Source organism: Carex rostrata, chromosome 7, assembly GCF_964058835.1.
Source record: "Carex rostrata chromosome 7, lpCarRost1.2, whole genome shotgun sequence".
Taxonomy (NCBI): domain Eukaryota; kingdom Viridiplantae; phylum Streptophyta; class Magnoliopsida; order Poales; family Cyperaceae; genus Carex; species Carex rostrata.
In genome coordinates, this window is record NC_135924.1 from 12,071,374 (window position 1) to 12,139,687 (window position 68,314).

Below are 68,314 nucleotides of genomic sequence, written 5' to 3' on the forward strand. Positions count from 1 at the left end.
TGGTACCGATTCAAAATCCTCATTAAATTAGGAATTGTCATTCTGAATTGACACTTGGTAAGTCATCGTGTTGGTATTTGGTGTCATTCTGCCAAATTTCAAGTTTGAGATGGTTCCAATCGACCACTCCATTTTCTCTTCTTCCTTCCTTCTCGGCTTTGCTTAGAGAGAGTAATAAACGCTCAGGCTTGAGAGAACACAGAAAGGAGTAAAGGGAATGAGTCTCTTTCAAGTTCAGGTGAGCATCTGCTCAATTCCCTTTCAATTTCCATGAATTTCAAGCTTCGACCGAAGCTCAGAAGGCGATAGAGGAAGAAGAGAGAGTTGTCAGGCGGAGGGGCCCGCATAGCAGCGACTCTGACATGTCTCTCCTCTCTCTTCATTCTTTCCTTTCTGTTGTTTGTGCCTGGCGCATCATAAGCCATGTAGCGGGTAGTGGCACGGTGTATGGCACTCTAGGTGCATGCGATTTGAAGGGATCAAAGGCGCTGAGTTTAAACTCAGCGCTCCTTAGCCTGGTTTGGCTGGTCTGGGCGCATGGTGCACCAATACACTGTCAACCCGGTGTATATAGTTCATTTCTCATGTACTGAGTTCAGCCATCTCCAGTATTCAGCGAATTTTATACTGAGAGGCTGACAATGGGTCCCAGGGGTCAGGTTTAGGTTTGGTATACCCCAATTTACACCCAGAATAACTAGGTTTAATGCTAGGGGTACCCAGGCTGAGGTGGCACCAATCAGGGGCTGCCATGTCAGCATTTCCTTTGAAAATTCATAACTCTTTAACCATTTGGAGTTAGAATCTGTATAAAATATCAAAATTCATGATTTTATATGTAGAATATTACCATGAACTCCAATATGCCATTTCCTTTCATTTTGGAAAGATTTTATGCACATTTAGCATTGTTCAAGCATTTAAAAATAGTTACCAATTTCCATTTATTTAATTGGTAACTTTTTAGGGTACAACAGTACCGCAAGAAGACAGGTACACACATCTTAATTTCTCTAATTAGGTGAACGATTAAATGAACCATGATATCAAAAAAGGACGGCGAAAAATACATTTCAAGATGACAAAGAGTCACAACAACCTCCTTCTGCAGAGCATCTAGCGTATCAGGATCATTTACTTTGCAACAGATGGCGTTAAAGAAAAAACAAAGCTTCGTGATGGTCTGCCTAACACACTTTGGCAATATGCCCCGAATTGCAACAGGAAGAAGCTGTGTCATTAAAACATGACAGTCGTGAGACTTCATTCCTGTCAATTTTAAATCTTCTAGTGAAACTAGGTTTTTAAAATTCAAAGAATATCCAGATGGAACTTTTACACCATGAAGGCACTCCAATAAGCTTTTCTTCTCTGCTTTCAACAGCGTATGCATTGCGGGTTTTAGATATGTACAAGTTTTCCCATTTTCTCTTTCCTTCTCTGTTGGTTGTAGATCCGACCGTATGTTCAAGAATTGCATGTCTTTCCGACCATTGATACCGTCCTTAGTCTTACCCATAATATTCAATAATGTTCCAACCAGGCTATCACACATATTTTTAACCACATGCATCACATCGAGACAGTGTCGAACATCTAAGTGCTGCCAGTATGGTAAATCCCAGAATATTGACCTCTTCTTCTAACTAATTTTCGGTGCCCCTTTCTTTCTCACCACCTTTTTTTTAAATTTCCCAAATTAAACTTTGATATCCTTTACTCGCGAATAAACAGCTTTACCGGTCAACGGATAATTTGCTCTGGTATTCTCGGTCTTTCCATTGAATTTTTTCTTTCTCTTTCGGTGTACGTGGTTGGTAGGAAGAAATATACAATGACTCATGTACACGTTTTTAGAGGAGTTAGGTAGCCACACATCGACTGTATCGTCTAGGCAAACAGGCACGCTTTCTCTCCTTTGACACTGTAACCCGACAAATTTCCATAAACCGGAAAATCATTAATGGTGCAGAAAAGCATGACCCATAAAGTGAATTTCTCCTTGTTGTATGCATCAAATATCTGCACTCCGGGTTGCCATAATTCTTTTAAATCCTCAATCAACGGCGCTAGATACACATCTATATCATTCCCGGGCTGTTTGGGTCCTGATATGAGCAAGGTCAACATGATGTATTTGCGCTTCATACATAACCAAGGCGGAAGATTATAAATGCACAATAGAACTGGCCAACTACTAAGCTTGCTGCTCATGCTACTGTGCGGATTTATTCCATCTGCACTCAGCCCAAGCTTTAGATTTCTAGGGTCACGTCTGAATTCGAAAAACTCTCTGTCAATATTTCTCCACTGAGGAGAATCAGCGGGGTGCCGTGATTTTCCGTCTTTTTTCCGATTATCGGCATGCCAACGCACTAATTTTGCATCTTTAGCATTTGAGAACAAACGTTTGAATCTCGGTTTCACGGGGAGGTACCACAATGCTTTTGCCGGAGGTCCTTTATTCGGTTTACAATCATCACTTTTATCGCTGGTTATCTGCTTTGATTTGTAACGTGATACACCACATTTTGGACACTCGTGAAGATCTTTATACTCATTTCGATATAATATACAATCATTTGGACACGCGTGTATTCTTTGAACTTCCAAATCCACTGGGCACAATATTTTCTTCGCTTCATAAACATTTGGTGGTATCTCGTTTCCATCCGGAAGCATTTCTTTCAAAATTTGTAATAACTCAGTAAAACTTCTATCACTCCAACCGTTAGATGCTTTAAGGTTATATAATTTTAATACACCTTTCAATTTTGAAAATTTCGAACAACTCGGATACAATTCCTTATTAGAATCTTCGTACAAATTCTCAAATAAACAATACTGCTTATCATTATCAAAATTATCACATCTATCTACCACCATATCATCATTTTCTTCGGTATGGTATTCCTGATGCTGGGTACGAGTGCCTATGTCGGTTTCCAATCCCCGGAGATTATTCCCATCATTATCACCGGTATGGTATTCCTGATGCTCAGTACCAGTACCTATGTCGGTTGACAAACTCTCACCGTGACATAATCAACACTTATATCCTTGCTTGAATCCATGACGGACTAAATGGTTCCTCACTTGGTTCGGGTTGGAAAATTTTTTACCATTGTTACAATCACGACAAGGACACGACATCAGTGCACTCCCCTTGCTCGCCATATCTTCCATAGCAACTCCGATGAATTCTTCGACACCTGTCATATATTCATCAGATAGACGTGATGCTTCGTACATCCAACTGCGGTCCATCTGCAATTATAATAAAACACAATTAATTAAGAACAAGGTTGGGTACTCAATTATGTTCACAATAGGGCTTACATGGGGCCGGGTTACCATCCTATCCCACTCTGTGAATACTTTGTCTCAGTAGTGACCACATGTTAGTCGTGTTTTAGCACTTAAGAAAATTTCGGCAGCATTTTCCCTTAGTTCCCCGAGTATTCGGGGAACTAATAAGAGGAAATGCTGCCGAAATTTTCTTAAGTGCTAAAACACGACTAACATGTGGCCACATCCTAAATGAGACAAAGTATTCACAGAGCAGTCCCAAAATGGGGACTATTCAAAATTAATCCCTAATGGATTAATTTTGAATAGGTATCATGACCTAAAGGCATTAATCATGCAGTTGTGGCTCGTAATTAAGACAATACTCTAGCTACATACCTAAGCTAATATAAATACATCTATGTACTCTACCTATACACTCTCACAAAAAAAAATATTAATGCACAAAACTAATTAAACATGAGTTCTAGGTTGTAGTACGTACAACTTTTTTTGGGATGCCGGATCGACTGAGATGAAGATCGCTGCACCAAATCTCTCAATAATAGCCAATCTACAAAATTAAACCGAAAAATCGAAACCTAATTAAGAGATGTACATATATAACATGCTAAATATCCTACAAGTTGAAATAAAAAAAAATGCTCATATAGCATATATATAGCAAACTCAAAAGCGTGTATATGCAAATCTTGAAATAATAAAAGGTATTAAAACTTACAAAGAAAATCTCCACATATAAAGAATATATATGTCATATATAGCTAATATATTTGCTCATAAATTACCCATATAGCATATATAGCATATATATGCATGTGCATCCAAATCTCCACATTTAAAGAAAAACTTCAAATGAGAAGAGGTATTCAAACTTTAAAACTTGTGGAACCAATAAAAGAGCTAAATCAAAACTTATAAGGTTTACATTTTGAGCGGGGATCATAACTCACTTGTATAGGCCGGATTTAGGGTTTAGGGTTTGAACCGAATCATAGCCAATAAATGGTGCTCCATTAATATCAAATTAGAGAAAAGAGATGATCAAATGTACCTGACAAAAAAGAGCTGAGATAGCTGAATTAATGCAGGACGAAATAATAACTGTTGCGCTCTTTAAGAGAGGCGAGACCTAGCTAGGAAGAGAGACGAGTTTCTGACAAAAATCGGATTGAATTCAGCCTTATATGCACTATTAGGATCGGTTATTAGCAATAAAACTGATCCTCATAATATCAGGATCAATTATTCTAAACAACTGATCCTAATAGTTCAACTATTAGGATCGGTTTGTTCTAAGAACTGATCCTGATACTATCAGGATCAGTTATTCTAAACAACTGATCCTAATAATTCAACTATTAGGATCGGTTTGTTCTAAGAACTGATCCTGATAGTATCTGGATAATTTGAAAAATTTATAACATAAACATCTGGATCGGTTTTATTGATAATAACCGATCCAGATAGTATCTGGATCGGTTTTATTGCTAATAACGGATCCAGATAGTATCTGGATCGGTTTTATTGCTAATAACCTATCCAGATAGTATCTGGATCGGTTCTAAGCAATAAAACCGATCCAGATACTATCTGGATCGGTTATTATCAATAAAACCGATGTTATAATAAACTTATGTTATAACAATGTTTTGCACATTATTAATTATGTGTCATGTATATTATACTATATAATATGCACCATATTATACCAAATAATATACATGCACACTTCTCATAAATTTATCTTCATTCTAAGCAGTTATGATATTTATTTATCACATATATATTATTTCATGTCATATGAAACAATATACATCATATAAATAAAATATCATTTTTGTTTCTCGTTCAGTTGGTGTGACCTATATGGAGGATCTGTGTTATGTTGGCAATGGCATAGAACATTTTATTACCATAAACTATAAGCGGTATTCTAGCTATACATTATAGTTACCCAAATAACATAGATGTAAAGTATCATTTTTACAATACATGATCCTTTAAAGTAACGTTACAAATAACATTACTTGTATCTATTCCTTGCCACATGATATTATGAATAATATACAAAGTCGGACTGTGTCATCTTTGTATTATATTCGTTTCTTGGTCTCTTAAGTAAATTATATATATATAACTGCACTTCAGTTATATTGCATGCATTATAATTCTACTTTACCAAGGGGCCCATAAAATATCATCACTCATTATAAATAAGGGCCAATGATACTATTGACATATAACTTTCTCCCGCACAAGTTATATACAAGGAACTAATATTTTTATTACCACTTATGATAAGCAGTTTCTAATACTAATTACATTATATACTTCTCATGTGAAAAAGAAATACATCTCATATCTTAGAATTCCAAGACACAATAAAAATATTAATGACACTAACATAACACATATAATATTTTCATTCGTTAGGTCTGTTCAATATATGAAACCTTTCATATACTCATGTTATTAAACGATAAGCCTTTATCAATATTTATAGAACTACAATGTACTTTAATCAACATGACAAACTTATCATGGTATATTAGTGTTCCATGCTAATAACCAAGTTTGTGAACATTTTAGAGATTTATATTTGTCATCATATATTGTTCTATGGTTCAAGACCAAGAGCATCTTCTTGAACACTTCTAAAGATAAACATAAATTTCATGGAACAAAATGCATATAACATCCAATTCATAAACATAACATATAAAAGTAATCAACATAAGATAACTTTTAGAACACAAAACTAACAAAATTATCCTCGGATGTCATAGAAGGCGAAGGCAAAGGCGAAAAGGCCAAGCGGAGAGAGACTAACGAAGGAGGAAAGACTTTGAATATTCCGTCTTCTCAGAGTAAAATCAAAGAAGTAAGGACTTTGAATCCTCCATCTTAGAGTAAAACCAATGGACGAAAGACTTTGAATCCATACCGACTTCCTGGAGTGCTCAATTTGCTTCAATCTCATGTACTCTCTAGTTAATCAAGTAATTTCTTTTTCAATGTTACTATTCTCTGGAAATGTATCTCTTTCTTCTTCCAATTTGCCAAATGCTACATCGATTGAAATAATTTATAAGATAATTTATTAAAATAATTTATAAAGTAATTTATAAAATAATTGGATTTAGGATTGTATATATTAGCCTCTCTAAGGGACACCATTCACTCCAGTGATCCCTTCTTAACTTCTTCAATTGCAGCAGTACCGGCACCCACATCTTTTCGTCATTGCAACCATTCAGAGTGTGGAGAGAGAGAGCATGTGAAGTATCAAGTATGTGATATCGGCCAATTTTGCATTCCATTTGTATAACTCATATGTTTATTCAAGGAATCAAACAAAAAATTATCTTTCTAGTTTCTTAAAAAATATGTATTACTTTCCAAAAGTAAATTATGAATTAGGATCAGTTGTTTATAAAAACTGATCCTGATAGTATCAGGATCGGTTCTAATAAACAACTGATCCAGATAGTATCAGGATCGGTTCTAATAAACAACTGATCCTAATAGTTGAACTATTAGGATCGGTTTTTGGTTAGAACCGATCCTGATACTATCAGGATCAGTTTTTAGTAACAACCGATCTAAATGATTGAACTATCAGGATCGGGTTTTATAGCAAATCGATCCTAATAGTATCAGGATCAGTTTCCACAAAAAACCGATCCTAATAGTTCATAAATTAAGATCGGTTGTTACTAAAAACCGATCTGAATAGTTTTTAGGATCGGTTTTTTTAAGAAAACCGATCCAGATACTTATTAAGATCGGTTTTCTCATCTAACCGATCCAGATAGGCCAATCCTGATTCCTGTTTTTCCACTAGTGGAGACAAGCTCGTCGGAGATTATTGTGAGAGCGGTAATTTAAAATTTTAATTTGGTTAAAGAAATTTGATTTAAGACCTTATGATTATTGTGATTAATTGAAAAATGAAAGGTATTTGATCATTTCACAACATATATATCGAGTGACTAATGTGCATTCGTATGCATATGGGCCGATATGTATACGGTTCAAATTTAAAATTTCAAAATCCAAAACGTCGATTCGAACCGTTCATCTTGTTCTCCATATTAATATGTGCTTAGAGACCAAATTTTACATTTTTCTGAATTTTTTTACTATTTATTAAGCCACTTTGAAAATTGCTGATCCAACCGTGGCTGCTGATTTTACTGTTTTGTTAAGCCACCGTTCGATCAACAATTTTCAAAGTGGCTTAATAAATAGTAAAAAAATTCAGAAAAATGTAAAATTCAAAGTTGATTCTCGATTCGAGTCCGGACCAGATCCGCCCATCCCAATGTTGGTGTAGAACAAAGTTTCCAATAAACCACCTTCATGTACGCTCCATTTCTATTAAGGGACACGTGTTACTCCTGCAAATGCCCTATTATTTTGTTGCCTGTTCGTAACCAAACTCCAGTCCATAGAGAACTGAATTCAACAATTATATACTAAACAATAAGAACCGACTTTTTTATTTTTATCCATTTTGTTTAATATATTTTAATAAAATTAATCAAAATTTTGAAAAAATTTAAAAATATCCTGTGACTTAGATTTTTTTTTTTTGCTGAGACTCGGAAATAAGGCTCCAAGTCGCAGGAAATTTCTACGACTTGGGATTTAATTTTTTTTCACTATAAAAATCCCGTTGTATTATAACTCTTTGAATTTTGAAAAAAAAATAATAATTGTGTAAAGGACATATATTGAATAATCATAAATAATTTTAATTATCTTTGAATAATAAATGAAACCGTAATCCATTAAAAAAATAAACAAACACACAATAAATAGTAAATATATTTTAAAATAATTATGCTGGTAATTCTTGAATAATTTTTTAGGCTTTTGAAAAAAATTAATACTGGTTATGGCTAATCTGTATGGATGTGTTATCGATATTTTGACGTCATCAATGTTTTGGCGATAATAAAGTTATGGTCATTTAGAGAGCATGGGTGCATCATCGATGTTTTAGCAATGAAACATCGATGCGCACTTATGCCGTCGTGAAGCCGGACATAAAGCATCGGTGCGTTATTGGTATTTTTGCACGAAAGCATTGTTTTTTTTAACTTTAAACAGCCATAACTTTGGCTAAGAAAGTCGGATTTGCGCGTATGACCACAATTCGGAAAGGGGAGGACGAGACGGATCCGGATTTTGTCAAGCGGGAAACCCTCGGGCATCCGAAGGAATCAAAATTGCAAAAAACATCGTTCAGTGCCTCAAAAATTGAGTTTAAGTTTTCTATCAACGGTAGATATACAACGACCTGTATTAGTTTTATCAAAAGCCTAAGAGATTATTCAAGGATTACCCATATAATTATTTTAAAATACATTTACTATTTATTGTGCGCATTTATTTATTTTTTTAATGGATTACGGTTTCATTTATTATTAAAAGATCATGAAAATTATCTATGATTGTTCAATATATGTCATTTACACGATAATTTTTTTTTTCAAAATTAAAAGAGATATAGTGCAACGAGGTTTTTATAGTGCAAAAAAAAAAATTAAATCCTAAACCGCATGAATTATCTATGATTGTTCAATATATGTCCTTAACACGATAATTTTTTTTTTCAAAATTAAAAGAGATATAGTGCAACGGGGTTTTTATAGTGCAAAAAAAAAATCCCAAGTCGTAGGAATTTCCTGCGACTTGGGACCTTAATTTCGAGTCCAAGCAAAAAAATTAAAAAAAATCCCAAGTCACAGAATTTTCCTGCGACTTTGAGTATTTTTAATTTTTTTTCAAAATTTTGGTTATTTTATTAAAATATATTAGAAAATAGGTAAAAATAAAAATATCGGTTCATCAAAGGTAGTATGTAATAAATGAAAAAAAAAAGGAACAATAAATGGATGAAAAGAAATGAAATAAAAGGATAATGTAGAATTTAAATGGTATGCTAAGTGAATGGAGGAAATGAAAGATATTAAAATTGTTATATGGAAAGATGTGTTTATCACTACTACAAAAAACCATTTTTGTCATCGCCCCTTTACCATCGAATGTGCTTCCGCACAAATAGTGTTCGTCACGAGTGGTAGCGTTGCAATTACGTTGAACTTTTTACCATCGATTGACGTTTAAAAAACTGATGGCGCTCATGGCCCCCTCTCTTCCATCGGGTATTTTTTACCCAACCGTTGGTTTTGATTGACTTTTCCACATCGGTTGGATTATTAATCCAATGGTGTACATGTGGTGATCTTTACCATCCGTAATGTAGACTCAGAATTAGTTTGATCAATACCAACCCTGGTGTTTTTTTGAATCGATGACGATGTTCTAAAGGGTAATATGTACTTGCTATTGGAACCTAGAGCTAATTAATTATTAACTATATATATATAGCTAGACCAAAAAGTAAAAAACTTCTTCTCCATGTATTCAAAGTACTGATGGTTATGTGTATCGTGTTATTAAGTTAATTCAGAGATATATAATATATGGTGCAATTATAAATAATGAGATAATTATTTAATATCATGTACATGATATACCAACTCAATAGAAAATTAACTAAATATTAACTTGCTCCTAATTAATATCTTTTGTGCTGTAATAATTTATAGAACAATAATAACACACATTGCATCCACAAATGCATGTAATTAATTCAGATTCATCATTCAACATTAATTGCTATAATTTCAAAAATACTGGAACATATATCTATATATACATTCATGAACACACACACACACACATATATATATATAGAGAGAGAGAGAGAGAGTGGCTAATATCAAAATGTTTGCACCACACCTCTCGTGCAACCAAGTCATTTTTCAATTTTTAAAGTCTAAATGATCGATCTAAACCGTTAGATGTGATCTCCATATTAAAATGTGCTTGGAGACCAAATTTTACATTTTTTAAAAACTTTTTACTATTTATTAAGCCACTTTGAAAATCACTGATCCAACGGTGGCTTAACCAAATGGTAAAATCATAAGCTACCGTTGGATCAACGATTTTCAAAGCGGTTTAATAAATAGTAAAAAAATTCCAAAAAATATAAAATTTTGTCTCCAAGCACATTTTATCTATCTATAGATAGATATATGTAGGATGGAAATATTTAATGTTCATGCATGCATACACAAAATACAACATCCATGTACAAATTAAATACATGTACATGCAACATGTGTAATCCATACAAAATATATTAATTAGATCCTGAACATATCGAGCTACCTACTACCTAGTATAACAGAAGCTCTTCTCGACATGTGCAGTGTTGAGTCCTGCACATTCCAACTGTACAAGTCTCCAATTCCACTCACTATAACTATCCTTTCCTCCATCGTACGTCTTATATGGATCAACAAAATATTACAACATTTAAAAGAAATAAGTTGCATTGATAATTAAATTGTGTTGATAACATAGATAACCAATTCAACTGATTGTACTAAGAAAATGTTTTCCATAATTTTGGTAGGTTGTGTATACAATTTAATTCAATTTATAAATCATTGATCATCCATCAAGTGATTAATGATTTTAATTTATACTATTTTAATCTCTCTTTTTTTGGATAAAAGGCTAAGAAGCCCGTTTCATATTAATGAAACAAAAGTTAAATTACATCAGTGTTATAGAGAGAGTATGCTAGATGTAAATCCACCTAACACTACTCTATTGTCATCACTATACTATTTTAATCTATTACAAAATATTGGCGGTATACATGGATCTTGTCTCTTTTAAATCATTAATGTAGAGAGAAGTTTGTTTATCATTAATGTAGAGAGAAGTCATGGCCGCATGTTACTTTGTGTGATCAAGTGATGCAATGCATGATGTCCATCTTTAAATCATAATGTTTAATACTGATTTCGATGTGAATGCGATGCATGGCCATCATTAAATGTAGTTGTGAATAGGAAACTATTAATTGGCATTTCCACTAGGACTGAATGACATAACTGGAAGAAGACTTAATTTGTAGTTATCCAAGAAATTCCGCGCATTAGTAGGAACCCAACGTGACGATCATGGGCCCTTGATTACCTTGTAGCATTTCCGTTTATTATAGTAAGATATCCGTTACCTAACAAGAGAGTTGAGAAACAAATCAATTATTACAACTACTTTGGTCAGTTTACAAGTGCATAAATTTATTGAGGTATATATAAATTAATTAGAATGCCGAACTACAGGGAAATTTTTTGACAACTAAGTTTTACTCTTTTAGCAAAGCTAGATATTAATTCAGATTTTGTGAGTTTTGGTTGCAGAATATTAAACTATAAGAAGATTAAAGGTTAAGCCACCCAACACATTGTTTTCATATCTATATTTTATAACAAAAGATTTTCTCCTGTATATCTGAGTTTCGAACTCATGACTTCTCACGTCAGAAGACGTGTTTTAATTTGTTACTAGACTAAATATTAGTTCTTGGCTCTTACTCATATACTTGATACTAATTGTTGTTTGAGGGTTTCTAATCTGCAAGAGGTAGTCATCCACTTTTTCGTGGTATAGTACCCTAGCTATCTAATAGAAGGTCTAGTAATGGTTCTTACTAGATGCATTAACTTTTGTGATTAGTCTACTCTTTAAGACTAGGGACTTTCATGTTTCACTGTTAGATTCTTTACATTTCCACTGTTAGTGGTAACTTTTAGTGTCCCCATAGGTTGGCACGGTACTCGCGATATTTGGCTTCGAGTCCTATACTCCTAAGGTCAACTCTAAGGTTGTCCGGCAGTTGGTTTCTCGATCCGCATTTAAGGTCTCTACCAAAAGCCTCAAATAGAACAATCAAACACTAATTAATTTACTGATTAAAACTAAAAGTGGTTATCGGTGTGTTATCCTTTTTCCATTATTATAGTATTTTTTTTATTAAGAGGGAGGCAAAAAAAAAAAAAAAAAACAGCTAACTAGTTTGATGCTTCGCTGTTCTTTTACTTTAATTTGTATTTGTTTTCCGTTTTCTTTGATTGTTTTATTGGAGCGAATATTGCAGTACACAACATTATATAAGAGAAAATTCAACAATTATTTTTTATGATTTGATCAATCAAAAAGAATAAGTATGAAATATTTTGCCTTTTGTATTTTTATTAATTTATTTAAAGGAGGGATTCAATTACACCCTTTTTTAGTGACACAAAACCCCTTTTATCATGCATAAAGATGTTCTGTTTTCTTGATCCATTTAGTTCTTTTCTGAAGTAATTGGGCAGAAAAGGTGTGGAGATTGAGCCAATGGCATCCCTCTGCATCTAATCTGTTTTGTCATTTTATTAAAAGAAATTGAATAAAAAGTTGCATGCCTTTTTATCCCCTCTGCATCTGATCTGTTTTGTCATTTTCTTTTCTTTTGATCTTTTCTTTTTTGTCTCCCTTGAATCCTTTACTAAAGTGGATAAGTAGTGAAGATGTAGAGAGTTGAGGCAGCTGGTATCCTCTCTACATCCAATCTACTTGATACTTTAATTAAAGAATTCATCTAAAGCGAATAAAGTGACCAAATGAAAAATTAAAACACACAAGGATTATAAAGTCGAGCCAGCTGATATCCTCTATTAGTTCCTCAACAAATGGACCTGTTCTTGCAAGGATTAAACCCTAAAAGTAATGTTATAATGCTGAAAATTGCTAAAATAACATTACTTTTAACTTTTTAAGGGCTTGTTTGCAAAACAGTGAGAGATGAAGGGTTAGAGTGCAAATAGACAATAGTTCAGCTATGAGCTACCTCATGTCATTTGCATCTTTAGCCCCATGACATCTTGATGATTTGTCTTAAAATTCAAGTGAAAAGAACATTACAAACATCATTACAAACAAATCAGGGACCTTCCTGCAAAAATCTAGGTTATGACAACCTCTTGATATTTGAACTTGTTGATTAAAGGAGTTGTTGCAGCTTTGATTCTCTTTTCCATGCTTCTAGCATGGCCAGCAATTGTCTAAATTGATTTGAGCATTGTCATGCAACTAATCAAACCTTTGTTCATGTTGTTGACACCCAAAACTAGCCCCTGGTACATAACCAAACAAGGGCTCAGCAGCCAAGCACAACATATGTACTATTGATACAATATAAATGCTAAAAAACAAGAAATTGACCTGTTCTGGTAAACCAGCCAGTACAGACTGATACAGGAACCAAATTGTAAAATAAATCACACAAAAATGTAAAGGACTTCAAAATAACCAAAATGGACACAAATTTCATATTATTTGGATTTTATTTCAATTTATTATGAATGTTGAAATTCAGCCTTTGAAATATAAAAAACAAAAAAATGCCAGCATTGTTCCTAGTTTACCCCTGTGTTTAGACCACTATTTAGTATAGCTAGGAGGTCCCAAAATCCATGAAATTTTATCAGAATATAGAACACCATGTCCTGAAAATTTTCATATAAAGAACATAAAATTTGGCTTAGTAAAACTCTTGAAATGGACTTTTAAAATTTGATATCAGCATGAAAAACAGCAGCCAATTACCAGCAAATGCCCTTGTACAAAAACACATATTTCACATAGCTCTGGATTGAGTTTAACAAAACTGTTTCACATGCATATAGATCATGGCTTAAGGAAAATTTTCATGTAAAGAACACAAAATTTGGTGTAGCCAATTAGTGGGATTGATCTGCAAAGTTCAGCTGTTCAGAAAAATACTGCTTTGCTGTTTTAAAACATTTGTGGAGTCCTGTACACTATACCTTAAATCCTCAAATTTTTATGACCTAAAGATCAGACAATAAGGAACAAACTGTACAAAGTTCAGCTTGAAACTATGAGCCAATAAGGAGAAATTCAAATCATAAAGTGACACCCTGATTTAATTCAGCATGATCCAAAATGACCAAGTCCCTAAAATCTACCCCTTTTGCAAATTGAATAAAAGTCAGACCAAACATCCAAATGACCTGATTCCACCTATGAAGCTCTCTATTCGTCCCTCTTTAAAACCATATAAAGAACTCCTAAAATGTCCAAGTGGGTAAGTCACAATGAAAGAAACAAAATTCAGAAAACTGTAAAAATGTATAAAAATGCTGCTCAGGTCACTAGTTTGCACCTCTATTTGACATAGAAAAACATCATAAAAAGTCACTAAAATTGGCTGGTTTGTAGTATGTACATCATAAAATAAGGCTGCAAAGTTTCATACAAAATCTCCAAACAGATTAGGAGATATCAGGTCTCAAAAATTGACCAAACTGGTAAAAGTGTGCATACTTACAGCAGCAGTTTCAAATTTGATTCTGTCTTTCCATAGCCTTTAAACCATGAAATCATCCTTCAAAAATCATGAAAATTTACTGACATGTAGTATTCACATCATAAAAGATTACTGTGAAATTTCTCCTAAAACCTCTAAGTAAATTGAGAGATCTCAAGATCCAAACATAGACAAAACTGACAAACGTGTATGTGAAGTGGCATGTGCCCTTCTTCTGAAATTGATAAAGTGAATGGTGAAAATGCAAATGAACCAAACCAGTCTCCCATGTGCTTTCTGCTAATCCATCTATGAAGTCATAAACTTTAATCATCCAAACCCAATCTCTAAAGCCCTCAAAATTAAACCACGAAATCCAATTTACCTCAATTTGAAAACCAAAGTAAAATTTGCCTTAGTCCCAAACACAACATATCCAAGTACACCCTTTAGGGATCGAACAAGGAAGCCAATCCACGATCCTCAGTTCATACTGAAAACATCGCATTCACATGCACACACTCTCCAAGGATCGAACAAGGAAGCCAATCCATGATTCTCAGTTTATACTGAAAACATCGCATATATATGCACACACACTCTCCAAGGATCGAAGCCAATCCACAATCCTCAGTTTATACTGAAAACATCGCATTCATATGCACACACCCTTCAAGGATCGAACAAGGAAGCCAATCCATGATCCTCAGCTTATACTGAAAACATTGCATTCATATGCAAACATAGGCGGTAGGAGCTGTCACCGCGTCATATGCTTTGAGTCCTATCGTGCACCATATCATACCTGTAGGCGGTAAGAGCTGGCACCGTGTTGTATGCTCTGAGTTCTATCGTGCACCATACCATACCTGTAGGCGGTAAGAGCTGGCACCGCGTCGTATGCTCTAAGTCCTATTGTGCACACAACATCTCGACAACCTGAATTGGCACCGCACTTCATGTTCAGACTCAAGATGAACCTCCAAGGATCGAACAAGAAAGCCAATCCACGATCCTTAGTTTATACTGAAAACACAATGCATTGGTCAAGTTAGGGATAGGAAACCTAAGTTGTATCCTTGCATCACATTTATATGCATACTTTACGATATAAACACACCCCCCTTTTATTTACATTCAGCGGCCCTAAATCATGGAATGAGGAGGTGCTCGAGAGACATAAATCTTGGGGTAATTAACGGCGGAAGCTTGCGCCCGTCGGAAGATTCAACGTCCCCACAATCAATAACTCTCTCGTACGGATATTACGTACGGGGGTGAACCACAAAGTTCCTTTTTTCTTTCTTCCCTCTCGGAACAACGCATTTTCCCAATACCACATACCATACCGGAACAAGGAAAGCAGCGATGCTTCGAGGGCGGATGATGCAACGTAGAAAAGGCACCTCACAAGACTATTTCGTAAAGGGTAACCATTTTGAGAGCAGCATAAAGTATTAAGTTAGAAAAATAATAAAATCTTAAATCTTAAACCTACAGTAATTGTCAACACATAAGGAAGTTCTGTAATTGAAAATATTTCAGGGTCTGATATGAAAATTCAGAAGTAGGAGAGAGGGAGAGAGAGAGGCTGACAGTTTTTCTAAAAACCCAAACACAAATAGTTGTTGCACCATCTTGTCAGTTTCCTGAAATTTATACAATAAATTATTTCAAAAATTTAACAAATTTGTGCATTAAAATTACAATTAATATCCTTGTATGAAATTATGTATGAACAAAAAAGAAATATGAGTAACCTCTTTCACTCTCTTGAAGTATAATCTCATCCGTTCTCCGGAATCCTACATAATAAATTTAATTTCAATTTTTACAAATTATGACTAAAATGAAAATACAAAAAATCAAAGGGGGCAAAAGAGAAGGTTGTCTCTTCAAGTACCTTCAAGAATAGCCTTCTTTGCTGCTTTTAAGTACATCTAAATAGTAATTAGAACAAAATTAGTAAAATCATTAGGAAACTATATTTTCAAATATGAAGAAATCCTAAACCACTGATGATTTTACAAACTTTTACTAGTTATGTATCTGATAAAAATTAAAGATTGAATTAACAAATGTCCCCAAAACTTGGGGGGATTTCATGTATACCCCTAAAAAACTACGAAATTACATATCCCCCCTCTAAAATTCATATTATCATACTTTCCTTCTAAATTTCAAAAACTCACAAATTTATCCAATTTATCGGTTTTTCTATTAAAACACATTTTAAATTTATAAATTACCCATTGTACTCTTTTATCCTTCAAAATTCAAACTTCTACAATTTTTTTTTTCTTCCTCCCGTCCTAATATAGTGAAATAAGTGTCACAAATGCAATGACAACTCTATATATATGAATATATCGGACAAAGTGAAATGCTTAAAATATAGGGTTTGTTATGGAAATTTTAAAAAAGAAAAAAAAATTGGTAACAGACTAACTCACGTGGTAATCCTGCTGCAAGTACATTTGCATGTAAGTTCTTTTGCGCGAACTCTGCTGCCAAGCGGCCCCCATGTCCATCATATATTGCAAAATGTGCACGTCTTAAATTCAACATTTATAAAGGAAGAAAAAAGCATTAGAAATATTCAACCAATTTAAGTTTCCTCTTGATAAAGGCTATGATACATGATAAAGAGAGGATACCTTCTGATCAATAAACTCTCTTATTTTCCCATAAAATGCTTGACGATAACAAAACACTTGCATCATGTGGTGTACACAACAATGATGTGCTTCGGATGATTCGATTCCGAGTCTAGTACACACGCAAGTACATGCTTGGAGATGTCATGGAATTTGGTTATACATATTAATATGGTAAGAATATTTTGTTGTCTACTAGATATGTCATATAACTTCTTTTTTTTTTTTTGCTGGTGGAATACATTGATGTTGTTTGTTACATATATGCTCTGCTTTGGGTTTTGATGGAAAGAATTAAAAGAAAAGATATTAATTTTCTTTTCCTTTTAGTTTGTGTCTTTCACTGTTACAGGATTAAGTATTCTTTTGCATTGGCATGATGTCTTATAATTCCAGAGTCAGAAATTAATCAAAAAAATGTTCCAATTTCAACTATGGAACAAGGTACTTATTACTCGTAAGTGCCTATTCCGACCACTTTACATAACGATGCTTGACAAAAGCTTCCTCTGTTATTTATTTCAATTGCGAGATCAACTCTTTGGTATAAAAAAAAAGTTATTTTATTTATATTCCTTCCTTTGATTAATTCATCTTCTTCATTTTCTTCATTTCTTTGTTGTATTGTTGGGATTGCATGATCTGCTGTGATTCTGTGGGAATAGCAGGAACCTGCGATTCCAAATCTAGCCTTTAAATTTTTTATATTTGAATCTCAAAGCAAATGATTTTTCTTGCACGAAACTCAAAGAAAATTGAACGGATGGATTTGGAATCGCTGGTTCCTGCTATTCCCACATAATAAGGTTTGAAAATCCCTCGATTTGAAAATTTTGGATCATTCACAATCAATAAATTTGTTCCCATCTAAAAAATAGTAGAAAAAATAAAAATAAAAAATGCAAAATTTGGTCTAAATTTGTTCCCATCAATAAATTTGATTCTTTCTCCTTGTTGTTCTCTCTCCATTACGGAAACTTAATCCGTTGAATTTCTTTTTGTCTAAATTTCGTAGCCTTTTGTTATTGTAAGAAATTTGTTTCTGCTCGCTGAGAACTTGCTCTACTGTGTAAGGAAATAAATCTTCTGTGATTCTGTGGGAATAGAGAGAACCTGCGATTCCAAATCCAAATTTTTTATATTTGAATCTCAAAGCAGATGATTTTTCTTGCACAAAACTCAAAGAAAATTGAACGGATGGATTTGGAATCGCAGGTTCCTGCTATTCCCACAGAATCAGGTTTGAAAATCCCTCAATTTGAAAATTTTGGATCATTCAAAATCAATAAATTTGTTCCTATCTAAAAAATAGTAGAAAAATTAAAAAAAAAAATGCAAAATTTGGTCTACAAGTACAATCCCATACAATGAATTTGTAAAATCAAAAGGCTACATAAGAAAGCCACTCAGACGCATCTACATTTCTTCACAGAGACCTACATCACCGACCTGACTTGGAGCATCGCATTATGATGTATCTTGTGATGGCGTAGTGTTTTATTGTCGTTCAACTCTTGTTCAGAAAAGAAGAGTTTGAATGGACCATCTTGTGGGAGACCAATGATGTGCTTTAGGATAGATATGGTGTACCATCTCTGCACCTCAATTTCTATGAATGGACCTTGAAATAATTCCACAGTAATATGCATAGTCCTAATTCGCCGGGTGGCCATCTGAAGTATTGCATTGTTGCATACACCACATGATGCAAGTGTTTGGTCATCGTGAAGTATTTTATGGGAAAATAAGAGACTAATTTCTTGATAAGAAGATATCCCCATTTTATCATGTATCATTGCCTTTATCTTTGATACGGTGTCTGAGGTTTTCACATTCAGTGAAACTGAATTTGAATTATCGAGGCTCTGGATTGAAATTGTAATTCCATCTTTGACATACAAGTCGATGCATGAGTCTGCCTGTATATTACGGTAGTCTACGGTTTCAGTGCCTTTGAGGCGGGTGCCACAAAAAAACAGCTTTTGCTTGCTAAATGCAATCCCCTCCAGTTCTTGAACCTTGGTTTTGATTGCATCAATTGTATCGGTGTTTGTTACATTGATGGCTATAGTTTTTGTCATCTTCACAAAGTTCTACAGAATGAAAAGATTATTCATAATCTCAGAAAATTTAAAAACAAGTTGAGGTATATATGATGTTTCTTGGTTGTGGTTTCTTACAAGTTCAGTTTGGATAAAAATATAAACTGCCAATAAACACAGTTTCAGAGTGAAAATAACAGTAACATATTAATTCTACATTCAATGAAAATAATGAATAAGTGAAGCACTAAACTAATAATGCAAGGACAAGAACAGGTAAATAGATAATAGAAGCTCAAAATAGGAAAAAAGAAAGACAAACCTTCTTTGACTGATCGCCGGACTCCATTCTCTGGCCCTGGTCGGCTATAGTTTTTGTCATCTTCACAAAGATCTACATAATGAAAAAATTATTCATAATCTCAGAAAATTGAAAAACAAGTTGAGGTTTATATGTTGTTCCTTGGTGGTGGTTTCTTACAAATTTAGTTTGGATAAAAATGTACAATGCCAATAAACATAGTTTCAGAGTGAAAAATCTGCTAACATATTAATTCTACAGCCAATGGTATATAGGATGAGCAATGCTTCAGTAGTATGTATTGAGATGCTATTCATGGTTTGAGAAAAAAGATCTCTAAAAGAAGAAGTAAAATTATTTTAATTGGCCCTCAAGATATAGGAGTTTGTTAACAAAACAAGAATTGGAGGTACAAATAAGCATGCTTTAACTAATTTACACTATTTTAATCAGATGGTTAATGATGCCATTACAAAAAAATCTAACTCCAAGATATATAGCATAATAATGAAAAAAGAGGAATCAAATGCCTTCATTTGGTCTCTCCATTATTTCGTATTAAAACTATGTAAATACTTTAAAAACTAAACCTCAAAAATCAAAATAATACTGCAAGATATGGTCTGATCAATCAGTTTTACTACATGCACACAAATGACGACATTTCAATTTTATTTTCATAGGCATCAAGAGTTTGTCAAAAACTACTATTGTAAACAGTTTCTTGAAGTCAAATTTTCAATTCTTGATTCGCATCAATCCAAGTTAAAAATGCTTGATTTTCTATGTGCTTGTAGAATGAATAATATAGATCAAATCTAATATTAATTATGTCAATTTGTGTTCTTGAAATTTTTCTACTGATAATTTAACAAGGAACAATGATCAAGAATGGAAAACTTGAATCCTCATCAAATATTAAACTAGTGTTATAAATAATCTTTTAGTATGCAGTCGTCGGACGAATAGGATACCGCCAAGCGATTAATCGGGAATAATCAGAAATAATCAGCCAATTAGTCAGCAAAATTTATAACGGTTTAGTTACCACCAACGACTAATCAGACGATTAATCAGCCTAAAAGAACATTTTTTACAACACTGCATTAAACTAATGGTTCCAAAAATTTTATTAGTGTCCAAAAAAATATTAAATTTCAAAATCTACATCTTGTTTGACAAGATTTCGAAAACCGCATATTTATTTCCTAGTTTTAGCCTGAATAACCGCAGAAGATGTTATAATTTTTTTTTGTATTGAAATATTAGAAATATTTTATATATTTCTTGAAAATATATGGAATACTATATAATTTGATTTATTAGAAAGACTGCGACAAATCACTCGGATCAACATTTTTTAGGCCAGATTTTTCACGGTTGTAAGAAAAATTAAAATATTTCTTTGTCTGTTAATCGAAAAAAAAATGTTTTGAATTTGAGTTATTGATCACCGTTCAAAAGTCATTCCTAGGTAAATACAGAAAATATTGTAATATTTTTATTTTTATTTTTGAAAAAAAACAAAAACTTTAATTTATTTAATATCTTTGTCAGTCTTGTCAGATATTTTTTTGTTCTTTCAAAAATAAAAGGATTACAATGTTTTATTTATTTTATCTAGAAGTGATTTTTGAATCGGGATCAATAACTCAGATTCAATTTTTTTAAATTTTTTTCAATAACATCCAAGGAAATATTTTAATTTTTTTTACAGCCGCGAAAAATCCAGTTTAAAAAATATTGATTCGGATTTTTGTCGTAGTCTTTCTACTAAATCAAATTACATTGTATTCCATCTATTTTCAAAGAAATATATAAAATATTTCTAATATTTCAATACAAAAAAAATAATAACATTTTATGTTTTAAAAAAAAAAATTATAACCGGGAATTTAATTTCTGTTTCAACAAATTGGATTTTTTTTTCCGGTTTCGGAATGCCTAGAACCAGAAACTTTTTTTACGGAGAGTTTGTATGAAACTGGCAATTTAATCTCCGGTTTGGACAGATTTCAAAATTTCTCTACATTGAGGGTAGATTTTGAAATTATTTATTAATTTTGGATATTAATAACTCCATTCTCTGCGCTCGTCGTTGCTTTCTCTTCTTGCAAAAACTGAGGATACAATTTTCTGAGAAGAGAGATTTTTGAAATCACCACAAAGTCGATCCCACAATATGAAATTCCATTTCAAGGGTTAACTATGTATCGTAATTATTGAGCCCAATATGTTGGCGACAAAATCGTTTCAATCAGGGCCCACTAATTATTGCCTTTACACAGCAAATTCTCAGCGAACAGAAACAAATTTATAAAAGATAACCAAAGGTTGCGAAATTTAGGCAAAGAAATTCGTCGGATTAAGATGTCAGCGTATATTTGACATTTTGTAAAGCTATTATTACACAAGAGAGATAGGAAATCATACATAAGGTGTTTTCTATTATTAGTATGTATTCGTACATTGCAATAGAGATATATTATATATAAGAGAAAAAAAAATATGGAAGCTGATAATTGTACCTCAAACAAAATATCCGCGTGCGTCCCCCAGCCTTCTAGAATGTCAGTGACAAAACGAGCATGTTTTACTTCATACAACAGTATGAATCTTTCTTTATTGTACAACATTTCGCTGCCTGAAGCGAAAAATACTTTGTTCAAAAAGTTAACAAAAGCAGCACCAAATGCAACGAAACAATCGTATGATTTAAACATATAAAAGAAAGCGTTTAATCCACTACGTTCTAGTGTTTAACTTTCATTGTAAATGAGTTAAATTTTAATTTTTAAAAAAAAAAAACGAATCCCCCAACGCGTCCCCGAGCACAAATTTACATCTCTAAATTTGAACCAATACCCCAGCGCGTCCCCGAGCATAAAATTTAAAGCTCTAAATTGGTACCAATACCCGAGCGCGTCCCCCACCAAAATTTAAAGCTCTAAATTAGTCAAAACTACTAGTTCTAAGCAAGCAAAGCTCTATTAAATAACAATGAAACTACTGGTTTGAAACAACAATTGTTAGCAGCCTCATCAATTATTTTATGTTAGTCAAAACCCCAACAATTACAATTTCTAAGCATGCAAACCTCTGTTAAATAACAATGAAATTACTACTTCGAAACAATCATAAAATTAGAACTTGTCATAACAATGCCAATTTCTAAGCATGTAAAACTCTATTAAATAACAATGAAACTACTACTTCGAAACAACAATTGTTTACAAAACAATATAAACCTGTGTGTAAAGCATATAAACCTGTGTGTAAAGCATATAAACCTGTGCAAAAAGGTGTTATTGTTGAAATATATAGCACCTTCTGGATCTTTCCTCTGTTCTTTTAGGGGTCCTAGAATATCTCTTTATTTTCTGCCAGGACCATGATCTAGAAACTCTGTAGCAAAATTATTAGTTGTAAATTTAAAGATTAGTCCTTGGTATAACTTCAATGGTATGTAAAGCTTATTTTTGTCAATTGTCAGACTACACATACCAACCAAACTAATTAATAGCCTCAAATGAGAAGCTATTAGGATGAATTTCAATAGGTTATTGATTCAAATCATGATTTTGACTCAAAAAGAGAAAAAAAAAATGAAAGAAAAGAAAAAGACACACTTAGTCTCAGAAACCTCAAATTTGTTTCTTGTTTTTTTTTAGAAAGAAAATTTGTTTCTTGTTTTGAATGAGTGAGAAATTACCAACAACTATATTTGAACCAGCATGAGACAAAACCAGCCAAGTGCTATACCAGTACTATTATCAGTACTGTACCAAAAAATTCCATCCTTTTTTTTCAAACTAAAACTGAAGATATCGAGTTTTATATCCACAAACAAAGCAAATGTGGAAACACAAATTTCAATCTATCCAGTCCTAAAAATTAAAATCCAAAAATTGAAACCATAACTGATAAATTATGATTGGTAGAGAATGAGGATCTGATCCTCTCCTAAAAACCACAAATTTGTATATTCCTTTTAACAAAGCATAATTTGGATGGAGCTTTTTCATGTTAAAACAAAGAAGTACATTTGTCGCATTGTTCAAGCGAAGAAGAGTCATAGATGGTACTGTGGCAAGAAAATAACATTTTAAAGCATATAAACCTGTGTGTAAAGCATATAAACCTGTGCAAGTAAACCAATATAAACCTGGCAAGAAAACAACATTTTAAAGCATATAAACCTGTGTTTACAAACACATTTTAAAGCATATAAACCTGTGTTTACAAAAATTAAAAAATCTGTGTTACAAATATATAAACATGTGTTTACAAACACATTTTAAAGCTTATTCTTCAAACATATTTTAAAGCATATAAACATGTGTTTACAAACATTGAAAAATTTTCATTTAATGGATTACTTGTTCAAAATGGAGACTGTATTTTTAGTTATTAAATATAAAAAACTGTTAATTTGCATAATTAAAATTAACCAATCCCCCATCGCGTCCCCAAGCTAACTGGATTTAAATTGTACTTTAAAGTACTTTAAAGTACGTTCAAGTAAGTAGTTTTTTTTTTTTTGAAAAAGTGATTACCCACCGATTTCATTAGAAACCATAAAATTGTTTGTTTTCCAATCTCCAAATAATTGGAGAAGGAAACGCATACAGTTTGTACCAAAAAAAACAAACAAACAAAAAACCAAAAAAAGCTAGTCCATAGGAACAACCCTAGGCAAACAAACGCCCAAAGAGTAGAAATGAAACATCAAAAACAAACAGCAGCCAACAACAAAAACTCCTAACACCAGTAGACAACAAAACAATCAATCCTAGTCATTTAGAAACTCTAACCCAAGCATATGGGTTAAATCTTCGGGTGTCAGTATAGGGAGCTCGACCTCTATCTCTGAATCCCCCTCCTGAACTATTTCCTGTTGACCTAATACAATTAGATCCTGAGAAGGCAAGGCATTAGTGTCTAAAGGCATAATTAAAGACAAATTAAGTAATGAGCCATTATTTAAAGTCTTACACCAAAATGTAGCTAAAGCAATAATTTTGGAACCAAGGGCCTTTAAAGTAGACATATGAGATTGTTGAAAACATAGCTTATTTTGTTCAAGCCATATACACCAAAGCACAGCACCATGGACAAGCTCTACTAGTGGCTTATCTTTAAGAGGAATAGAAGCATTAATAAATCATATATCAACCATAGTAGATCCCTCAAACATAAAGTTATTATATTGGGCAATCCAATTCCATATTTGAAAAGAGAAGGGGCATTGCACAAAAAGATGATCAGTGGATTCAAAAGAACCACAAAAATGACATGATGTATTACCTATCCAACCTTTGTGAGAAAGATTTCTTTAGTTAACAATTTATTTCGTTTGAGAAGATAAAGAAAAATTTTGATCTTTAGAGAAATTTTTGATGACCAAATAGATGTGAATTCAAAATTTGGGATACCACCATAATCAAGCCACATATAATAAGAATGAACTGTGAAATTACCTGTAGCGGACCATCTCCATAATAAAGGTTCATTTAAAAGTGGATTAAGCCGACAAATATTGAGATGAGAAAGCAGATTATGCCACTCGTGAAAAGTGACACCAGTGAGTTGTCTTGTGAAAGAAATATCTAAAAAAGCATGTGCTAATGCCTCACTAACCAATAAATCAGGATCTTGAGCAATAAGAAAAAGATTTGGATATAAACATGCTAAAGTACTGTCGGAACACCATCTATCTTTCCAAAATAAAATGGTAAGACCATTACCCAAAGTTCTGGCGAGCCCAGTATTGACTACATGGGCACCTTTTAAGATGTCTCTCCAAAAAGGAGAGCATGTGGAAGAGAAACCTGTGGGACTATACTTGGCCAAAACTATTGATTTCCATTTACAACTAATATTAGGATCTTGAAACCTAACCCACCATTTAGCAAGCAAAGACTGATTAAGTCTTTGTAGATCAATTAACCCTAACCCTCCCTGTGATTTACTTTTACAAACATTTAACCATGAAACCAAATAATATTTCTTTCGTACTGAATTGCCCCCAAACCATAGAAATCGTCTTCGTAATTTATCAATGCTCAACCTAATTTTAGCGGGCATAAGAAAAACAGACAACCAATAAATAGGTATTGCAGACAAAACAAAATTTAAAAGTGTAACTCGCCCCCCATAGGATAGAAGCTTTCCTTTCCAACCTTGTATACGAGATTCAATTTTATCAATTATAGATTGCCAATCTATCATACTAGGTTTCTTAAAATGTAAAGGCAATCCTAGATAAGTAATAGGTAAAGAAGCAATTTTACAACCAAATAAATCAGCCAAGTGTAAACCTTCTTGATCAGTTAAATTGAATGGTACCATTTCAGATTTGGCATAATTTATTTTCATTCCAGAAAGATTCTCAAAGGCAATCAGATGGAGTTTAAGGGCAACCACCATTCTAGAGTCAGCTTGAAGAAATAATAAAGTATCATCAGCAAATTGTAAGTTCAAAACTGGACCAACATTGACAAAATTGCCAAGCCCAGAAATAAACCCGGCTGACTGGATTTTTTGTAAAGATTTATTTAAAACATCAGCCACCAAATTAAAAAGCAAAGGAGACAGATGATCACCCTGCCGTAAGCCCCGTTTGCAATCTAGGGGACTAATTCGGGGATTGGTGATTACAACTGTTTCTAACAGACTGTCCACGAAATTAAAGCGCAAGACAAAAGCATGCAAAGCTAACGTTTAAAGCAATCAATGTAAAACTGCAATGCGTTAAAACAGCAATTCGTTAATTAATGAAAAATTAATAAATTACCGTTATTAGTGGACGGTTAAACTCAGTTAAACCAGTTCAGGGACGGGCTCGGGGTACAGGAAAATTTGTCAAAAAATATTTTCATAAAAAGGAAAGCTTAATAAAATAATAATTATTCAACAATATTTATTAATAATATTAAAATAGAGTGGTTCTAAATTTAAATTCTAAATAAAAAGACAAGTAGTATAATAACATTTAATAAAAAATAACGTCTTAATAGTAATTATATTATACATCTCATATTTACCAGAGGGAAAACAAATTAAAATTCACGTGTCAGTGTAAAGGCTATAATTTAGTGGGCCCGGACTGAAACAATTTTATGTATGTGTTTGACAAAATATTTATTTAAAGATAGATTTAAGTGAAGATATAAAAAAAATTAATGATTTGATTTTACTTTTTTTTTAATGTAATTTGAATATTTTTTATATAATATAAAATGATAAGTATTTAATTAAATGATCATAAAATTCTCAGTTAGTAAATAGTTGACCCCATAAGAAAACAAAAAAAAAATTTAATTAAATTATATATGTTTAGTATGATGGAATGGGGTAGTTATTATTTAGCAGTAATTTTTTTATTGCACCAAAAACAAAAAAAATAATGTGTGAACGTAAAAAATGAGGGAAAAATATTCGACAGGTCAGGTACATATAGTCAAATATATGTTTCTAACTGTGTGTGAAGAAAAATTACTAATGCAGGTCATATAAAAGTAAAAATTAAAAGAACAACTTATGGAACATGTCGTACAAGCTGAATTAATCGTACGTATCAATTGAAATAGTACATAACACCAAAAAGTATACAAGTTCAAATAAAATGTTATAAGAAGCAAGCCAATTATAATTAATAAATAAATGAACTGGGATCAGATAAGCTTCATTGTATTTTTACAGAGGGAATATGTTTTATTTTCCATTGGTCTTCTCCTTCCAGCCTTGATTTGAACTCATTCAAACAAGTTATAGTTAACTCTTGAAGGTTGACCAGATATTGCAAGTCAGGAACTGTCTTCATCTTCCAGCAACTCAGTTTGAGTTGGTTGAGCATGGGCATAGCACCCTCCTCTATTTTCCATTCCTCCAAATAATCTACACCAAATCTCAATTGTTGCAAGCGACCAAAACCTCCCCTGGAGCAGATCATTTGTTTTCCATCAGCTGCTTGCATGGATGCATAATATATACTGAGTACCTTGAGGTTTGGCAACTTCTCTAGTTGGGGCATCGGGTCTTCCTCTAAAGCAAACTTATCCCATAACCATAATCCATTAAGTGATAGCTTAACGAGATGTGGTGGGAACAGGGTACAATCACCAACTTCTTTCCTGGGCCATTTGCCATTCACTAGGCTGAATGAGTGCAAACTGTTGTGGTTTCTGAAGGCTGAGATGCAATCTGAAAATGTCATTTGCCCGGTGCGGGTCATTTTTAAATGCAGAGAACCCAGATGATTTAGGTTGCTTAACAACATGATCAATGGTTCCCCTGCAACATCCTCAGGTATAACAATCCCCAACTTACGAATATTGGGAAAGTTAGGCAGCTCTGCAACCCAGTCTTGTCTGGCTCTTACTCCTTTTAAGGTCAGTAAACTTTGCAAGTCTGCTGCTGATGGTGGTCCCTCTGGAGCTGCTTCACACCAATAACAGCAGTTGATGAACTTGATATGCCTCAACTGTTTGTTACCCCAAAAGGACTGAGGAAACTTGCGTGCCCAGACGTGAACTTTACAAAACAATGCACACACCGTTTGAAGATTCTTCATATAAGTTAAAGGAGATCTTTTAAGAAACCTACAAGTGGGATTCTCGCGGCAATAGTTATTCCAATAAGAAGTACATTGAAACGCGAAGTACTTCAAGCCCTTCAACTTCAAATAGTTTGTCCCATGTAAAGGTTTGTTTTTTTCTTTGGTAATGTGTAAAACTCGTAGCGCTCTAAACCTATTGAAATTTGGTTCATCTACGAAACTTATCAAAGAGCGAAGGTTTGTGGAAGCTTGTTCTATCATCTTATTACCGTGAAAAAGTATACAAGTTCTACAACTCGAGTTGGTGTCATTCTTCGAGACCACTGTCAGAAAATTATCCTCCTTGGCCTTTTGAATAGCTAGGTCCCGTAGGAGATCATGGGTATGACAATACTTGATTTTACCTACGCAGGATCTCCTTGAGACTTGCACCATGCACCTGTAATTAGTTACCACAAAAGTTGAATTTAATTGGACCATTCATTTAATTAAATCCTAATTGCAGAAATTAAATTGAACTTATGCAGCAAATAATTCTGTTAATATTAGTTCTTTCTTTTATTGTTAATAATAATAGTCTTTATAGACCATAATTATTTATTGACACACTTTTCGTTAGTGATAATTCTTAAGAATCATATTCGATCGTTACATGATTCGGAAATTGCAATAAGACATTTTCATTTAAATTATACCTTCGCTAAGTTTTTGACTGGATATTATTAATTTAGAAAATTTAATTTTGTAATTTAATTCAAGGTACAATAAGATTCATCATCTTTGGAAAGAAATCGAGTAATATTGGGCCTAAAAAAAATGATGTTAAATAAAGAGCAATAAAAGCAGTGTTACGTTGTAATGTTGTAAATTTTGTAGTTTACAATATATATTAAAAAATTAAATAATTATTACCTTGTAAGTTATATTTTATTTAAAGGTTATAAATTTATTTTTAAACATCAACAGTTTAAAAGATTTCATTGATGGAAAAGAAGAATGAAATTACTAGTAAATATTTACTAATTGGATTCTTTGTAATATAAATATATTTTGGGTTATCGGAAAAAAACTCCTAGAGACTTCGGTGAAAAATAGCCATGAAATAAGCTAATACAATCTACGAAAGGATAAAAATAGCCATTAAACTCCCAAGATTACTTCCTATTTTGGTATTTAATTGATTTTAAATTTCAATGGTTTGCTTTAAAGGGGAATTGAAATCTGATTTCTAAATGGATATTCCATATTAAGTAACTAAAAAGAAAAATTAGAACTCGCCGCTGTACAGAGAAAAATAAAAAAAATACTAATTGAAGTATGACATAATAGTAAAGATTTGACTTATGTCAAAACAAGAAAATAAGTTTGAATTTACTATGTTATAAATTAATTGTAACGTTTGATATACTTTAAAAAAAGGGTCGGAATCTCAAAGAATTATTAGAACTGGGATAGGAAGATTACAAGAAAAATAAACGAATCACAAAAACTAATTGAAAAATAAAGCAATTTTAAATTGAATTAAACTTCTGGAACTTAGAAAATTAAAAAAAGTTTGAAAATATTAAAACAAAATTAAAGAAATAGAAATCATTAGTAATATGGGGAAATCTTGTTTAAGAGCGACAAGCTCGTCGGAGATTATTGTGAGAGCGGTAATTTAAAATTTTAATTTGGTTAAAAGAATTTGATTTGAGACCTTATGATTATTGTGATTAATTGCAAAATGAAAGGGATTTAATCATTTCACAATGTGTTTACATCTTTTCTTGGTGATACCGGATTACACTCTATATTTTCAAAATTCTAACAGTCGATCCAAACAGTTCAACATGGTGGATATATTAAAATGTGCTTACAAATCAAATTTTACATTTTTTTTAATTGTTTTACTATTTATTAAGATAGGTACAAAAATTAAATGGTCTGAAAACAACGATTTTGTAAAATACTTAATAAATAGTAAAACAAATTGAAAAAAAATGTAAAATTTGATCTACAATCACATTTTAAATATATCCATCATGTTGAACGGTTTAGATCGATTATTTCAAGTTTAAAAACTTTGAAAATTTAAAATGTAAAGTGTAATTCGGTGTCATCAAAAAATAGTGTAAGTGGATCCCTCCTCATATATATATATATAGAGAGAGAGAGAGAGTGTTGGGCTACGATGCTATGCGTATATAGCTAGTGTCGTTCTGTGCCATACGTTTTTTAACCATCTGATAAGCTTTTAGATCAGTGCAAGAAAAAGTCCCTCCGTTAGTTTTTTTTTTTAAATTGGAAGTCCCTCTGTTAGTACTTTTTCCTCAAATTAAAAACAGAAAAAGAAAAACAGAGAGACCAGTCCCTCACCGCCAGCTACTCGGCACCCCGCTCTCAAGTCCCCTTGTGCCCCTCACTTCCTGTCCGTCGATTCCATCCCTCACAACTATCGCTCGCCCCACCGTACTAGCCGTTCTTCTCCCTCTAGACAGATCCCTAACTTGTACCAACGACTCCAAAAAGACTTGTTCAGAAAATTTTGAGAGATATATATAGAATCAGATAGAGAAATGAGTTCTTGCCTGATCCAAGAAGATCAAGATAAATCTTGATTCAAGTATAGTGACGATAGCTTTAGAACAAATGAGAGATCGTGATCAGAGACTTTTCATTATTTTTCTTCTATTTCATAGAACTTGTTGATTCAAACCAAGAGAGAATGCTAACGGAGAGTCCGTAGTACACTTTTTTAATGTTTTATGTCTCAATTAGACCCATCCAGAGATCTAGTTTTGCACGAATCTCAAAGTCAATCTGACAGTTGAAAAGTCTTAGCACAACACGACACTATATATGCATAGCACTGTAGCCTAACTCTCTCTCTCTCTCTCTATAGAGAGAGAGAAGAGTTAAAATGCACTCTCCCTTTTGTGCTTCTAGCATGTACCCTCTTCTCAGATCTTCATTTTCAAAGTTTAAATAGTCGATTCAAATCTTCCAACGTATTCTTCATATTAAAATGTGTTTGGAGATCAAATTTTACATTTTTTGGAAAAAATTTACTATTTTTCAGAATTTTTGAAAATCAACACTTTTCTGAATTTTTTTATTATTGTTTAGTTTAATCAAAAATTATGAAAAAATAGTAAAAATTTCAAAAAATATAAAATTTGGTTTCCAAGCACATTTTAATATGAAGAACACGTTGGAAGGTTCGAATCAACTATTTGAACTTTGAAAATGAAAATATGAGGTGAGGGTGAACGTTAGGAGCACAAAAAGATGGTGCATTTTAACCCTCCTCATATATATATATATATAGAGAGAGAGAGAGAGAGGTGGTCTACGGTACATTGCAATATATAACCTTCCTTGTACATTGCATTATAAATCACTCTATTCAAAGTTCAAATAACCGATTCAAACCATTCATCTTGTTGTTCATATTAATGTGTTTGGAGACCAAATTTTACATTTTTTTGGAATTTTTTTTACTATTTTTTTAGATTTATTGAAAATTGCTATTTTTTATGGTCCAGATTTGTCTGAAAACAACGATTTTCAATAAATCTAAAAACATAGTAAAAAATTTCCATAAAAACATATTAATATGGACAATAAGATGAGCAGTTTGGATCAGTTATTTGGACTTTGAATCACGTAATTTATAGTGCAATGTACCATAACCCATCTCTCTCTCTCTCTCTCTCTCTATATATATATATATATATAGAGAGAGAGAGAGAGAGAGATTGACTAATATGCTTTCGGTAACACTTCGGCCGAAGTACTACCGGTCCAAATTTCAAATTTCAAAATTTAAAAAGTCGATCTGAACCGTTCATCTTGTTCTCCATATTAATATGTGCTTGGAGACCAAATTTTATATTTTTCTGATTTTTTTTACTATATATTAAGTCACTTTGAAAATCGCTGATCCAATGGTGGCTTAACAAAACAGTGCTACCGTTGGATCAGCGATTTTCAAAGTGGCTTAATAAATAGTAAAAAAATTGAGAAAAATGTAAAATTTGGTCTCCAAACACATATTAATATGGAGAACAAGATGAACGGTTCAGATCGACTTTTTGGATTTTGAAATTTTAAATTTGGACCGGTAGCACTTCGGCCCATATGCTACCGAAAGCATATTAGTCAATCTCTCTCTATATATGTATATATCGAATTTTTATTTGATATTACTGTGATTAACTAACTCGTGAATTTATTGATATGCTTTTCAAAGCATTATTATAAATAAGAGGATATTGTAATTGCATGTTACTTTGGTTGCCAAATTTATAATTTACCAAAAGTAATATAGAGATAGACATGAAAATTGTTGGGCAAAATTGCATTTTCAATATCATAATGTGAATTTGATGCTTAGAATAAAAAAACTATCCATGTCTATTAAAAAGAAACTGGAAAGACTATATGTACTTGCAGTTGACAAGATAATTTAATGATAATAAATATAAAGTACCTTTCCACAAGTTCCTCCAAATAGCTTTCAGCAATGTCCTCCAATGATTTTATCCCCTCTTGTCGTATAAATCCTTCTGCAATCCATAATTGAATCAGAGTTGTTGCTTTCATTTGATAGTCCTCAGGAAAAACACCAAAATACATGAAGCAAGGTTTGAGAGCAATTGGTAGATCCTCATAACTGGTGGATATAACACCCGTGAAGATGCTACCATCAGTCTGCCAATCCATTTTTTGCATCACCTCATCCCATGTAATGTGATCGGGATTTTTTCTTGATAAGATTCCGCCAACAACTACCAATGCTAGAGGCCATCCATTACATTTTTTGGTAAATTGAGTTACTATGGGAAGTACTCCATTGGGGCATTCTTTGGCAAAACGATTAGGAAAAACCTTCTTCAGCAATAGATGTTTGCTTTCATCTTCATTTAAGGGCTCTATCTTGTGTGGGATAGATATAATGTCGGCCTCTTCAGCGAGGTTAATGAACCTGATATTAATCAATACACAAATCAGAAGAAGCATATTTTATGAGAAGGAATCACTTGGCAATGGTTATTTTGACAATCTTAACAATAGTTAATTCTTTTTTATAAAAATGATGCCAAATTGAAAATTTTAAAGATAAATTTATAGATATATTAATTAAGGGACATATAGATAGTCTAACAACCATATTTTATGTAATTCATATTATTGTTTCAAAATACATCGATCAAGGGCCGTTAATTTCATACCATGACATTTTAAGTTATTTGATTTATGGTAGAACATACATCAAATCTTATCATATTTATATGTATTATAGGTGGATAATATAGATCATGTCATTCTTATTGGATTTCAAATTTAAGATTGTCAATATAAAGAATTGTTAAATCTTCCCTTGAGTAATTAATGTAACACTATTTTTTTTACAATAAAAGAAATGCAAACAAACCTGGTAGTAATTAATACTCGACTTCCATTATTAGCATTAGGAAGAGCAGCTTGAAGTTGGGTCCAAATATTATTGCTTGACCATAAATCATCCAATACAACCAGATATTTTCTCTCTCTCAAGGAATTGTTAAGCTCTGTAAGGAAATAATCTTCTCTCTTATTCTGCCTCTCCGAGTCATCTACCTTTCGAATCTTCTCTAGCATTGTCATCAAAATATCAATTAGCTTGTATTGTTGTGAAATAGTTAACCACATGGAAATGCCAAAGTGACGTTTAACTTCATCACTGTAAAATGCATCAAATAAATTAATTAGATGATTTGTATACAACATACTTATACATACAAGTTGGAAATAAACACAAATTAAGATTTTACCAAACTACAAAGCTTTCAACACTGATAGTTAAATAATTAAATTTATTGTTTTACAATAGTTATAATTATTGAATTGTGTAATATTAAAAAAAAAGAGCATGTTAGAAGTAATATCACACATTTAATTTGCGACGATTTGTCCCTCCCTATACAATTATTTTTATAGTAAACAACCATTTTAGTTTATAACATTATTCTCTTCAGGGGAAAAGTTACCAAATTAAAAATTAAACTATTTATCATATGACACACATGTTTTAAAACAATGAATTTGCTATGTTATTCAGCAGTAGTTACCTTTTGTACACCTTTTTTGCAAGTGTAGTTTTTCCTGATCCACCGGCCCCAACAATTGAGATCACAGCTCGCCTTGTATCTTTTGGATCAATGAGTTGGTTGACAATTGTTTTCTTTTCTTTGTCGAAGCCGACAACCTCCATTTCATCTATGTCAGGATTAAAGAACGGCCTTATAGGCTGCTCGACAGAGGCCCCACTACTAGTTTCTTCAAGATCTAATCCGTACTTTTCTTTGTTATCTTTGATTTCACTGAGCCTCTTCTGTATCTTGTCGATCTCACTACCAACTTTGTGTTCGGAAATTAGTTTCATGGGCATCTTGCCTATCATTTTGAGTTTGTTGCAAAGGCCTTCCCGTCTACCTCCTCCAACCTCAACCAAAAACTTCTCCAATACATCTTCAATTAAATACCCAGCCTCTTGAATCTCATTCACCCATGTTTTTACCCTTTCATTTTTATGGCATTTTGCATCTGCTTCTTTCAAGAAAGACTGGATCCAAGTGAGGTCGCGTTGAACCCGCTCGACCTTGTCACGTACCCCATAGAGAAAGAATGCTTCCTCAACAACCGCATCACCCAGCTTGCCAAGAACAAGTTTCACGATAATCTCAGCCATCTTTTTAATTTGTAAAAAAGGTTACTGAGTAGTGAACGATATTGTGGGCTTTTAAGAATGACAATAGATGAGAATGAAAGAATGAAAGAAAGATGTGCTGTTTTAAGAGGAAATACGTTCCGAGAGAATAAGAAATTACATAAATCTTATCACGGGTGCGGATAAAAAATGTGCGAATATTTTGTTTCTAATTTTATATATTATTAAGAAGTTAGGCGAAAAGTTATTGTCCCAATCACACCTGCTGCCAGTCGAATTCATGTCACCCAAGGTAACAGAATATTTCCTTTTGGATTTAGACGTTCGATCAGAATCTGATCGGGCCAGATTGGTCTGAGTTCCGATCGGACGGTTTAAACCTAAACAGAAATATTTTGTTACCTCAGTGGAAATGGATTCCAGCAACTTGCAGACGAGTAAACGACCAGTCTACGGGTTGCCAATAAAAAAAAAAAAAAAAAAGAGTAAACGACCAGATCTGCCCATCCCAATGTTGGTGCAGAACAAAGTTTCCAGTAAACCACCTTAACATACGCTCCCTTCCTATACAGGAACACGTGTTACTCCTGCAAACGCTCTATTATTGTGTTGCCTGTTCGTAACCAAACTCCAGTCCATAGAGAACTGAATTCAATGATTCACACGAGATACAAAACAATTAGAACCGACATTTTTATTTTTACGTATTTTTTAATATATTTTAATAAAAATAATCAGCATTTTCAAAAAAATTTAAACATATCCAAGTAGCAGAATTTTACCTATTTTCTTATATATTTTAATAAAAATAATTAAGATTTTGAAATTTTTTAAAAATATCCATGTCGCAAGAAAATCCTACGACTTGAAATTTTTTTTTTATTAGGACTTGGAATTAAGGCCCAAGTTGCAGGAAAATCCTGCAACTTGGGATTGTTTTTTTTGCACTATATTTTCTTGAATTTAAAAAAATATTATTATCTCATAAGGGACATATATTAAATAATTATAGATAATTTTAATGATCTTTGAATAATAAATGATGTAGATCATATCCAACGGTTTTATTTTGACTTTTAAGTTTTATATTTTAGATTATTAAAGTTTTTAGAAATAGAGGCATAGTGGAAGCACAAAAAATGGAGGCATTTGAACCCTCCTCATATATATATATATATATATATAGCAAAACTAGGGTGTGATGTGTTCACCAAGAGAGATTGGTGAGCACATCTCCAAATGACTATCGGATTGATTCCGAACTACAGATCTAAACCGTTGAAATTCAAGTACTTTGTGAGTGATGCATGTACATAAAATATTTTAAAGTTTTGAATTCATTAAGTACATGGTCAAGCGGTCAAAACAATGATGAAAAATTAATACATAAAACATTAAAAAAAACAATTTATAAAATATTCATTGTTTTGACCTCTTGACCATGTGCTAAATGAATTCGAAACTTAAATTTTTTTGCATGTACGTACATGCATCACTCACGAAGTACATGGACTTCAACGGTTTAGATTCGTAGTTCGGAGTCAATCCGATAGTCATTTGGAGGTGTGCTAACCAACTCCTCTTGGTGAGCACATCACACCCTAGTTTCTCTCTCTCTCTCTCTCTCTTATATATATATATATATATATATATATATATATATATATATATATATATATAATAGGCGTATTGTATCCTGGATATTTGAAAATTGACGTATTGCTATATCCGTATCGTATCCGATACGACACTCGTACCTGTATCTATGCAACATAGTAGAGAAGTGATCTATGTTAGATAAAGAATCAATATTTCATGCATTAGTGTTTTCAATACATTAAAAAAAGTATCAACTTTTACAAATACCTAAAACAAACCTCCACATGCTATGAATGCTATTTTTTAGTTACACACTATAAACATAAGGAAGCAACGCATGCTTAATTGCAACACGCCATGATCTTGATTAACTGAATTTGAATTCACATTAGAGTTTTTAACAAAAACATCACTTGTCACAAGTTTTATTGAAATGTATATCTTTAAAGAGGAGGGTTCAAATGCCTCAATCTCTCTCCATCATTTTCAAAGTTCAAACAGTCGATCCGAACTGCTCAATCTAACCTCCATACTAAAATGTGTTTGGAGACCAAATTTTATATTTTTAGGAATTTTTTTACTATATTTTTAGATAGGTACAAAATCAGTAAATCTGAACCATCTAAAAACAGTATTTTTGTACCTATCTAAAAAAATAGTAAAAAAATTCCTAAAAATATAAAATTTGGTCTCCTGTTGAATAATAATCTTAGATGTAAGGGTTAATATGCAAAATGTACAAATAACTTAGAAAGTCTACTGTAGAGAAAAGGTAGATAAATTCCAACGGTCATATTGATCTTGTAACATATATATAGCCATTGTAACAGTAAAAAATATACAACTTTTCAAATTACAAAATCTCTTCTGTCTCCTCAGTTTTGCATCTCTAAAAATAACATGGTATCAGAGCACTAAGATCTCTGACTACAAAACTCATAAAACAACAACAAAATCAGCAAAGGGCAAATGGCTCAAGAAGGGCAACACGAGGCTACCAACCATTCCTCCAAGCTCACAAATGCGTTGCTTAACGGCAAAAATTACCTTACATGGGCAAAGGCTGCAGCGAGAGCACTCAGCGGCCGAGAGATGCGTGAATACATCACGGGAGACAACAAAGTGCCCGATATTGCAAATCCGCTTTCGCTGACCCAAGCGGAGAAAAAAGAAATGAAAAAATGGAGAACCCAAAATGACAAAATCATAACATGGCTCACGAATTCAATGGAACCGTCCATTGCTGAGCTATTTCTCCTTCCCGACACGGCTTTTGAGCTATGGCAAGCCGTGAAAGATATGTACGGGCAAGAAAACAATTATTCCCGTATATATCAACTCAAATTAGAAATTCAACAAGAAAAGCAAGGCACGAGAAAACATGTAGAGTACCTTGGTACTCTTCAAAAGAAAAAAGATGAGCTTCGATTGTACCGGCCGGCAACCACCGACTTGGCAATAATAAAAAAACGAGAAGAAGAAGATGATATATTTGAGTACCTTGCGGGATTAAACCCGAGCTATGAGGCCGTAAGGGCTCAGATTATGAACACCATTCCTCTTCCCTCTTACTCCCAAATCAAGAACATGATTCAACAGGAAGAGAGCCGAAGAGAGGCCATGGGTGGTCCACAACAGACAATCGAAGAGCAACACGAAACTCATGCCTTTGCAGCAGCAAAAAAATCTAATTTCCCTAAATTCGGCCAAAACCCTAGATCTCAAATTCACTCAAATCAAAATGAAATAAAGAGATGTACGGGGTGTAAGAAGGAGGGGCACACTCATGAGAACTGCTGGTTTCTTCATCCCCATTTGAAACCAAAACATTGGAAAAATCAGAGCTCAATTGGAGGAGGAAGAGGAGATCGGAACGAAGGCAGGGAATTAAGAAATGAGGGGCGTGTGTATTTCGCTGAACCCAAGTCCTCCGCTGAACCATATAATCTAATAACCCTTGAACCAAATCCGAACAGTGGAATTAACGTGGCAGCAAAAAGAAACGGGCCTGGAGCAAATTTTCTTAATGGGCCTGGAGCAATTAACCACTCTGGCGCAACAATTAACAACTCTGGCGCAGGATTTTTCGCTGGCGGGTCAGAACCAAGCCGAAACGGGTCAGAGGCAGCAGCAGATCAATTGCAGTCACTAATCCAGCAGATGTCTGTGCTGCTGACTCAACAAAACCAGTCTAAATTTTCTGGTATATCTTCATACTCAAAAAATTTAAATTTGTTAGATAAAATAATTATTGATAGTGGTGCTACAGACCATATGTTTGGAAATCAAGGACTTCTAAAAAATTTAGAAATGACCAAAAGTGACAAATTTGTCTTAGTAGCGAACGGTATGAAGGCTAAAATAAATGGTATAGGTGAAACTATATTTTGTAACAAAAAATTATTTAATGTGTTATATTTAGATACTTTTCCGATAAACTTACTTTCGGTTCAAAAATTAACACAAGAATTAAATTGCGACGTGATTTTTTCTTGTAAAAATGTTGTATTTCAGGACCGGGAAACCGGGATGAAGATTGGTGAAGGGTTTCTTGAAAACGGACACTACTTTTTGAACCCAAAAAATTATTTTTGTGCTTCCGCTAAATCCATTGATATTGGACTTTGGCATAGAAGATTTGGGCATCCTTCCGACAAGATTTTAAATTATATTTTTGATTGTAAAAATTTAAATTATGCCAATTGTGAAGTTTGTAAATTGGCAAAACAAACAAAACTTCCTTTTTCTCATTCCAATAGCAAAAGTAAAGCTATGTTTGATTTAATTCATTCGGATGTATGGGGACCGGCCCCAATTGAATCATACAATGGATTTAAATATTTTGTTATTTTTATCGATGATTTTTCAAGAACCACTTGGTTATATTTACTCAAATCAAAAAGTGAAGTGTTTAGTAGCTTCAAAGAATTTTTTTGTCTTATAGAAAATCAATTTAATGCAAAATTAAAAATATTTCGGTCGGATAATGGAACGGAATTTGTGAACAAAAATTTTGAAACATTTTTTAAAGAAAAAGGAATTATACACCAAACCACTTGTGTTAATACACCCGAGCAAAACGGAGTGTCGGAACGAAAAAATAGACATTTGTTAGAAATGACAAGAACATTGATGTTTCAAAATAATGTTCCTAAAATATATTGGTCGGATGCCATACTTTGTGCTACACATCTAATTAATAGATTACCAAGTTCAAGATTAGAAAACAAAATTCCGTTAGAAATCCTTTATCAACAAAAAATTACCTTTGATCATTTAAAAATATTTGGATGTACAAGTTTTGTACATATTAAAAGGGAAGATAAGCTAGATTTTGTATCAACAAAAACTATTTTCTTAGGATATTCACCATTTAAAAAGGGGTACAAATGTTATGATCCTATTAATAAAAAACTATTTATTTCTAGAAATGTTGTATTTTTCGAAAATGAGCCATATTTTAAAAAAATAGGAGAAATTCAAGAGCCTAATCAAATCCAAATTGAAAGAATGAATTCGGTAATACCCTACATTGCGCAAAATAATTTAGAAGAAAATGAAATAAGTGATGTTGAAGAAGAAATTGATGATAATAATGATGATATAAATGAGACCGAAGTAGAGAATAATTCGGGACTTAGACGAACAACTAGAGTATCACAACCGTCAACTAGACTTAGAGACTATGTTACTTATACCGTCCAATACCCCATACAAAATTTTGTTTCATATGAAAAAATTTTGCCTTCATACCAAGCTTTTCTTACCACCATAGAAAAAGAAATAGAACCAAAAAATTACCAAGAGGCCATTCAAAAACCGTCTTGGAATAAAGCAATGAAAGAAGAGCTAAAAGCTCTAGAAAAAAATGAAACATGGGTAATTGTTCCATTACCAAAAAATAAAAAACCCGTTGGATGCAAATGGGTTTACAAAATTAAATATAATTGTAATGGTACCATAGAACGGTATAAGGCAAGGTTAGTAGCCAAAGGATTTACACAAACATATGGGATAGATTACAAAGAAACTTTTGCACCGGTTGCAAAAATGAATACCGTTAGGGTTTTATTTTCCATTGCCGTAAACAATGGGTGGAATTTATACCAAATGGATGTAAAAAATGCATTTCTTCAAGGAACACTTGAGGAAGAAGTTTATATGACTCTTCCACCGGGTCATGTAAAGGAAAAAAATGCTAACCTTGTTTGTAGGTTAAAAAAATCAATTTATGGACTTAAGCAATCTCCAAGGGCATGGTATGGCAAATTATCTCAATATTTAATTTCTTGCAATTTTAAAATTAGCAATGCCGATCACTCATTATTTACCAAAAGTGAAGGAAACAATATAACACTTGTCTTAGTATACGTAGATGATTTAATAATTACTGGAAACAATTTAGAAGCAATTAGAAAAATCAAACTCCAATTAAAAGAAAAATTTGACATTAAAGATTTAGGATATTTAAAATATTTTCTAGGAATAGAAGTAGCATTTTCAAACAAGGGTCTATTAATTTCACAAAGAAAATATACCTTGGATTTATTAAAAGAAACCGGTAAATTAGGTTGTAAACCGGCCTCTACACCAATAGATAATAAATATAAATTAAATACCGAGGATGGTGAACCCTTAGAAAATATAAACCAATTTCAAAGACTTGTAGGAAAATTAATTTACCTCACGGTAACCCGTCCGGATATTTCTTTTTCCGTAAGTCAAATTAGTAAATTTATGCATTCACCAAGAACACCACATTTAGAGGCCATAAATAGAATTTTAAGATATTTAAAAGGAAATCCCGGAAAGGGCATATGGATGAAAAATAATAATTCTAATGCAATATGTGGCTACTCCGATGCAGATTGGGCCGGTAGCTTTGATAGAAAATCCACCACCGGCTTTTGCACATTTGTAGGCGGAAATTTAGTCACATGGAAAAGCAAGAAACAAAATGTCGTGGCACGATCAAGTGCGGAAGCGGAGTATCGAGCCATGGCATCAACCGCAAGCGAATTGATTTGGCTCAAGCAATTGCTCAAAGACATGGGAATCAATGTTGATCAACCCATGAAAATGTATTGTGACAATAACTCCGCACGTCACATTGCTCAAAATCCCGTATTTCACGAACGGACCAAACACATCGAAGTGGATTGTCATTTTATTAGAGAAAAGGTCCAAGCCAAGGAAATAGAAACACCATTTGTGCGAAGTGAAAACCAACTAGCGGACGTGTTCACAAAAGGATTAGATCCGAAGCCGTTTGAAGAAATTACAAGCAAGTTAGGATTATTCGATATTTATAATCCTAGCTTGAGGGGGGTGTTGAATAATAATCTTAGATGTAAGGGTTAATATGCAAAATGTACAAATAACTTAGAAAGTCTACTGTAGAGAAAAGGTAGATAAATTCCAACGGTCATATTGATCTTGTAACATATATATAGCCATTGTAACAGTAAAAAATATACAACTTTTCAAATTACAAAATCTCTTCTGTCTCCTCAGTTTTGCATCTCTAAAAATAACATCTCCAAACATATTTTAGTATGGAGGTTAGGTTGAGCGGTTCGGATCGACTGTTTGAACTTTGAAAATGATGAAGAGAGATGAAGACATGATGGAGACACAAAAACATGGAGGCATTTGAACCCTCCTCATCTTTAAATCAATGGAAGATTTATTCTTCATCGAGTGCAGTCTAGTTGTTACAAGCTCGGCCCAGAAAAAATTATCTAAATTAGAATACTGAATGCATTTAGGAAATTTTAATATTTCACAATTACATTTTTCTATGAAAATCATGTTTAACTGTTTGAATTTTTAAGAAAAAGATATAAATTCATAACAAGAGTTGATCCATAATATGGATGTTACCATAGCCCTACTCTTCAGATATTATCGTGGACGTATTTAACAGAAAGGTATTTTAAAATGAAGCAATTAGTATGATTTATTTGACAAATAAAATAAAAGAAAAAAAAATGGAAGTTTCAGCCTTGTTTCATAATCGTCCAATTTTTTCTGCCCCACACATTCATTCGGAACAGTGAAAAAAGCTGGACGCGCTTGTATTAATTGTGAGCACCTGTGGAACCCGTGACGCATTGTCTGCTGGAAATTATCATAAACTTAAGTTTGAATTCTCTGCATTAACTCGCATATTGTGTTTATAATATCAACCTTCCGCTTAGAATTCGAATCAATCCGACTCACGTCTGTAATATATATTTTTTAATATTCGTGATAATATGGATTGAATGGTTTAGATTCGTTGTGCAGAAACTCATAATTTAAGTTACAGCATCCAATAGAAATTTCATAAATTTTGGGGTTTTGGGGCCATGTGGAGTGTCAGTCAGAGTTATTTCATGTCTGCATCTTTTTGACTTTCAAATAAAAATGGTGAACCATTATTTTTCCTTTTGCATAGAACAGTCTAGAATGACTTGGGAATTTTTAAAAATAATATTTTACGAAATGCATTCATAAAATGCTAAATTTTTAAAAACAAAGATATATTATTAATTGTTAACATTTATTTAAAAGATAAATGTTCTGATTCCCGAACCATTATATCTGAGCATGTCCCTCGAGTAGTTTAATAGAAAAAAACCTTCTAATATTATTTAAATTTCATTTTCAACACTAATATTCAAATATTTAAAGCTATGTTTATAACATTTTAAAATATTACTCACAAACATATAAATCTTTGTTTAAAATATTTTCTTTTCCTTAGTTTGCGTCTTTCACTGTTGCAGGATTAAGTATTCTTTTGCATTGGCATGCATGTCTTATAATTCCAGAGTCAGATAATCGAGAGCATGTTCCAATTTTAACTATTGAACATGGTACTTGTAAATGCCTATTCCGACCACTTGACATAACAATACTTGATCTGTCATTTATTTCAATTGCGAGATCAATTTTTTTCGTATAATTAAAATAAAGCTCTTTTATTTTATTCCTTTGATTATATATTTTGGAGACGGATAAAACATCGATCCCACTTGCATGTATTGCTTGGGTAAATCTGGATGCATGAGAATAGTATTATTTCAAAATAATGTTGTTATTTTCATTTTAGAATGCAATTTATAAGTGCATATTTTTACTCTATATTAGAGCTTCGGGTTAGTGTTATTCTAAATGTGCATGATAGATTGATAAGGGATTCATTAGTTTGCCTGATATATACTTATATGATGTAACTGTTTTAGTCTCGGACATGAAATACAACGGGTTGTTTTTTTAGTAGTAGACAAAAAGACAGCAATTGATTGTGTTTGTGATGTTAATTAACTGAATTCTGAAGCCATATCATAATATTTTATTGCTATAATTTGTTCTTTATTTGTTTCCTGGATGACAAGGTTTTACTTTTGCTAAGCATAATCTGCTAACTTTTTTTTTTGGTCAAATTACTAAATTAGGATCCATTGGTTATAAAACTGATTCTTGTTTTTACTTCAATTGTGATATGATTCATGAGTATGAATGGCAGCTAACACTTAATATAATAAGGGAGAGTAGCTTGACTGGCTATTAAGTATTAACATTACTAAATTTAATGTCCTTTTTAAGCAATAAATTATATGCATTATGTAAGGTGTGCTTAGGAAAAGGGCAAACATTGGAGCAAGATGAGATTCTGGTAGGGAGATGATTATGAAATTTCACAATTTTAATTGCAGGTTAAATGTTTCCAGCAGCTCCAATATGGTACAGTAAGCTGAAAATTTCTTAGATGATCCCTCAATATCAAATTGAGACCTGAAAAGGAATCTCCAGAAAGGGATCATGAGTTTGCATGTACTGGAGCATGTCCTTTTGTTTTGTTTGAGCTTGGTTCCGTTTGAACTTTTCTTTTGAGGATAGAAGATAAATGTTAAGTTTTTATGGAGATTAAGTATATGGTATTTTTTATAGGGAAGTTCATAATTTAAAAAGTTTATACGGGTAGAGTGTGAATTGGTCACTGAACTTTCCTTTGAACTCTTGTTTGAGCTGTGTCCGTTTGAACTTTCCTTTTTTATATGGTATTTTTTTGAAAATTTTCCTCAAAAAAAAGGAAACAGCTTATATGTATGATGTGATGGAATTCCTATTTTCTCTTTCCTATCTCTCTTTTGTAATAAAAAGTTTACAAAATGTCAAATTTACCCTGATTCTTTCTCCTCGTTGTTCTCTCTCCATTACGGAACCTTAATCCGTCGAATTTCCTTTTGTCTAAATTTCGTGGCCTTTTGTTATTGTAAGAAATTTGTTTCTGCTCGCTGAAAACTTGCTCTACTATCTGTGTAAGGAAATAAATCTGCTGTGATTCTGTGGGAATAGCAGGAACCTGCGATTCCAAATCTAGCCTTTAAATTTTTTATATTTGAATCTCAAAGCAAATGATTTTTCTTGCACGAAACTCAAAGAAAATTGAATGGATGGATTTGGAATCGCTGGTTCCTGCTATTCCCACATAATAAGGTTTGAAAATCCCTCGATTTGAAAATTTTGGATAATTCAAAATCAATAAATTTGTTCCTATCTAAAAAATAGTAGAAAAAATAAAAATAAAAAATAAAAAATTTGGTCTGAAAGTACAATCCCATACAAAGAATTTGTTAAATCAAAAGGCTACATCAGAAAGCCACTCAGACGCATCTACATTTCTTCACAGAGACCTACATCACCGACCTGACTTGGAGCATCGCATTATGATGTATCTTGTGATGGCGTAGCGTTGTATTGTCGTTCAACTCTTGTTCAGAAAAGAAGAGTTTGAGTGGACCATCTTGTGGGAGACCAATGATGTGCTTTAGGATAGATATGGTGTACCATCTCTGCACCTCAATTTCTATGAATGGACCTTGAAATAATTCCACAGTAATATGCAGAGTTCTAATTCGCCGGGTAGCCATCTGAAGCATAGCATTGTTGTGTACACCACATGATGCAAGTGTTTGGTCATCGTGAAGTATTTTATGGGAAAATAAGAGACTAATTTCTTGATAAGAAGATATCCCCATTTTATCATGTATCATAGCCTTTATCTTTGATACGGTGTCTGAGGTTTTCACATTCAGTGAAACTGAATTTGAATTATTGAGGCTCTGGATTGAAATTGTAATATCATCTTTGACATACAAGTCGATGCATGAGTCTGCATGTATATTATAGTAGTCTAGGGTTTCGGTGCCTTTGAGGTGGATGCGACAAAAAAACAACTTTTGCTTGCTCGATGCAATCCCCTCGAGTTCTTGAACCTTGGTTTTGATTGCATCAATTGTATCAGTGTTTGTTACATTGATGGCTATAGTTTTTGTCTTCTTCACAAAGTTCTACAGAATGAAAAGATTATTCATAATCTCAGAAAATTTAAAAACAAGTTGAGGTATATATGCTGTTTCTTGGTTGTGGTTTCTTCCAAGTTCAGTTTGGATAAAAATATAAACTGCCAATAAACATAGTTTCAGAGTGAAAATAATGGTAACATATTAATTCTACATTCAGTGAAAATAATGAATAAGTGAAGCACTAAACTAATAATGCAAGGACAAGAACAGGTAAATAGATAATAGAAGCTCAAAATAGGAAAAAAGAAAGACAAACCTTCTTTGACAGATCGCCAGACTCCATTCTCTGGCCCTGGTCGGCTATAGTTTTTGTCATCTTCACAAAGATCTACATAATGAAAAAATTATTCATAATCTCAGAAAATTGAAACACAAGTTGAGGTTTACATGTTGTTCCTTGGTGGTGGTTTCTTACAAGTTTAGTTTGGATAAAAATATACAATACCAATAAGCATAGTTTCAGAGTGAAAAATCTGCTAACATATTAATTCTACAGCCAATGGTATATAGGATGAGCAATGCTTCAGTAGTATGTATTGAGATGCTATTCATGGTTTGATAAAAAAGATCTCTAAGTAATTGCTGGACTAGTTTCTAAATTTGTATATATTAGTCTTGCTCAAAACTCCTTTCCCTAAAAGAAGAACAAGTAAAATTATTTTAATTGGCCCTCAAGATATAGGAGTTTGCTTTAACTAATTTACACTATTTTTATCAGATGGTTAATGATGCCCTTACAAAAAAATCTAACTCCAAGATAGCATAATAATGAAATTAAAGAGAGGAATCAAATGCCTTCATTTGGTCTCTCCATTATTTTATATTAAAACTATGTAAATACTTCAAAAACTAAACCTCAAAAATCAAAATAATATTGCAAGATGTGGTCTGATCAATCAGTTTTACTACTTGCACACAAATGACGACATTTCAATTCTATTTTCATAGGCATCAAGAGTTTGTCAAAAACTACTATTGTAAACAGTTTCTTGAAGTCAAGAATTTCTTGAAGTCAAATTTTCAATTCTTGATTCTCATCAATCCAAGTTAAAAATGCTTGATTTTTTATGTGCTTGTAGAATAAACAATATAGACCAAATCTAATTTTTTATTATGTCAATTTGTGTTCTTGAAATTTTTCCACTGAGAATTTAACAAGGAAAAATTATCAAGAATGGAAAACTTGAATCCTCAACAAATAATGAATAAGTGAAGCATTAAACCAAAGTTGTAAATAACAGTATGCGGTAGTCAGACAGACAGAGTACCACCAAGTGATTAATCGGGAATAATCAGGAATAATTGACCATAATCGGAATTAATCGACCAATTAGTCCGAAAAATTTATGACGGTTTAGTTACCGCCAACGATTAATCGGCCTAAACGGGCATTTTTTTCAACACTGATTAAACAAATGTTGCCGAAATTTTTATTAGTGTCCAAAAAAAATATTAAATTTCAAAATCTACACCTTATTTGACAAGATTTCGAAAACTGCCCAAACCACATACTTATTTCCCAGTTTTAGGCCAAATAACCACATAAAATGTTATATTTTTTTGTATTGAAATATTATAACTATTTTATATATTTCTTGAAAATAGATGGAATACTGTATAATTTGATTTATTAGAAAAACTGTGACAAATCACTCGGATCAACATTTTTCAGGCCAGATTTTTCGCAGCTGTAAGAAAAAATTAAAATATTTCTTTGTGTTATTAAAAAAAAATGTTTTGAATTTGAATTATTGATCACGGTTCAAAAGTCACTTCTAGGTAAATTCAGCAAATATTCTAATCTTTTTATTTTTGAAAAAAAAAACTTTAAGTTATTTAATATCTTTGTCAGTCTTGTCAGATGTTTTTTTTTGTTTTTTCTAAAATAAAAGGATTACAATATTTTATTTATTTACCTGGAAGTGATTTTTGAATCGGAATCAATAACTCATATTCAAAAATTCAATTTAAAAAATATTGATTCGGGTTATTTGTCGTAGTCTTTGTAATAAATCAAATTACATTGTATTCCATCTATTTTCAAAGAAATATATAAAATATTTCTAATATTTCAATATAAAAAATAAATAAATAATAACATCTTATGTTTAAAAAAAATTAGAACCAGGAATTTAATTTCTGGTTTCGCAAACCAGAATTTTTTTTCCTAGTTTCAGAATGCCTAGAACCAGAAACCTTCTTTACGGAGAGTTTGTATGAAACCGGCAATTTAATCTCTGATTTGGACAGATTTCAAAATTGCTTAGCTTTGGGGATAGATATTTATTAATTTTGGATATTAATAAAAATTTCAGCTAATGTTGCAAGGACGTACAAGAAGAGATAAATAGATAATAGAAGCTCAAATAGGAAAAAAGAAAGATGAACCTTCTTTGACTGATCATCAGACTCCGTTCTCTGGCGCTTGTTGCTTTGCTTTCCTGGCGGAACCTTCTTTGACTGATCGTCGTAATCCATTCTCTGGCTTGGAAGAACCTTCTCTGACTGATAGCTAGACTCCACTCTCTGGCGCTCGTCGTCGCTTTCTCTTCTTGACAAAACCTGAGGATACAATCTTCTGAGAAGAGAGATTTTTCAAATCACTCCAAAGTCGATTCCACAATATGAAATTCCATTTCAAGGGTTAACTATGTATAATAATTATTGAGCCCAATATGCCAGCGAGAAAATCGTTTCAATCCGGGCCCACTAATTATAGCCTTTACACCAATTTTTTTTATAAACCATAATTAGAAAATTGATTTTTACTAAACCAACATTATATATTTTTTTACAATAACCACAAAGATCGAACAGCCAATTCGGTCCCATATTTTTGTTTTTTTGAGACCGAATTGACTATTCGGTCCCCACTTTTTTTTTTGCATATTTTCGTGGACGCAGCCACATAAAATTAGAGAAAAGGCTGGACCAAATAGCCAATTCGGTCCCTTGTGGTTTCAGATTTTTTGTGGCCGCATGTTGGAAAAATTGTGATTTAGGTTTTTGTTTAGTGTAATTTAGGTTGTTGTACTGTAATTATTAATTGTATAATTTTTTAGTTTGCATGTAAAATAATTTACCGACATTTTTATTAGTATCCAACATAAAATACAAATTATCAAATTTAAAATACATATATTGAACAATCATAGATAATTTCAATGATCTTTGAATAATAAATGAAACTGTAATCCATTAAAAAAATAAGCAAACGCACACAATAATTAGTAAATGTATTTTAAAGTTATCAATGTTTAGAGAGCATGGGCTCGTCATCAATGTTTTGGCAATGAAACATCGATGCACTTCTGCTGTTGTTAAGTCGGGCATAAAGCATCAGTGTGTTATCAGTGATTTTGCACGGAAGCATCGTTTTTTTTTTTTTACTTTAAACAACCATAACTTTAGCCAGGAAAGTCAAATTTGTGCGTATGATCCCAATTCGGAAGGGGGACAAGACAGATCTGGATTTTGCCTCGTGGATCATCCCCGGTAATTCGACGGAATCAGAATTGCAAAAAAAGTCGTTTAGTGCCTCAAAAATTCAGTTCAAGTTTTCTATCAACGGTAGACATACAACGACCAGTATTTTATTTAGTATAATTTAGGTTTTTGTAGTGTAATTATTAATTGTGAATGATTTTTTTAGTGTAATTTAAGTTTATGTAATGTAACTATTAATTGTAGAATTATTTAGTTTGCAAGTAATTTAACTCTTTGCATATAGTATTAATCAATTGTTGAATGATTTAATGTTTTTAGTGTAATTTAGACATTTGTAGTGTAACTATAGAATAATGTTGAGTAATAGAATGAATGTTAATATTTAATTGGATTTGCATGTTAATATATTTTTGGAGGAAGAAGAAGGGTACTTAAAAAAAAAAATACATCGGACCGAAATGCCAATTCGGTCCCAGCTGAAAAAAAAAAAAATACATGGGACCGAATTGGCATTTCGGTCCCAAAAAAAATTCGCATTTACACCAGCAGCTGCACCGTATAGTGAAAAAATATGTGAAATAAGTGGGGACCGAATAGTTAAATCGGTCCAAAAAAAAATGCGAGACCAAATTGGATTTTCGGTCTCTTTGTTGATGTTTTTGTAAAAAATAAAAATAATCATGTTGGTTTGATAAAAATCAATTTCTTAATTATGGTTTATAAAAAAAAGATTCCCTTTACACAGCCAATTCTCAGCGAGCAGAAACAAATTTCTAAAAAATAACAAAAGGCTACGAAATTTAAGAAAAAGAAATTCGTCGGATTAAGATGTCAGCGTACATTTGACATTTTGTGAAGTTATTATTACACAAGAGCGATAAGAAATTATCATAAGTTTTTTCTATTATTAATAATATGTATTCGTATATTGCAACATAAATATATTATAAGAGAAAAAAAATATTTTAAAAAATTATTAAAAATAATAATTATTCAACAATTATGAATAATATTAAAATAGAGTGGTTCTAAATTTAAATTATAAATAAAAAGTCAAGTAGTATAATAAAATTTAATGAAAATAACGTTTTAATAGTAATTATATTATACATCTCGTATTTACCAGAGGGAAAACAAAAATTCACGTGTCGTGTAAAGGCTATAATTTAGTGGGCCCGGGCTAAAACAATTTTATGTATGTGTTTGACAATATATATAGTTAAAGATAGATTTAAGTGAAGATATAAAAAAATTAATTATTTGATTTAAGTTTTTTTTAATGTAATTTGAATTTTTTTTATATAATATAAAATGATAAGTATTTAGTTAAATGATCATAAAATTCTCAGTTAGTAAATAGTTGACTCCATAAGAAAACAAAAAAGTTATTTAATTAAATTATATATGTTTAGTATGATGAAATGGGGTAGTTATTATTTAGCAGTAATTTTTTTATTGCACCAAAAACAAAAAAAATAATATGTAAACATAAAAAAATGAGGGAAATATATTCGACAGGTCAGGTACATAGTCAAATATATGTTTCTAACTGTGTGAAGAAAAATTAGTAAATTACTAATGCAGGTCATATAAAAGTAAAAATTAAAAGAACAACTTATGGAACGTGTCGTACAAGCTGAAATTATAGTACGTATCAATTGAAGCAGTACATAACACCAAAAAGTATACAAGTTCAAATAAAATGTTATAAGAAGCAAGCCAACTATAATTAATAAATAAATGAACTCACCAATTATTATTGATTATTTCTACAGAGGGAATATGTTTTATTTTCCATTGGTCTTCTCCTTCCAGCCTTGATTTGAACTCATTCGAACAATGTATAATTAACTCTTGAAGGTTGACTAGATATTGCAAGTCAGGAACTATCTTCATCATCGAGTAACCCCACAGCTCGAGTTGGTTGAGCATGGGCATAGCACCCTCCTCTATTTTCCATTCCTCCAAATAACGTACATCAAGTCTCAATTGTTGCAAGCGACCAAAACCTCCCCTGGAGCAGATCATTTGTTTCCCATCAGCTGCTTGCATGGATGCATTATATATACGGAGTACCTTGAGGTTTGGCAACTTCTCTAGTTGGGGCATCGGGTCTTCCTCTAAAGCAAACAACCCACCCCATGAAGTAAGTGATAGCTTAACAAGATGTGGTGGGAACAGGGTACAATCATCAACTTCTTTCCTGGGCCATTTGCACATCACTAGGCTAAATGAGTGCAAATTGTTGTGGTTTCTGAATGCAGAAATGCAATCTGGAAATGTCATTTGCACGTTGCGGGTCATTTCTAAATGCAGAGAACCCAGATGATTTAGGTTGCTTAACAACATGATCAATGGTTCCCCTGCAACATCTTCAGGTATAACAATCCCCAACTTACGAATATTGGGAAAGTTAGGTAGCTCTGCAACCCAGCCTTGCCTGGCTCTCACTCCTTTTAAGGTCAGTAAACTTTGCAAATCTGCTGCTGATGGTGGTCCCTCTGGAGCTACTTGACATAAAAAACAGCAGGTGAACTTGATATGCCTCAACTGTTTATTACCCCAAAAGGACTGAGGAAACTTGTGTGCCCCGATTTGTTTTTTACAAAACCATGTACACACCGTTTGAAGATTCTTCATATAAGTTAAAGGAGATCTTTTAAAAAACCTACAAGGGGGATGCTTGCGGCAATACGAAGTCGAATAAGTAGTACATTGAAACGCGAAGTACTTCAAGCCCTTCAACTTCAAATAGTTTGTCTCATGTAAAGGTTTGTTTTCTTCTTTGGTAATGTGTAAAACTCGTAGCGCTCTAAACCTATTGAAATCTGGTTCATCTGCGAAACTTATCAAAGAGCGAAGGTTTGTGGAAGCTTGTTCTATCATCTTATCACCGTGAAGTGCAGCACGACGTGCACTTGTTCTACAACTCAAGTTGGTGTCATTCTTCAAGACCACCATCAGAAAATTATTCTCCTTGGCCTTTCGTATGGCCAGGTCCCGTAGGAGATCATGGGTATGACAATACTTGATTTTACCTATCCAAGATCTCCTTGAGAGTTGCACCATGCACCTGTTAGTTACCACGAAAGTTGAATTGAATTGGATCATTCATTTAATTAAATCCTAATTGCAGAAATTAAATTGAACTTATGCAGCGAATAATTCTGTTAATATTAGTTCTTTCTTTTATTGTTAATAATAGTTTTTATTGACCATAATTATAATTTATTGACTTACTTTTCGTTAGTGATAATTCCTAAGAATCATCCGAAATTTTTAAATATACCATACTTTCAAAAAAAAAACCAAACAACCACAACTTCTGAAAATTTCGATTTTTGACATGGCCGCATCCCCTAGGTGCGGCCACCTCTTTTCGGGCCGCATCTAGGGGATGCAGCCACCCTTTTTTTTTCCATTCAAATTGAACTGCACGAAGAAGAGAAAAAAGCCAAAAAAAAAAAAAAAAAAAGGTGGCCGCATCCCCTAGATGCGGCCCGCAGAAAAGTGGCCGCATTTTGGGAATGCGGCTATGTCAAAATTCGAAATTTTGAGAGAAAGTGATGGTTTGGTTTTTTTTTTTTTTGTATAATGGTATATTTAAAAATTTCGGAAGAATCATATTCGATCGTTACATGATTCGGAAATTGCAATTAGACATTTTCATTTAAATTATACCTTCGCTAAGTTTTTGACTGGATATTATTAATTTAGAAAATTTAATTTTGTAATTTAATTCAAGGTACAATAAGATCATCATCTTTGGAAAGAAATCGATTAATATTGTGCCTAAAAAAAACTGATGTTAAATAAAGAGCAATAAAAGCAGTGTTGTAATGTTGTAAATTTTGTAGTTTAGAATATAATATTAAAAAATTAAATAATTATTACCTTGTAATTAAGTTATATTTTATTTAAAGGTTGTAAATTTATCTTTAAACATCAAAACAGTTTGAAGGATTTCATTGATGGAAAAGAAGAATGAAATTACTAGTAAATATTTACTAATTGGATTCTTTGTAATAAAAATAAATTTCGGGCTATCGGAAAAAATCTTCCAGGGACATCGGTGAAGAATAGCCATGAAATAAGCTAATACAATCTATGAAAGGATAAAAATAGCCATTAAACTCCCAAGATTACTTCCACTTTTGGTATTTAATTGATTTTAGATTTCAAGGGTTTTCTTTAAAGGGGAATTGAAATCTGACTTCTAAATGGATATTCTCTAGATTAATTAACTAAAAAGAAAAATTAGTACTCACCGCTGTACAGAGAAAAAAAATACTAATTGAAGTATGACATAATAGTAAAAATTTGACTTATGTCAAAACAAGAAATTAAATAAGTTTGAATTTACTATGTTATAAATTAATTATAACGTTTGATATACTTAAAAAAAAAAGGGCTGGAATCTCAAAGAATTATTAGAACTGGGATAGGAAGATTACAAGAAAAATAAAAGAATCACAAAAACTAATTCAAAAATAAAGCAATTTTAAAATGAATTAAACTTCTGGAACTTAGAAAATAAAAAAAAAGTTTGAAAATATTAAAACAAAATTAAGAAAATAGAAATCATTAGTAACATGGGGAATCTTGTTTAAGAGCGACAATTAAGCTCGTCGGAGATTATTGTGAGAGCGGTAATTTAAAATTTTAATTTGGTTAAAGGAATTTGATTGAACACCTTATGATTATTGTTATTAATTGCAAAATGGAAGGGATTTAATCATTTCACAACATTAAAAAATTTTGGGGGTGAATATGTTCATTGAAATATGGTCCTTGTACCATTAAAGGATTAGGAGTTGGCTACGGTGCTACATGTAGCATAGAGGATTTTGTGCAACGACTCAATATTTAAGTTTTCAAAATCTTAATGGTCGATCTGAACCGTTCAACATGATCTCCATATGAATATGTACTTGCAAACCAAATTTTACATTTTTTAGAAATTTTTTACTATTTATTTAGATATGTAGAAAATCACTTGATTGGAATGGTACAGAATTTTCAGATCATTGGTGACATGAGAAAAAAAGAAATATAAAGCATGAACGTGAAGTAAAACATTCGCTTTACTTCACGTTCATATCTTCAATTTTAAAGTTCAAAACGTCGATCCAAACCGTTCAAGTTGATCTCCATACTAAATTGTGCTTGGAGACCAAATTTTATATTTTTTGGAAATTTTTTACTATTTCTTTAGAATTTTTGAAAATCACTGTTTTTGATGGTCTAGAATTTTCTGAAAAGCAGTGATTTTCAAAAATTCTAAAGAAATAGTAAAAAATTTCCAAAAAATATAAAATTTGGTCTCCAAGCACAATTTAGTATGGAGATCAACTTGAACGGTTTGGATCGACGTTTTGAACTTTAAAATTGAAGATATAAACGTGAAGTAAAACATTCGCTTTACTTCGCGAAGCACCGTAGCCCAACTCTATATATATATATATATAGAGAGAGAGAGAGAGAGAGAGGGGATCCACTTACATCTTTTTTTAGTGACACCAAATTATACCCTATATTTTTAAAATTCAAATAGTCGATCCAAACTATTCAACATGGTGAATATATTAAAATGTGCTTACAGATCAAATTTTACATTTTTTTTGAATTTTTTTAATATTTATTAAGATGGATACAAAAATTCAATGGTCTGAAAATAACGATTTTGTAAAATACTTAATAAATAGTAAAAAAATTGAAAAAAAAATGCAAAATTTGATCTACAATCACATTTTAATATATCAATCATGTTAAATAGTTTGGATCGACTATTTATAATTTAAAAACTTTGAAAATGTAGAGTGTAATTCGGTGTCACCAAAAAATGGTGTCAGTGGATCCCTCCTCATCAGTGGCGAGGCCAAAATTTGAGTTAGGGGTAGGCAGAAATCAAATTCATTTTTTTTAAACGGGTTCGGGTTCAAAACACTTTCTAAATTACAAATGACATATTGGTACATATTCTAAATTACAGATTCTTATTTGTATTTGTATTGCCCAAATGAAGCTAAAATATTCTCTATTCTTATTTGTATTTGTATCTTATTACAGATTCTTATTTGTCAGCTAGTCTAATAGTAGAGAGTAGACAATAACAATCTTGGGAAAAAGTAAAACAATTATAGGAAAAAGTAAACAAAATTCTAATAGAAAGGCGGAGGTTTTTTTTGGGACTGATATTCTCTCTGGGCTGAATTATAGTATATTAGTATGGAAATAAGATTATTTTCCAGGAGTATACAAACCCAACAAAAGAATTTGATTCAAAAAAAAAAAAAAAACATAGGGGTAGGCAAATGCCTACCGCTGTACAGTGCTAGCCTCGCCACTGCTCCTCATACATATAGATATATAGAGAGAGAGAGAGTTGGGCTACGATGCTATGCGTATATAGTGTCGTTCTGTGCTATACGTTTTTTAACCATCTGATAAACTTTTAGATCAGTGCAAGAAAAAGTCCCTCCGTTAGTTTTTTTTTTTTTTTAAAAATTGGAAGTCCCTCTGTTAGTACTTTTTCCTCAAATTAAAAACAGAGAGACCAGTCCTTCACCGCCAGCTACTCGGCACCCCGCTCTCAAGTCCCCTTGTGTCCCTTGCTTCCTGTCCGTCGATTCCATCCCTCACCACTATCGCTCGCCCCACCCTGCTAGCCGCTCTTCTCCCTCTAGACAAATTCCTAACTTGTACCAACGACTCCAAAAAGACTTGTTCAGAAAAATTTGAGAGATAGGGAATCAGATAGAGAAATGAGTTCTTGCCTGATCCAAGAAGATCAAGATAAATCTTGATTCAAGTATAGTGACGATAGCTTTAGAACAAATGAGAACAAATGAGAGATCGTGATCAGAGACTTTTCATTATTTTTCTTCTATTTCATAGAACTTGTTGATTCAAACCAAGAGAGAATGCTAACGGAGAGTCCGTAGTACACTTTTTTAATGTTTTATGTCTCAGTTAGACCCATCCAGACAGGGGCGGAAGATAGTGCATTTGAAAAGTGGCTGAGTAAACCCTAACATTCCAAACTTTTTTAACTAGCATTTACAAATTTTACTAAAGTTTATATTTTGAATGCTTCAGCCACCCCTGTTATGATACAGAAAATTTAAAGAGTTCATATGTAAAAGTAACATCAATTTTTAATTGGTTTGGGATGGTTTCATGTGACCCGTGACCAAAGTCAAAAGTTGTTTAATATTATATAATATAGTCTATCATTCGTTTTGGGATGGTTTTGCCAGATCCATCAAAGTGATTTAATATTATAATATAGAAAGTCACAAGTTAAAATTGGAAAAAGACAACATGCACTCGGAACCGAAAAAACAATAAATTATTGTTAGTTTAGAAGAACAAAAAAAGCTTTTCTAAAAATAGAAAGCAAAGAAAGTAGTTTCTCCGGTTAGAAAAAAAAAAATCAAAATAAGAACGATAAAATTAACGCTCTATTAATAATCATTCTATATATTTCGAAAATAGTAAATTAATTTCTGAAGTTAAAAAATTTCAAAAGAAGAAAGATAAAATTAGTGTTCTCATTTACGGGTTTTCTATATATTTCGACGTCTATATGCTTAATTAAAATTTTAGCTCAGATGAGATTATTGTCGAATTTTATCTTTTAGCAAAGCGTAGGTCTAAATTAAAAAAAATATAAAAAAAATATGATGTTTGAATATACTATGTTTTTTTTTTTGTTAAACATGTCATTTATTGGTGTTTGTTAATTATTGTAAGTTTTCTAAAATCAAATAGTGAAAAATCATATTATTTTAGTCAGTTAGCCTCCCCTATACTCAAAGTTGTGTTCCGCCCCTGCATCCAGAGATCTAGTTTTGCACGAATCTCAAAGTCAATCTGACAGTTGAAAAGTCTTAGCACAACACGACACTATATATGCATACCACTATAGCCTAACTCTCTCTTTCTCTCTCTCTATATATATATAGAGAGAGAGAGAGGAGGGTTAAAATGCACTATCTTTTTGTGCTCCTAATGTGCACCCTCACCTCATATTTTCATTTTCAAAGTTTAAATAGTTGATTCGAACCTTCCAACGTATTCTTCATATTAAAATGTGTTTGGAGATCAAATTTTACATTTTTTGGAAAAATTTTACTATTTTTCAGAATTTTTGAAAATCATCACTTTTCTGAATTTTTTTTATTATTGTTTAGTTTAATCAAAAATTCTGAAAAAAATACTAAAAATTTCAAAAAATATAAAATTTGGTCTCCAAGCACATTTTAATATGAAGAACACGTTGGAAGGTTCGAATCAACTATTTGAACTTTGAAAATGAAAATATATGAGGTGAGGGTGCACATTAGGAGCACAAAAAGATGGTGCATTTTAACCCTCCTCATATATATAGAGAGAGAGACAGAGAGAGAGAGAGAGATGGTCTACGGTACATTGCAATATATAGCCTTCCTTGTACATTGCACTATAAATCACGTTATTCAAAGTTCAAATAACCGATTCAAACCATTCATCTTGTTGTCCATATTAATATGTGTTTGGAGACCAAATTTTACATTTTTTTGGAATTTTTTTACTATTTTTTTAGATTTATTGAAAATCGCTATTTTTTATGGTCCAGATTTGTCTGAAAACAACGATTTTCAATAAATCTAAAAACATAGTAAAAAAAATTCCAAAAAATGTAAAATTTGGTCTTCAAACACATTAATATGGACAATAAGATGAAGAGTTTGGATCGGTTATTTGGACTTTGAATCACGTAATTTATAGTGCAATGTACCATAACCCATCTCTCTCTCTCTCTTTTGAAAATCTTCGCAGAAGTTGCGAAGTCGTGAGGGGGAATCGAACTCTCGACCTTTGCGTACAACAACTCTAGGACTTTTTCCTAGCCAATTGTGCTACCTCCCCTTTCTCCTCTCTCTCTCTCTCTCTATATATATATATATATATATATATATATATATAGAGAGAGAGAGAGAGAGAGAGAGAGTTAGGCTTGGGTGCTATGGATAGCATAGTGGCCTCTATGCTACGGCTCAATATTCGAGTTTTCAAAATCCAAACGGTCGATCCGAACCGTTCATCTTATTCTCCATATTAATATCTGCTTGGAGACCAAATTTTACATTTTTCTGAATTTTTTTACTATTTATTAAGTATTTTACAAAATTGTTGATCCAACGGTAGCTGCACAAAACAGTAAAACCGTTGGATTAGCAATTTTCAAAGTGGCTTAATAAATAGTAAAAAAATTCAGAAAATTATAAAATTTGGTCTCCAAGCAGATATTAATATGGAGAATAAGATGAATGGTTCGGATCGACCGTTTGGATTTTGAAAACTCGAATATTGAGCCGTAGCATAGAGGCCACTATGTTATCCATAGCACCCAAGCCTAACTCTCTCTCTCTCTCTCTCTCTCTCTCTATATATATATATATATATATATATATATATATAGAGAGAGAGAGAGAGAGAGAGAGGGGAGAAAGGGGAGGTAGCACAATTGGCTAGGAAAAAGTCCTAGAGTTGTTGTACCCAAAGGTCGAGAGTTCAATTCCCCCTCACGACTTCGCAACTTCTGCGAAGATTTTCAAGAGAGAGAGAGAGAGAGAGAGAGAGAGAGATGGGTTATGGTACATTGCACTATAAATTACGTGATTCAAAGTCCAAATAACCGATCCAAACTCTTCATCTTATTGTCCATATTAATATGTGTTTGGAGACCAAATTTTACATTTTTTGGAATTTTTTTTACTATGTTTTTAGATTTATTGAAAATCGTTGTTTTCAGACAAATCTGGACCATAAAAAATAGCGATTTTCAATAAATCTAAAAAAATAGTAAAAAAATTCCAAAAAAATGTAAAATTTGGTCTCCAAACACATATTAATATGTTTTCGGTAGCACTTCGGCCGAAGTACTACCGGTCCAAATTTCAAATTTAAAAAGTCGATCTGAACTGTTCATCTTGTTCTCCATATTAATATGTGCTAGGAGACCAAATTTTATATTTTTCTGAATTTTTTTACTATATATTAAGTCACTTTGAAAATCGCTGATCCAATGGTGGCTTAACAAAACAGTGCTACTGTTGGATCAGCGATTTTCAAAGTGGCTTAATAAATAGTAAAAAAATTCAGAAAAATGTAAAATTTGGTCTCCAAGCACATATTAATATGGAGAACAAGATGAATGGTTCAGATCGACTTTTTGGATTATGAAATTTTAAATTTGGACCGGTAGCACTTCGGTCCATATGCTACCGAAACCATATTAGTCAATCTCTCTCTCTATATATATATTTATATATCGAATTTTTATTTGATATTACTGTGATTAACTAACTCGTGAATTTATTGATATGCTTTTCAAAGCATTATTATAAATAAGAGGATATTGTAATTGCATGTTCCTTCGGTTGCCAAATTTATAATTTACCAAAAGTAATATAGAGATAGACATGAAAATTGTTGGGCAAAATTGCATTTTCAATATCATAATGTGAATTTGATGCTTAGAATAAAAAACTATCCATGTCTATTAAAAAGAAACTGGAAAGACTATATGTACCTGCAGTTGACAAGATAATTTAATGATAATAAATATAAAGTACCTTTCCACAAGTTCCTCCAAATAGCTTTCAGCAATGTCCTCCAATGATTTTATCCCCTCTTGTCGTATAAATCCTTCTGCAATCCATAATTGAATCAGAGTTGTTGCTTTGATTTGATAGTCCTCAGGAAAAACACCAAAATACATGAAGCAAGGTTTGAGAGCAATTGGTAGATCCTCATAACTGGTGGATATAACACCCGTGAAGATGCTACCATCAGTCTGCCAATCCATTTTTTGCATCACCTCATCCCATGTAATGTGATCAGGATTTTTTCTTGATAAGATTCCGCCAACAACTACCAATGCTAGAGGCCATCCATTACATTTTTTTGGTAAATTGAGTTACTATGGGAAGTACTTCATTGGGACATTCTTTGGCAAAACGATTAGGAAAAACCTTCTTCAGTAATAGATGTTTGCTTTCATCTTCATTTAAGGGCTCTATCTTGTGTGGGATAGATATAATGTCGGCCTCTTCAGCGAGGTTAATGAACCTGATATTAATCAATACACAAATCAGAAGAAGCATATTTTATGAGAAGGAATCACTTGGCAATGGTTATTTTGACAATCTTAACAATAGTTAATTCTTTTTTTATAAAAATGATGCCAAATTGAAAATTTTAAAGATAAATTTATAGATATATTAATTAAGGGACATATAGATAGTCTAACAACCATATTTTATGTAATTCAAATTATTGTTTGAAAATACATCGATCAAGGGCCGTTAATTTCATACCATGACATTTTAAGTTATTTGATTTATGGTAGAACATACATCAAATCTTATCATATTTATATGTATTATAGGTGGATAATATAGATCATGTCATTCTTATTGGATTTCAAATTTAAGATTGTCAATATAAAGAATTGTTAAATCTTCCCTTGAGTAATTAATGTAACACTATTTTTTTTTTACAATAAAAGAAATGCAAACAAACCTGGTAGTAATTAATACTCGACTTCCATTATTAGCATTAGGAAGAGCAGCTTGAAGTTGGGTCCAAATATTATTGCTTGACCATAAATCATCCAATACAACTAGATATTTTTTCTCTCTCAAGGAGTTGTTAAGCTCTATAAGGAAATAATCTTCTCTCTTATTCTGCCTCTCCGAGTCATCTACCTTTCGAATCTTCTCTAGCATCGTCATCAAAATATCAATTAGCTTGTATTGTTGTGAAATAGTTAACCACATGGAAATGCCAAAGTGACGTTTAACTTCATCACTGTAAAATGCATCAAATAAATTAATTAGATGATTTGTATACAACATACTTATACATACAAGTTGGAAATAAACACAAATTAAGATTTTACCAAACTACAAAGCTTTCAACACTGATAGTTAAATAATTAAATTTATTGTTTTACAATAGTTATAATTATTGAATTGTTTAATATTAAAAAAGAGAGCATGTTAGAAGTAATATCACACATTTAATTTGCGACGATTTGTCCCTCCCTATACAATTATTTTTATAGTAAACAACCATTTTAGTTTATAACATTATTCTCTTCAGGGAAAAAGTTACCAAATTAAAAATTAAACTATTTATCATATGACACATGTTTTAAAACAATGAATTTGCTATGTTATTCAGCAGTAGTTACCTTTTGTACGCCTCTTTTGCAAGTGTAGTTTTTCCTGATCCACCGGCCCCAACAATTGAGATCACAGCTCGCCTTGTATCTTTTGGATCAATGAGTTGGTTGACAATTGTTTTCTTTTCTTTGTCGAAGCCGACAACCTCCATTTCATCTATGTCAGGATTAAAGAACGGCCTTATAGGCTGCTCGACAGAGGCCCCACTACTAGCTTCTTCAAGATCTAATCCGTACTTTTCTTTGTTATCTTTGATTTCACTGAGCCTCTTCTGTATGTTGTCGATCTCACTACCAACTTTGTGTTCGGAAATTAGTTTCATGGGCATCTTGCCTATCCTTTTGAGTTTGTTGCAAAGGCCTTCCCGTTTACCTCCTCCAACCTCAACCAAAAACTTCTCCAATACATCTTCAATTAAATACCCAGCCTCCTGAATCTCATTCACCCATGTTTTTACCCTTTCATTTTTGTGGTGTTTTGCGTCTGCATCTTTCAAGAAAGATTGGATCCAAGTGAGGTCGCGTTGAACCTGCTCGACCTTGGCACGTACCCCATAGAGAAAGAGTGCTTCCTGAACAACCGCATCGGCCAGCTTGCCAAGAACAAGGTTCACGATAGTCTCAGCCATCTTTTTAATTTGTAAAAAACGGTTACTGAGTAGTTAACGATAAAGGTTATTGAGTAGTTAACGATAGTGTGGCCTTTAAGTATGACAATAGAGTATATATAGGTATGAGAGCAAAAGAATGAGTAATTATCGTTCATTACTCAGTATGCTTTTTATACTTATTAAAGAGATTGATTCTTTTCTTAGGTGGTTCCATGTTGATATCTCTTTTTATACAAATTAAAGAGATTGATTCTTTTTTTTCTTTTTATATATTTCCCTATCAACCTTTATATCCTATGTCTTATTTTCTTTCTTTAATTTGTTTTTGGCACATAATTGGTAGATAAGTGATCTGTGTTGGGTAAAGAATCAATCTTTCATGCATTAGTGTTTCTAATACATTAAAAAAAGTATCAACCTTTTACAGATATCCAAAACACACCTCTACATGCTATGAATATTATTTTTTATTTGCACATACTATGAACAGAAGGAAGCAACGCATGCTTAATTGCAACACGCCATGATCTTGATTAATTCAATTTGAATCCACATTAGAGTTTTTAACAAAAACATCACTTGTCACAAGTTTTATTAAAATGTATATCTTTAATTAAATCAGTGGAAGAGTTAGTTGTTACAAGCTCGGCCCAAAAAAAAAAGAATCTAAATTACGATACATAATGCATTTAGGAAATTTCAGTATTTCACAATATTTGAATAGATGACTCTAGAATGACTTGGGAATTTATAAAAACAATAGTTTACGATACTGAATGCATTCATAAAATATGTATAGAGTATTGCTAAATTTTTAAAAACAAAGATATATTATTAATTGTTAACATTTATTTAAAATGGAGATGGAACAAAAATGATTCAGCAGACCTGAATTCTTCACTCGGTTCAAATTTGATTAAACTCAGAATTTCTATTATATTGCTACCGAATACATACAAAATATTTTAAGGACTAGGTTCCTCCACAAATATTATTTTTTTGTTATAGACGACATAATTTGTAATTCCTTTATTATATAATAATAATGATATTTGAATTTATTTATGTTATCCTTTCTTTTTCTTTATGTGAAAGGCATCGCCTGCCTTTACCTTTATTTTCAAGTGCTACAAGGGAACCTTCAACATGCACCACTTATATTAATTAGCTTCCATTTAGGTTCACTATGGAAACTTTTTTCTATTGTCTGGGAATCAAATTTTAGAGATAAGGAATAAATCATGAATAGACTTAAGCAACCTCTTCATATTGGTAAAGCCAATCAATCGATCTCTTGTTCGTGAAGCTAATTTTTTTTTCCTTTTTTTTATGTTGGGGAATCTCTCTTTCTTTCCCTTCTTTATTTCCTCTTTTTCTTCAAGTGGATCCACTGTTATGCTGATTTAAACCGTCGGGGACTTGAGTGTGAAAGAATTAAAGAACAGAAGGTCTAATTTGCAATATTACTGGGATTAAACTAGACCTTTGGTTAAAGTGTAAACAAGATTTAGATACCATCTAATTAGAAGAGGAAAAATATTGGATTCATGCATACATCTAGATAAAAATAGTTAAAGGAGGGAGATAACAATACCAAATATTATCATACAATTGCCTCTCATAGATCAAAGAAAAACCAAATCACTCAACTAGACTGAAACTAGATTTCATGGTGGTGGAACAGGGGAACCTATCTGTTTCACGGTGCAAAGCTCCCCATCACTTTCTCAGGTTCTTGTGTTGTAAATTATAGCTTCAATCAATGTGAGTTATATATGAACATATTTTTTTTTATTATCTTAGTTATGAAGTTTTAATTCTGATTCTCAATTAAAATGAACTAATTATTTTATGTTGCCATATATCTATCAATTGGAGAACCGGAGAACAGACATATTTAGATGAGATGACTCGCTCAGACTTGGATGAGTAGCTAGCTCGGTCCATGTTGCCTTAGATGATGCAGAAAAATATCAGCACATTGCTCTGGTACCCGGCCACAGGATACAAGATCTCCAATGCATATGTAAGTATAAATTTGATAAAATTAGATAAAATTTTCTTTTGGATATGTAAGTAACTAAAAATGTAGTCGGACATCCACACATATCTCGAATAAATATATGCGCATCGATCCCATCTTGCTCTATTTGACATTTTCAGGTATTTCAAGTAAGAGAGGATTTTTTAAAAAGAAACCTTCTAAGATAATTTATTGAACACTGCACATGGAGTGGTTAGAATCAGTGTTGCAAATAACGGTATGAGATTATTGGACGGACCGGATACCGCAAAGCGATAATCAGTAATTTGTCCAATTATTCAGAATTATACGGACAATTTAACATTTTAACGAAATTTATGTATATAATATCATAATTTATAAAATAATTTATTTAACTCATTAAACTTATCAAATAAACTTAATTTAACTTAGTTCTATTATTATAATATGACACTATGCTTATTTTTTCTTACCGTGTAAGCACTTTACATGTGTAAGTAACACATTTATTTAATGAAAAACAATTCAAGAATTAAACTTTTACAAATACTAATAACATATTATTTGAAAGAAATCAAACATTCCAATATAAAATCACTAAATTTAGTTTATAATAACAACTTAGTTTCATCAATGAACATATTGTGCTAATTGAAAAAATTATATCAGTAAGTAAGAAAAATATATGGTATATAAATAACAGAAGAATTAATCAATTTCAAAGAAAATAAGAAGAAAAAATATATATATAAAATATTGGATGTATGTCTAAGCACAAATAAAACTATAATATACACTGGAATAAATTGAAATAAACAGGAATAAATGGACGATTAAAAAGTAAAATGGCCAATTAAGTGGAAAAAACGGCCAATTAATTATTTTCATCCACAAACAGGCACCGCCGTTAACGATTAAACGACTGTTAAGATCGTTTTTTACAGCACTGGTTAGAAGAGGATGAGAGGATCCGCCACGATCTTGCTTTATTTGACATTTCAAAAATAATACAATAAGTAATTTTTTTTGTGCAATCTGGATATATTCTATTCAAATGAAGACTAACATTACTCAAAAATACAAATGTGCAAATTTTAAAATTTTGAATCCAATGCACACACTACAGATATATAAGAATTTAGATTATGTATTTAAATTAAATTAATCAAGGATTTATTTTGTAAAATAGACAACGGAACCACATGACATGTTAATCTTATTCTTTCTTTTTCTTTATGTGAAAGGCATCGCATGCCTTTGTCTTTATTTTTAAGTGCTAGAAGGGTTCCACCACTTATATTAGCTTCCATTTGGGTTCACTAGAGAAACTTTTTTCTATTATGTCTGGGAATCAAATTTTAGAGATAAGGAATAAATCATGAATAGACTTAAGACCTCTTCATACTGGTAAAGTCAATCAATCTCTTGTTCGTGAAGCTAATTTTTATTTCCTTATTTTTTATGTTGGGGAATCTCTCTTTCTTTGCCTTCTTTATTTCCTCTTTTTCTTCAAGTGGTTCCTTCATTATTTCCTCTTTTTCTTTAAGTGGATCCACTGTTATGCTGATTTAAACTGTCGGGGACTTGAGTGTGAAAGAATTAAAGAATAGAAGGTCTAATTTGCAATATTACTAGGATTAAACTAGACCTTTGGTTAAAAAGTATAAACAGGATTTAGATACCATCTACTTAGAAGAGGAAAAATATTGGATTCATAGATCTAGATAAAAATAGTTTGAGGAAGGAGATAACAATACGAAATATTTTCATACAATTGCCTCTCATAGATCAAAGAAAAACAAAATCGATAACTCAACTAGAAATAGATGGTCAGAGCCCACCACTAACATGACCACCATACGACACCATATCTCTGATTTTTATAAGAAACTTTTAGGAATCCCTGGAGTAACATGTGCTCATTTAGATACACAATTTTGGGATGAAAGTGATAAACTAACTCCATAGTGTGGGAAAAATGGCACGGCGGAGCCGGCTCCGTCACATAATGGCATGGCACGTGTTACTGTTCCGTGTTGTGACTCACGTGTCACGTGCCGTGACCACCGCTTGATGTTTTGGTCACGGTATGACATGCGAAAGATCCGATCACAGCACGGCATGACACGTAATCACACGAGTCACGTGTAATAAGGACATTAGGTCTTAATCAAATGGTGAATCTTGAAGAAACTAACTTAAATTATGAAAAAATAGTTAAACGTGAGAAACATGACTAATTACGTTTGAACACGGCACGTAAATAGTCACAGCTTGACTCACGTGCCGTGACCACCCCTTAACATTTTGATCACGGCACGGCACGTTTTTTCCACTCTAGCTACTAACTCCCATAGAACAACAATCTTTAGAACTCTCTTTCACATTAGATGAGCTTAAAATTTCTGTCTTTGTTTGTGAACCCTGGCCCCGATGAATTTACTTTCAAATTCTACCAATATTTCTGGGAATTGATTTTATATTGTTTTTCAAGAAAAGTGACAATTGATTTTATATTGTTTTATTGGATTTGCTCTTGATTGATTGGGTATGCTTATTAATTTTGTCCTTCGATATGCACCACCTAACGAGTAATGGAGTACAACCTGATACCCACAATTAGGTTTAAAAAATAAATAAAACAATGAATGATGGAGTTATATATTAGAAAATTAAGCATACCTATTCTCTGCATTCTTTCACACCTATCGAAGGGAATCCGAATTATTTTAAAATTGAATGATATCAATATGAAGAACAAAAGGAGCAAAATTTAGTGTCCATTCATTCAACTTTAACCGAATCAATCAATGGCAAATCCAATAAAAGAAACTAAAATCAATTGACTCTTTTCCTTACAAAAAAAAACACTATATTATACAATATTTTAGATAAATAATATAAATACATTTAGTTTACTCATGTACTTTTTTGTATTAATCTATTAATTTTCCTCATGACGTATGAGAAAAATAAAAAATAAATAACAATTCAATTTTTCCAAAAGAAAAATGAATTATTTTGGATAAGTATTATGTAAATTTAAAAAAAATTAAAACATTCATGTCAACTGCAATAGTAATGTACAAATCCAATGAATTTTACAAACCAATATACATCAAATCTACCTCATTTTTTCTAGGACAACTAATGAGAAGATACCAGTGGTTGCTTCATTTTACGTAAATATGCCTTACACATGCATAACGCGCGAGTAGATAAGAAATTAACTAAAAAAACATCGTTTTAGAGAAATCTCCTTTCCAAATGAATTATTTTACCATCAACAATGTTCTTTTGCAGTTTCAACATTGGTGCCTTTGGTTGCTAAATCTATAAAGCACAAACATAAAACATAAATCAGTTGTTTAGTACTGATACTTGCATATAGTGTGCACCAAATGCAAAAATGAACCAAAAATTATATCTTAGATAAACCTATTAAAAAAGTCATCATTCAAGTGTTTGGATAATTCTAAACGTTTATCCTTTTATTACAAAAATGTTTATCAGTTTTTTAATTGTATGCATGATATGAATCAGATAATTGTGGTGCTATTTCAGATAACCGGCCTAAAATTAATAATTTATGCTTCTTTTATAGTAAATGAAACTGGGGGTCAAAAACATATAAGAACATGCTACTCAAAAACCATGTTCGCTTCAGTACCATACTGTTATGGTACAAAATCATTTGCATAGGTGCTTTTTATATTTGTAAGCTAAATCAATTGGTACTGATATTTGAATCTGCATATGCACTCGTCTCTCCCCATTAAGAGAATGCTAAGAATGGTGCATCACAATATGCTGTACTTCCAACAAGAAGAAAAATTAATATGAAGTAGAAATGGAAGTAGAGGAAGAAGTTATTCCTAAAAAAAAAAAAAACAAGGGCATCGGGACAATGTGACTGGAGATGATGTAATTCGTTGTAATGAAACTGAGGCTCTATAAACATAGGGGGTTCTAATACCTCATGTTTTATATTTTTATTTTAAATATTCAAATTGTCGATCCGAACCGCTCAACATGATATCCATACTAAATTCAGAGAACAAACAGAGAATTAGGTCATGAAGCAATCAGTAATTTTCATCAAAATTAAAGCACATCGTATATTTTATAGCAATTACTAGTTAAGTTAATATGATACATACTAGTAATGTCAAACTGGTATAATAATTTGAAATAAAATCCACATCAAGAGTACTTGCTACGGTTTTCATTTATATTTCATGGAAAGG

The 68,314-nt window shown here is 32.2% G+C and overlaps 4 protein-coding genes and 2 long non-coding RNA genes across 6 annotated transcripts; 1 reads left to right on the top strand and 5 right to left on the bottom strand.

Annotated features, from left to right (window-relative positions):
• Positions 1-16,139: 16,139 nt before the first annotated feature.
• LOC144557605 (uncharacterized) lies at positions 16,140-17,177 on the bottom strand. Its single transcript, XR_013512715.1, has 4 exons — positions 17,014-17,177; positions 16,464-16,500; positions 16,321-16,365; positions 16,140-16,209 (listed from the first exon to the last, which is right to left on the bottom strand). It is a non-coding gene; the product is annotated as an uncharacterized LOC144557605 (long non-coding RNA).
• A 1,243-nt stretch (positions 17,178-18,420) lies between these two features.
• Positions 18,421-48,249, bottom strand: LOC144557601 (polyubiquitin 11-like). Its single transcript, XM_078306201.1, has 3 exons — positions 48,158-48,249; positions 19,582-19,653; positions 18,421-19,310 (listed from the first exon to the last, which is right to left on the bottom strand). The coding sequence occupies exons 1-3, from the start codon at positions 48,245-48,247 to the stop codon at positions 18,654-18,656; spliced, it is 819 nt and encodes a 272-aa protein (XP_078162327.1). The 5' UTR covers positions 48,248-48,249; the 3' UTR covers positions 18,421-18,653.
• Positions 24,353-34,913, bottom strand: LOC144556597 (disease resistance protein RPP13-like). Its single transcript, XM_078304977.1, has 8 exons — positions 34,216-34,913; positions 33,540-33,827; positions 32,595-33,089; positions 27,342-28,559; positions 25,909-26,236; positions 25,392-25,521; positions 25,041-25,214; positions 24,353-24,696 (listed from the first exon to the last, which is right to left on the bottom strand). The coding sequence occupies exons 1-8, from the start codon at positions 34,833-34,835 to the stop codon at positions 24,353-24,355; spliced, it is 3,597 nt and encodes a 1,198-aa protein (XP_078161103.1). The 5' UTR covers positions 34,836-34,913.
• LOC144557310 (uncharacterized) lies at positions 38,480-39,202 on the top strand. The gene is made up of 2 exons (XR_013512603.1): positions 38,480-38,616; positions 38,928-39,202. It is a non-coding gene; the product is annotated as an uncharacterized LOC144557310 (long non-coding RNA).
• A 2,563-nt stretch (positions 48,250-50,812) lies between the features above and the next one.
• LOC144557633 (putative disease resistance protein At1g50180) lies at positions 50,813-62,250 on the bottom strand. Its single transcript, XM_078306232.1, has 4 exons — positions 61,461-62,250; positions 60,788-61,075; positions 59,839-60,334; positions 50,813-52,289 (listed from the first exon to the last, which is right to left on the bottom strand). Exons 1-3 carry the CDS (start codon positions 62,078-62,080, stop codon positions 60,160-60,162), a joined length of 1,083 nt encoding a protein of 360 aa, XP_078162358.1. The 5' UTR covers positions 62,081-62,250; the 3' UTR covers positions 50,813-52,289; positions 59,839-60,159.
• Positions 50,963-60,071, bottom strand: LOC144557157 (putative disease resistance RPP8-like protein 2). Its single transcript, XM_078305686.1, has 2 exons — positions 59,839-60,071; positions 50,963-52,289 (listed from the first exon to the last, which is right to left on the bottom strand). The coding sequence occupies exons 1-2, from the start codon at positions 60,069-60,071 to the stop codon at positions 50,963-50,965; spliced, it is 1,560 nt and encodes a 519-aa protein (XP_078161812.1).
• Positions 62,251-68,314: the final 6,064 nt, after the last annotated feature.

Coding starts and splice junctions, on each gene's coding strand:
- LOC144557157 (XM_078305686.1), bottom strand. CDS start 60,071: ATGGATTGGCAGACTGATGGTAGCATCTTCACGGGTGTTATATCCACC. Junction 52,290..59,838: donor TTGGAGGAACTTGTGGAAAG/GTACTTTATATT, acceptor GGTAACTAACAG/GTGCATGGTGCAACTCTCAA.
- LOC144557633 (XM_078306232.1), bottom strand. CDS start 62,080: ATGGCTGAGACTATCGTGAACCTTGTTCTTGGCAAGCTGGCCGATGCG. Junction 61,076..61,460: donor GCAAAAGAGGCGTACAAAAG/GTAACTACTGCT, acceptor TGCATTTTACAG/TGATGAAGTTAAACGTCACT. Junction 60,335..60,787: donor CGAGTATTAATTACTACCAG/GTTTGTTTGCAT, acceptor GATTAATATCAG/GTTCATTAACCTCGCTGAAG.
- LOC144557601 (XM_078306201.1), bottom strand. CDS start 48,247: ATGGATTACGACGATCAGTCAAAGAAGGTTCCGCCAGGAAAGCAAAGC. Junction 19,654..48,157: donor CTGATGATCAGTCAAAGAAG/GTTCATCTTTCT, acceptor TTCATTATGTAG/ATCTTTGTGAAGATGACAAA. Junction 19,311..19,581: donor CCGGCGATCAGTCAAAGAAG/GTTTGTCTTTCT, acceptor TTCATTCTGTAG/AACTTTGTGAAGATGACAAA.
- LOC144556597 (XM_078304977.1), bottom strand. CDS start 34,835: ATGGCTGAGATTATCGTGAAACTTGTTCTTGGCAAGCTGGGTGATGCG. Junction 26,237..27,341: donor TATCTGGTCAACCTTCAAGA/GTTAACTATAAC, acceptor TTTCGTGGACAG/TCTGTTAGAAACAGTTGTAA. Junction 25,215..25,391: donor GGCCAAGTATAGTCCCACAG/GTTTCTCTTCCA, acceptor TTATTGCTCAAG/ATCCTGATTTATTGGTTAGT.